This window comes from Ambystoma mexicanum, chromosome 1q (assembly GCF_040938575.1).
Source record: "Ambystoma mexicanum isolate Mex_15411 chromosome 1q, UKY_AmexF1_1, whole genome shotgun sequence".
In the NCBI taxonomy this organism is placed as follows: domain Eukaryota; kingdom Metazoa; phylum Chordata; class Amphibia; order Caudata; family Ambystomatidae; genus Ambystoma; species Ambystoma mexicanum.
Window position 1 is genome coordinate 724,180,032 of NC_090922.1, and position 72,089 is coordinate 724,252,120.

Here is a 72,089-nt window from a genome sequence, read left to right on the forward strand (position 1 = left end):
ATTTTGGTACCATCTACATTGTACCTTAGAATGATTAGTATCACGTATTGGCCATGTGAGTTTATTTGTATGCTGTAATGATTTTCTGAATTGCAAAATGGGGATAATATGCCATGATTTGAATTCAGCAGAATCTGGTGAAGTGGAATTGATTCATTATTGTGTATGGCTACATACACAAAATGTTCATTAGGGATGTGTGATGCTGGAAATGCATCGGAGGGACAGGGCCTCCGTATCCTTGTCATTTAATGCTTTTTATCATGTGTTCTGTCGTGTTTTCCGCGCAGGAGATCATGTGGGACTCCTGGCGGTGCAGCTCTCTCTCTTTTGGTTTGGTGAACGGACCTGTGGGATACCCTTATGGCACCCATGGGTGGGGGTACAACCCTGTGCCCCTAGTGTATGTTTTTGGGCACCTGTGGGTGGCCCACAGAGCAGGGTATTGGCTGGAGGCAGCACCATGCTGAATTTGACAGGTGCGTGGAGTATCCTCCATTTTGGGATACCCCGGCCCTGCCATTGGGATCAGTTGATTCCTGATGGAAAACAAGATGGCCCTGGTGGCCTCTTGCTTTCTATTACTCATTACCTTGTTTTCCCAAAGTCCTGGGAAGCCCTGACTCTGTCCCTTCCCCTGACTGGCTGTTGGGTGGAAATGCCATATATGGTGTTGTTGTGAAAGCCAGACTAGCTGGAGCCTTCCCGTTGATGTATGTTGTGGGTACCTCCTGCGGGTGGGACCTGGGTGAATGGAGTGTGTGACGAATATGCATTCTGTGTTGTGGGTGTCTAGTATCTGGTGGTTGACACAATGACTGAGACAACCCTGCCCGAAACCGGTATGAATGCAGCTTGGAGTGTTGAATGGCTCGGTACTTGTCCCAATACACATAACTTGTGAGTGTCTGGAGAGAAGTGAATGGCCTAAATACTTCATGTGCCTGATTGGCTGCCTGTCTGCATGAATGCCCGTAGTCGGGATTGGATGCTTGAGTGTGACCAAGTGGAATGTATGGGAGATCAACAGTATATCTGGGGACCTCTCACTGCTAGGAATCATGTTCAGAAGCTGAAGTCCACTATGACGAATAACTGGATTAACTGATGCTTGACCTTGAAGCCCTGCTGGACGAGAAGGAGTGCTGTGGCTCTCCCTCGCAATCTGAAGGCTGCTGTGTTTCCAAGAACCTACCCAGAGAGGACCTGGTAAGGCGCCCTCTTCCCGAGCTACGACGTACCATCGTCCACAGCTGATCTTTGCCAACGCTCCCTGGTAGACAGTCCTTCGACAGGCTGCCGACCCGATACGGGGACTGCTGCAGAACTCCAAGGAGAAGCACTCGGACTGTTGTCTGCCACTGTCGACGACCGCCGTCGCCGACCGGAGCCGCCGTGCTCCCGTTTGCCTAAGAACTTCAATTGATCATCGGACGCTCTCGCCTGCATCATCATCCCCTTGTCTCCCGCTGGAGAAGGCCCGACCGTTGATGCACCGAGGAGCATCCACCGGTGGGTTTCCCGCCACCTAAGGACCACAGAGACGCTGACGACTCGACGCCCTTGCTGGGCTACAGTTCTTCATCATCTTTTTGTGGTCCAGAACTATCGTCACCGAGGTGCCCCGCACGCCTCTTCCTTGCAGGACGCCAACACTCTGTCGTCGACGAGCACCGCTAGGAACGAAGCTGCCACTTCCCTGCCGTAGTTCACCCTGTTCACCATCGGACGTTCGACGACCCATGACTCCTGCCTTAAAGGGAGGGCACTCAAGAAGGGCCGTCGATTCCCCGACACCGAACGCCAAGTTCCCTGACAACTCTCGATGATCTGTGGCTCCCGCCTGAAAGGGAGGCACTCAAGAAGGATTGGTTGACGCATCGTCGGAGAACTCTACTCCACCAGGTTCATTGGGGGGGTAAAACCTTAATAGGAAGAAGTGAGACTATTGAACATATGGACTGGGCTTGTGCGATATATCTTATTTTACAGGTTGCCCAGGTGGGGGGATCACCACACAGAACTGTGTCTAGGTAACGGGGCCAGCATTCTGCCTATTGTTTCAACCATCTTACGTTCCTGCCTATCTCTATTACTGGTTTCCTCGTTATTAATCTGTGTGACATTTTAACCGTACAGTTGATGCACTTTAATGAGATTGGATAACATTAGTGGTACCACTTTAGAAATGTATATATTTATCATTATTGACTTCCGAGTACAAAGTGCGTTATTGTGACCGTGTACATACCTTTAAATATTAATTATATAAAGACTGTGTTTTCAGTAATACAGTGTGTGGACATTCCTTTGTGGGGGTTCGGGGACTACACTGTACTTAAGAACCAGCCTGCATCACCTCCTGAGAAGCTAGGCCTTGATTGCTCATCCATTGCTACCTTATAGAGAATCTTGGCTGGGGTCTTCTTTGCCTCTCCTCTACCATATAGAGAGCAGAAGTACAGACACCCCCTACCAGTCTTTACAGGATGGCATCTGGAAGATTTCATTTATAGGGATGTTTGTGGTTTCTAGTACTTGTAGTAAGTACATTAGGAATTATTGTGGATCATCTTGTGTATTTCTGGTGAATTTTACCATTCCTGTACAGCAGTTCAATGTTTGCCTTTTAGCTGAGACACTGTAAGTGCTGTCAGGATTATTTGTGGCATTTATATTAAGGACACGTATTTGCAAACACAAATGGTCTGGGCCGTTTAAGTAAATGTTGTGAACAATTGGTGGCAATTGGAAGAGAAGATTGATTGCTACATTTGCATAGCAATTTACTCCAGTTGTGTTCCTGAATTTAAATGGACCAGAGAGTTGTGAGTCGGTATCCTTTCATGGGCCTGCAGTTGCGTTTTTGAGAAGAGATATTTGACTCTGCATCTTCTAATGGGCATGCTGTTGTTTTTTGACTAGAGGGTTGTGGTTGTATTATTTGATAGAGCAGCGGCTGTTCTTTGTATTTTAGTGGTAGTGCAGGGAGATCTGGTCTAGTTTCTGTTTGTATTCGTTTTGTTTTTAAACGTTTTGTTTTTTGAGGTACACAGTACATATCTAGAAGGGGATTGTGCAACAGTGCACATTGTCTAGGGTGCAAGAAATGGCTGCATTGACTTTGTTTGCTTGAAAGTTAACTAGGAATAGACCATTGAGTTTATGGAGATGAGTAAGTGCTACATATCTCATACCTTCTTTGAAGACTGTGCTGCCAATGTCAATCAATGAGTTATACATGGTTAGACATTGTGATTTATGATTAGTGACAGAATGTGCAAGAGATAGGGAGAATTGTTCTCTGCCTACGTACATGTCTTTGACAAGAAGAAAATGTGCTATTGTGTAGCCTTTTTTTTTTTTTACTTCTTCACGTTTCTCAAAGTGGATGTTGAGAAATTGAATGTTGTTGTCATGTGCATATGTTTGGAAGACAACAACTGTACTAATTGCTCTATTAACTAAATGTTCTATGTCAAGGTTACATTATAGAATTACTCTGCAGTTTAGACACAGAGTTAATATTTTTTCTAATCCATGCCGATTCATGGAATTAATATGCGCTGAAAATTTCTGCGCAAGTGTGCGAAAATCGCAGCGAAACAGCGTGCGCTACACACACAGCGAAAGCGCAGATAGCGCAGCGCACACAACAAAAGTAGGCATAACACGGGGCGTAACACGCGGAATGGGGAACAACGCGTGAAAATGTGGGTAGTATGTGATGCCAAGGGAATCATCACCTCAGTATATGCCAACTATTCAGGGTCCACCCATGACAGTTTCATTTACAGAATGTCAACCCAAAACCGGGACCTAGAAGCTGGGCGGCATGGTGATACATGGCTTTTTGGTGAGTATAAATGCCACTGCACATGCATGCATGCATGTCAGATACTGAGTAATGTCACAAACCCACTAATGATACCCATCACCACCTCCCCAGGGGAAAGTGCCTACCCTCTGAGCACCCACATGATGACACCAATTCGGAACCCCACCTCACCACCAGCGGTAACATACAACACAGCCCATATTGCAACTCGGGGCAAAGTGGAGCGCACATTTGGATTGCTCAAGTCACGCTTTCGCTCCCATGACTGCTCTGGTGGGCAGCTGCTATACGCTCCCCCAGTAGTGTGCAGGATCATAGATGCAGCATGTGTCCTGCACAACGTTGCAACACGCCGGGGCCTGCCGGTGGACATGGTGGTGCCCCCACATCCCCAACCACATGCACGCCCGCTGCGCATGGGAGGGAAAAGGACACGTGGTGAGGCAGCCCGTATGCAGCTGGTGGCTAATTACTTCACCTAAAATCACACCCCTTTGGAGTGCACACAGCCCTGGCACATACCAGCTGACAATCAATGATGATGACATAAGGGACAGTCAACTGTCACAACCATACCAGCCTGAGATTGGTCACCTGGAAGTGTTACATTGTGTGCATCCCTACCTACGGAAACACCATCAATGCTGTGTCATTATAAGACATACATCTATGCTGCTAAATTGATAAACCCCTTGCAAAATACAACATGAAAACAGCGCCATGTCACCCAACCCCTCCCCAGCTCCGCCACCCAACACACCATGGCATGTCATGCAATGTGAAAGCAAACAAAGCAATGCACAAGACCTGACACAAGTGTCACAAAGTGCACTGTCCCAAATGGAAACTGCCCACAGACAATATGCTCCCAGTAATCAATAACAAACAGCACACATGAACAAATACCACCAACACAATACAGCAACACACCATGAAACATTACAAAAACATGACAGTACTAAGTCAAAGTAGTGGCAGTCTTACAACCTGCATAAGCCAGCACATCGTCCGCTTCCAACTGTAGAGTGTTGCTGCCACGCAAATGTGTCAGTGTACTGCATACAACATGAACTCCACCTGCAAAGGAGATGGCCTGGTGAAGTCATGAGGAAGGAACCTGCAAATTAGGAGGAAGACATGGATGCACAAGCACATATCAATACACCATGCAGTGTACAATACAACAACAATACCCACTAGGGATGTCCACACAGTATTGACTACAGACTGCCCAAACAGCTCATGGGAGCCCAATGTCACTGTGTAAGTCACTGTCACTTGGTTACATCCTTTGCAAGCCCTTGGAAACGGGAAGCAGGAGGGGTGTGTGTGTGTCATGAACCCAAGCATCTAACCCAAACTCAGGACAAGCCTGCACGTGCCCAGCCGGAATACAGTGGATACCCACGGGAGCCACACAAGGCAACACACTGTTTGTTGCCTACACGGCTATGCCATTGTGGGAGAACCGCTGTCGCTCTCTTCACCCTCTGCTGCTGCATCAGGAGGTGATGGCACTATGGGAGGCAGCCCACGCATAGCCCTGGTATGGTCCTCCATGGCAGCAAGCATGCGGGTCTGGAAGGTCTGATTCTGGAGGATTAAAGTGCGGAGATCCCCATGCAGCACCTCATGGGTTGCCTGCACTTCTGCACGCATGGCCTTGCGGGATGCCCGGATCTCCTCACGTGTTGCTTGAAGCTCAGCTGAGAGCGAACGTGTGAGCTGTTCCAGCTGCTGTTCTGCCCTAAAATTTCGGGAAGCCTCAACTTCAAGCAGACTCTGCCTGAGGTTATGGAGTTCTACCCTCAGGGCTTCCCTGTGGCCCTGTGACTCTATTGATATGGATTCGTGAAGAGTCTCCAGTGTCGCCCGTCGGTCCCTGTTGGACACCAACATGTCTTCCCTGTGTGATAGGCAAATGCAGTCTGTTGCCTGCTGTTGTTGCTCCATCTGGCTTTCAGGGGGGATAATTGAAGTGGCCACCCTCTCCATTGCCTGAGCCATCATTTCTACTGATGCTGCCTGTTGGGTTGCCATACCGTACATGGAGTTTACCCATACAGTATTGCCTGGTGGCGCACGGCCACCGCGTCGGCGGGCACCACACCTGTTTGGGGCAAGGCGATCTGCACCTTGCTGTGCTGGCACTGCCTGAGGCTGCAGGACTGCATTCCCCGTCTGATCTGCTGGCCCAGGAACAGGATCAGATGCTGTGGAGTGTGACCCTGCATCCGTAACTCGCCAAAGGCGGACCTACCAACACTGACATCCCCATAGAGGGTTCTACCCCTGGTGCAGGTGGGTTGGACAGAACAGAATCCCTGCCAGAAGCACTCACCTGTGACAGCACATAAGTCTCATCATCCGACTCAGCACCTGAATAGAGGTCTGGGGAGCTGCACCCCGAGACACCCCTCGGCAGTATGGTCTGCAGTACCAAAGTGCTTTCACCCACCACCACACCACGTCCCCCACTGGTGCCTGGTCGTGGCTGAGAATCCTCCTGGGTCTGCACCATCTCATGAACCTCACCAGAATCAAGTGCGTCGTCACCTGCAAAAACATGAAATACAAGAAATGGAAACTGGCATGAGTACCATAGCACAAACATAGGCCTTACAAGACAGAGATCCTGTACATGGTTTACACATGTCCCACATGACTATAACCTTGGCATGCATGCACTGTCAATGAGTTTGAAGGGGAGTCAAAAAGGCAGATAATGAGGACACCGAGATGGAAAAGCAACACATTTGCAGCATGTTGTGTAGCACTGGCATCACACATCAGCTTGTGAGTGGCATGTCCAATACACATACAAGACACATGCCAGCACACAAATGTCATGTAGCATAGCCATTGTAAATTAGACAACTACAGCAATATGTCAGTGAATGAGTACTGTCACACATCCATGTCACAAGGACATGATGAGAAGATTAATGCAGAACAGTGTTACAAATTATGCATGTGCCACACACTGCAACACATCCAGTGTACAATAAGACAGTGATTGTAGGCAGATGTACACATCAATGGTTGGTCACTTCAACATGACAGGAAACAACTATCATGTTTCACAAGCAAACAGGCCCTAATAATAAATTTCAGCAGGCCAATACTCCCTCGCCCTGAATGGTCTAATCATTCACACAACCAGGTAACTAAAGTGGCACAATGTGGGGTGTAAACAATGACAGAAGCATGTCACATATGTGGCATTAGGGATGAAAAAACCAAATGAAAAATGAGGGATGATCTAAACAATCAGCCTGAATGAACACAGAAAAAAACAGAACAATGTTGTTGCAAGATGATAGTTCAAGTGCAACAGCAGTAATGTGGGGCTAATCGGCTACTGTGGCCAGAAGGGATACTGTCATACCCAAATCAAAGGCACCCAAACAACATACACATGGATTACACACACATGCATGGGCACTTACCGGACAATGTGTCGTAATCAGGTGGCTCTCCCATGCCTTGGATCTGTTCCTCTGTGACGAAGGTCCCAGCAACAGACTCATGTTCAGTGAGTTTGTTGTCCTCTAGTGGAGACCCACCGCCAGTCACCAGAGTAGCGGCATGATTTGAGGCCAGCTTGTTCTTTACTTTGCGTTTCAGGTCATTCCACCGCTTGTAGCAATCATCAGCTGTACGCCTCACAAATCCAAGGGCACTTATGCGGTCCGCGATGGTCTGCCAGTGTGCCCTACATTGACCAGGTGTGGTCTTGCACCCTGCAGTCACCACCATTTCGCGGCTATGTGCAGACACATAGGTCACAAGTGCATCAGGTTCGGCATCATTAAAGCTAGGCTTCCCTGACGTGCCGGACTGCGTAGCCATGTCTGGGGTCTCAGACTGTAGTGCCAGAGCACACTTCTTCCTCTTTTTAAAAGGGGGAGCAGAGCCTGAGTGGCTTACGCCGCTCTGGTCAGTAGGGGCAGAAGCGTCAGTGGACTGGGTACTAGGAGTGTGCGAAGGCACAATGACCATAGGTCTTGGTGCAGGCATTGGCTGAAGTGTGATGTTTGCAGGGGCAACGTCGGTTTGATGGACCTGGACCGACACTGTCCCGGCTGGGAGACTCAGAGCCTCCCCACCCTGCCTACTTGGGGCAGCAGATGACATTGCTGCCCCAGATCCACATGGCCTGGTGACACCAACGTGCACCACCACACGTGGCTTAGACTTGCTGACCTGGAAGTCAGCCTGGGAGTCATCCTGTGCCGGGTCAGGTGCCACAATGGGCTGGTCCAACAAGGGCTGAGCTGGGATGGTGTCAGCTACGTTTCCCACAACCATGGGGGCGGGCATGGGTGTCCCTGATTGGTCCTCCACACATGGGGATCTAGGGGCACCCTGCAAATCCTGGACACGTCCCCTACCGCGCCCACCACACCCACTTTTTGGAAGTCAGCCACCTTTGCCTGCCTTACCACTTGGTTGCCTCCCAACCATGGCACAGATGTTGTTGTGCGTATGGGAGTAGCAGTAAGCGATTGTCCTGGGCAATTGGGGGTGAAAGGGGTAGGGTACTAGATGGAAATCGTACCCTAGTGCTCTAGCAAGGCTGTTTGTGACCCCTGGGGGAAGATGACGGGTCACGCAACGCACAGGCACCCCGAAAACTAAAAATAACATGCACGTAACCCCTCATAGACCACGTGCGTGGAAAAATGAACCCGCACTATGCTGTGGCACCCAGGAACACAAAAATAAGTGTACGCGTGTTACACGCAGCCTACAATGACCTCTGAAGGGGTACGCAACACACGGGGCAAGCACAGTTGGTAAATGCGTGCGCGACTCACCATCTGCCTGGAAAAATAATGTGAAAAAAACACGCATGTGCGCTTTGGCACCACCCCCGCCAAAAGAAGAATTGTATGCTGTCTGAGGAGACAGGACAAAAGAAGAAGTGAACACTGTTTGAGGAAACAGGCCCAACAAAAAAAATGAACGCTGTCAGAGGTAACAGGGAGTACAAACTTGAAACGCTGTGAAGTAATCGCGTGTGAACCGACAAGAAGTACAGAATTCACCCACTCGCTCTCCATGAAAGGCACGTACAAGGAAATGGGGTCCTACACGTACCTTTTAAAGCGGCCCACACGTACAAAGTCACTTACGCGTGTACGCACTAAGGCCCTTTCCTCCAATTACACGAGCTGACACTCGGACGTGCAGTTTTTGGACGTGTACGATGAACATGCACCCGTGTTGATGGAAACGCCCGCGCCCATCACATCACAGACGCGCTTACGCGCTATGGGCCTTTCCTCGAATTACACGCAGACGTTTAAGATTTTCACGTGCCAAATCACTCCGTATCAAGCTGGCCACACAACAACACACAGAAGACCACGCTCCTGCCCAGAAGGCCGAATTACTGCCCCCCAGAGCCCTGAGTACGCTTCCACCTGCCATCTGCTGCTGCCTGCCTGCCTGCTGCCCACGTGCCCTGCTATTTGCTGCCTGCACATCATCCATCGGCAGGGGTGCAGTTGTTGTGACCTCCCTGCTGGAACTGAAGACTCCCGACTGGGATAGCATTGCTCCACAGCCCAGCCCCAGGAACTAGTTGCCCACCCACACCTGCCTCTGGCGTTGCCATGTCGGGCACACCACCATCTGGCACCACTGGCAACCCCCAGCCAGAGAGGCAGAGGGCCACCAGCTTCAGTGCCAGGGAAGTTGGTGTCCTGGTGGAGCAAGTCCTGGTGCAGTATGATGCCCTCTTTGGATGTTCTCGCGCCGACTATGAAGGACGGACCAGGATCTGGATGGATTTCGTGACTGCCATCAGCGAGTAGGGGGTGGCAGTCCGTGACATCAAACATATCAAGAAGCGCTGGGAGGACTTTAGGTCCAAGACCCTCGACAAGGCCCGGCGCCTCTTGAAGGCAGCGGATGCCAAGGGGCTCCGGGGCCACCTGTCCGACCACCAAATGAGGGTCCTGGAACGCATATGTCCAGCGTTCCACGTCCAGGTCCTTAGGAGGCAGACCCGTCTGGAGTCGAGCGGTAAGTGTACATGCATACTGATTGGACGCTGTGCGTGTCGTGGTGTGCCAGTAGTGTGTAGGTTGCACATGTGTTTTTGTAGGGCTATGTATGGATGTGTATCTACAGGGGTGTGAGGCTGACACATGCGAGTCCTCTCATGTGTGAGATACATGGATGCTGTATGTGTGAGTAAGCATGCAGGCCAAATGCAGATGTGGGAGCACACATGTTTGAATTACTGTGTATGTACGTTGGCATGGTTGTGGTGTCACACATGGATGTTGGTTCCAGCTGCATGTATCTGCACTGTGTACATGTGCATGTCTGTGTATTTGACAAGTGTGCAACTGTGATGCAACATGGATGCATGTGGCACTGACATGTAGAAGGCTGAATGCCAGATGTGACATGGATGGCGGTCTCATCACTCTGACAGTTGGTGGACATGCACACATGCATCTAAGTTTGTGTGTATGTGTTGTGTACTCCCCGTGTTTCATGTGACGTCAGGCTCACCTTCGGATGCTGATGCTGTTGTATGTGTATGGATGGTGCTGCCTGGTGTAATATTGCTGTGGAATTGCTCATGTGTGTGAGTAGAAATGACACGTGTGTTAGGGAGTGTGATGCCATGTCTGAAGTTTGACACTGCCACTCATGTACAACTGTCATGTGTGTATCAGTCCATTGTACAGTGCCCTGATGCCTGTGATCTATCTCTCCCTGTCTCTAGCGTCAACTGATGAAGAGGGCGGAGAGGGTGCTGTGGAGCAAAGCGGCAGGGATCGCACCACCAGCTGGAGACGCAAGGCCCGGCTCCCCTCCCAGATTGTCATCTCTTCGGGGAGTGAGGAGTCTGGTGCCGTGTCCCAGGCCGCAGCTGCCGAGGGTAGGTCCAAAAGGCAGAGGTTGGAGATGGACTCCTCGGTAGCAGAAGGGGCAGCTGAGACCCCACAGGGTCCGATGGAGGAAGATGGCATGGAGTTATCCAGGTTGGTGGGGGGTTTTGAGGAGGAGGAGGCCATGGAAGGGACACACATGGGGTCTGGAGGTGGGGATTCCACTGGTGCCAGTGGTGCAGTGCAGGGGCAGGGACAGCAGGCAGCACAGTCCGCCACGGAGGTGCCTGTGTGTTATCCTGTCCCTGATCCTGTGACTGCATCATCCGGCACCAGCAGGGATGCCTACGTCCAGACCCGTTTTCAGGGAGGGGATGGCCGCACAACAACTGGCCTTCCTCTCCCTGCAGACGTGGCTATCGGGGACCGTGTTGAGCCTCTCCTGGCTGGGATAGCGTTGCGTCAACGGGGCATGCAAGGTGACCTGCGGTGTTTTCGTGAAGACACTGCGCGTCATCTCGGATGCCTCTTTGACCGCATTGACCTACTGTGATGGGTCACCAGTGCTGGATTTCTCCGTGTGCTGGACCTTCTTGCAACCCCCTCCTCACCTGAACCCCTATGCGCCAGTCATCCTCCATGCCATCTTCCCACCCATGTATCACCTGGGTACCCTGTGGAGCTGCCTCTGACCCAGCGGCCAGGCTGGTGGAGGACACATCCCTGCCACAGTTGGGAGTCGGACGTCCAGCAGGGGTGGCCACCACGACAACTGCACCCCAGCCGGAGGAGGACTTGCAGGCAGCAAGAGCCAGGGCGCAGGCACAGCAGCAGCAGCAACATGGTGGGAGAAATGATGGCTCGGGGCCTTCAACATCGAAGGGGCAGGCATCGGCCAGAGGGCAGGAGGACCCAGGATTGCAAGTGTCTTCCGTGTGGCAGCGGTTGGGCCAAGCCATAGATGCGGAGCAGTAGCGGGCTGAAGAGGCACGGCTCACAATGGTCAGGGCGGAGAACTCCATGCGGAGGGCACTGAGGCAGGCCGAGGAAGAGGACCGCCTCCAGGATATTGAGCAGGAGTTTGATGATGCCCTGGCCCGGGACATCCAAAAGTGAGCCGTCGGAATAGCCCGCTGCCATTGTAAATAGTTAGTTAGTTAGTGTTAGGTTTCATTTTGGTTTTCATTTTTTTTTGGGGCGCTTGGACAATACCCTACATTTCTGTATATAGTTTTTTATTAGTTAGTGTATTTTTGTAGGTTTCATTTGGACAGTTGGGCTCATGGACCCAGGATTTCATCCTTGTAAATAGTTGGAGTGTGGATTTGTCGGCATTTTCTTTTTTGATTTTTGCATGGAGCAATGGATTTTACTTTTTCATTTCTGTTTGGATTTGCTTTGTTGGAAGGAGACTTTGGAGACATTATTGATTTCATATATTTTGGATTCTGATTTCCTTTTTTTATCATTATGTGACATTCTGCATTGTTTTCCTTATGTCCATTGTTTGGTTTTTGATTTTCTTTCACCACATTTTTTGTTCAATACATTTGTTCCTGTACTTCAGTGTGTGTTATTCTTTCATTGGTTTCATGCATGTCACAATGTGGGTTTTCACATTCACTGACACCTATTGTGTGTGTGTGACCGACATGTGTTGATGTACATACATGCCATTTGGGTTGTTTCATGTAATGATCATTTCAATGTGGGGTGTATGTTATGCTTGGTTGGTTATTTGGGCAGGGGTGGCGTGCCGTGGGATTTTGGTGGCCATGAGGGCCATGATTGTGGGTCATGTTGACATGTTGGGGGGAAATTAGTGGGGGCCTGCTGGCAGGTGCCCCTCACTGCTGGGGGGTGGGGGTGCAGGGGGACATGAGTTGGTGATAATATTGCAACGTAAAATGTGGCTTGGCTGGGGGCATCCCATGGTGGATAGGCTGCCTGCGGGACATGACCAGGGGTGCAGGGTAGTCCCCTATGGTGTGGGCTGCCTGCAGGGGCCATGGAGGGGGTAGAGGGGACACCTGGGAGGACCCACACTGCCAATTCACGTGTAGGACTCCCCGCGCACCACACTGGAAATGCACGTACCTCACTCTGACAGCAAAATTGCGTGTGAAACTTCACGCGCACCCCCGAAATACACGTACCCCGCTCTGACAGCAAAATCGCGTGTGAAACTTCACGCGCACCTCCGAAATACACGTACCCCGCTCTGACAGCAAAATCGCATGTGTAACTTCACGCGCACCCACGAAATACACGTACCCCGCTCTGACAGCAAAATCGTGTGTGAAACTTCCCGTGAACCCCAGTAATAGACATACCCCGCTCGCACAGGGCCAATCGTGTGTGAAACTTCCCGCGAACCCCAGTAATACACGTACCCCGCTCGCACAGGGCCAATCGCATGTGACACTTCCCGCAAACCCCATTAATACACGCACCCCGCTCGCACAGGGCCAATCGCGTGTGAGACTACCCGTGCAGCGGGGTACGTGTATTTGGAGGGGTGCGCGGGGAGTTTTACAGGCGTTTTGAAGGTTGTGAGCCAGTACGCCATGTTCGGGATTTATGCGCTGTACATGGCGCACGGGGAGGGTTTGGGGGTGTAACTGACGCTGCTGCAGGATCGATGTGCCACTCTGCGCCACGGCTGGTTTTGGATGTTAAAATCCATGAATACGCTGTGAGCAGAAATTAATTTTAGCGTACGCGGCTGGCGCAGAAAGACGCACGCACACACTGTGCGCCAGCCGTGTGCGCCACTTGTGTGCTGGATTCTATGAATTACCCCCTTACTGGTGTTATTGCTTGTTCACACATTAGGAGTGTCATGCTGTGCACTTCTAGTTTATCTGTGGAGCTGATATGCAATATGGTTTGCATTTCTTTTTTCAAAATTGTATAGTTGAAATGCCTACAGCTTGCAAGTGTTGACATATGTTTTATATTTTTGTTGAGTTAATTGTTTCATGACATCAGGGACAGATGTGTTTTGCCCATACAGTTCATGGATTAGTATCGTTGCCAGAGATTGACATGTTCAATTCTGCTGAGTGTGTTATGGCATTGCTTGCGTCCCACTTGTTTGAATATCGGTTAACCTTTTGCAGGTGTTAACTGTGTGAGGTCTCTGAAAAAAATTATGTTTTTCTCCAAACGCTTCTTTGTAGTCGGTTTCTAGGACTTGTTGCATTCTGAGATGAATTAACGCCATACTTACTTCATCTATCATGGGCAGTTTCATTTGTTTCAGAATTTTGCAAACTTCATTAGCAGTTTCTGCTGATAGTTTGTAGTATTCTAATTTGTTTTGGTGTTCTACTGGCAGGAACAGTAGTCGGTGTAAAGTTTTGCCTCCTATGTTGTAGGCAGCTAGACCTGAGACGGCTGTTACAACATCAGAAAGTTTGTTGTTTGTTAAGTCTTGTAGACATTTGCTGATTATTTTAATTAATACATTTTTGGCAGAACCAGTTTCACCAATTACACACAGGAGACAAGTTTATAATTTTTACAGTTACAAGTTTTAGTTTAATATTTAAAACCATGTTCAATTTGTTTAGTGATGTATAAATAAATGGTGAGTTGTTCATCATTTAGCTGTGATTTCAGCACTGGCACATTTTCTTCAGATTGTTTAGATTGATACATTGTATTTTAAACCTCAGTCATGGCTATTTCTGCTTCATTTAGAATGAGTGTTTCTCCAAGTGGTTCTCGGCTTGCTGTAAGAGAAGGTTAACTGCCTTTAGGAGTGTCTTTATCTAGCAGTAGATCTCCAATGTCTTCCTCTTATTGGCGTTCATTTTCTAACATCTGTTTGTATTGTTTAAAAATGACATTTGGTAAACTGCTTTCCTTTGCATTGAATTCAGCTTCAAGTAAGTCATGGTCACCTAATAATTCTTCTTCTTTTCTCCAATTTATGAAAAGTTTTGGTAGGGTCATGTAATAATGTTCTCTATGTTGTGGAGATTTAGAAAACTTTGTATGATTAATTAGGCTGGGTTTGCTAAGTTTCCCTGGGCTTCCTTCACAAATTGACACTGAATATTTGCCAGTTGTCTCATATGGTGTGACATTGTTTTTGGTGGAGTAGTTTGGACTATGTTGTACAGGCACATGTTTTCCAAAGCATGTTTGGGTAGTATGTATAAATTACATTGTTTTTTAAACTGTTCTGGCTTTTAGGATCATTTGTGGCTATTGTTTCTTTCACTTGGTAGGATTTTTGTATCCTCTTGTGTGGTGAAGCTGGACTAAGTTTTAGCCAGGCAAAGTTTTCAGATTTGCCATATAAGGCTGTACCTGCTAAAAGTGTGTCACTCCGTAGCACCTGCATTCTGTTTGGGAGAGCATTTTTATACCAAAGTCGTAACATTTTAGTGACAGGTCTTTTTAGCTCTGTCTTCTCAGCTTTGGTAAAATATGCTGTGACATATCTTGCAACTGCAGTGGAGTAGTCTACAATATATTGTATGTCTATATTTGGATTCTACAAGAGGGCAATGATTGCATTGTAATCATTGTTGTACGTGGATGCCATTTTAGTCTTGTATATGGTTTTAGGGGATTTCACTTTTTACACTGTTTCTAACATAAGACATCAGGCTATTTCCTTGTCCTTTTGGGCAAACTGCTCTAGGGAAGCCACAGCAACATTTGGCATATCATTTACCTTTGGTTTTATATTGGTGTTTGCAGTATTTGCTACACTTATGTTTTTGGAAGTGTAACATTTGTGTACGTAGTTCACTTGTGGTTTCTGGAGGGATTTTGCAGGTTATGTATTTTTCAATAAACTGTAAAACAGTGATGTTACTGCCATGGGCAAACCTGGGAGCATCTTTTATCCACAAATGCATATGGATGTGTGGTGCTCCTCTGCATTCATATTTCTTTCTCCAAAAGAAGTGTTCCACTTCTCAGAGTTGAGGGGTAGTTTTATTGCAGATGAAGTGCAGCATAGCAATGAAGCGATGGTGAAAGTATCTTGATACATTAACAAGGTCAATAGAACAGAGTTCTCCTGGTGTTTTTATCTCTATCCCATCTTTATTTTGGTTTGCAGTGCGTAATAAGTCGTTCAAGTCATCCCATGCATACTCTGCACAATTAAAGTAACAAACCATGTTGGTGGGCCTAGGTTCCTTACCATACAAAATACATCAGTGTGACATCAGAACCAGTATTCTTTTGTACCACCCTTGTTTGCCAACAGATTTGTGATATTTGACTCCAAAACCTCATCTTTGTCTTTTATGTTTTGTAGCAGTGGGGTAGCGGACATGTTTAAAAATGTAGAGCCTGTTTTATGTGTGTTCCACTCGATAACACAGAGTTGCTAGATCACTTTCAGACAGGAGGTGTTTGAATCTTGGGCCTTGGGTATCGCAGCCACCAAGGAGAAGAGGGAACCCCATGATTTCTGAAAAGAAGACAACTGTGGGAATTCAAAGAGGTCTGACTTGAGCGAATCGCCCTAGCATGTATTACCCACAATGCCTGGCAAATTCCAAAATGTAGGGAAGAAAACACAATAATCAGACATTTTCCACCAGGAAACCACCGAAACACATCGGCAACAACACATATCCTACCTTCCCACATTCCCACAGGTGACCCGACAAAAATGGCACCTTGCATGTGTGGGTGCACCTACCTGAGCACAAAGTGAAAAGGCTAAACCACTGGAATCCCAAAAGTGTTTGGGAAGAGGAAATTTAATAGATTTTGGTCTTGAGGACAACCTACAGATTTGGGCGTGGGGTGCCGGAGCCACCAAGGAAAACAGGAAAGCACATGTATTTCAGAAAAGAAAACACGCATGGGAATCCACAGAGATCTGACTTGCATAAATTGGCCTAGAATGTTTTACCCACAATGCCCTTCAAAGTCAACATTTCTGGGAAAAACCACAATTTTCAGACATTTGCCACTAGGAAACCACCGAAACATGCCAGCAAAAACACATGTGCTACTTTCCCACATTCCCACATGTGTCTTGATGAAAACAGTCCCTCACATGTGTCAGTGCGCCTACGTGGGCACAAAGGAAAAAGGCTAAACCACTGGTATCCCAAAGGGTATGCGAAGAGGACATTTTTAGGATTTTGGACTTGTGGACAACCAACAGATTTGTGCCTGGGGTGTTGCAGCCATCAAGGAAAACAGGGTACCCCAAACATTTATGAAAAGAAGACAACCTTGGGAATCCAAAGAGGTCTGACTTGCGTGACTTATCCTAAAATTTATGACCCATAATGTCCGGCAAAGTCCAGATGTAGGGGATAAAACTCAATGTTCAGACATTTGCCACCAGGAAACCACCATAACATGCCAACAACACATGTCCTACCTTCCCACATTTCCAGGGGTGGCCCGAGAAAAATGGTAGCTTACATGTGTGGGTGCACCTACCTATGCCAAAAGGGATAAGGATAAACCACTGATATCCCAAAGGGTTTGGGAAAAGGACATTTTTAGGATTTTGGTCCTGTGGACAACCTACAGATTTGGGCCGGGGTGTTGCAGGCAACAAGGAAAACAGGGAACCCCTTGTATTTATGAAAAGAAAACACCTGTGGGAAACCAAAAAGGTCTGACTTGCAAGAATCGCTATAGAATACATTACCCACAAGGCCCGGCAAACTCTAAAATGTAGGGGGAAAAACACAATTCTCAGACATTTGCCACCAGGAAACCATGCAAACACGATGGCAACAAGATATGTCCTACTTTCTCACATTTCCACAGGTGTCTCGACAAAAACAGTACCTCACATGTATGGGTGTACCTTCCTGGGCGCAAAGGGAAAAGGCTACTGGTAAGCCAAACGGTTTGGGAAGAACACATTTTTAGGATTTTGGTCCTGTGGACAACCTACAGATTTGGGCCTGGGGTGTTGCAGCCACCAAGGAAAAAAGGAAACCCCATGCATTTCTGAAAAGAAGACACCCATGAGAATCCAGATGTCTGACTTGCACTGATCACCTTAGAATATATTCCCACAATGCCTGGCTAAGTAAAAACTTTAGTGAAAAACACATTTTTGAGACATTTACCACGGGGAAACCACTGTTACACACCAGCAACAACACATGTTCAATGTTCTCACATTCCCACAGGTGTCCCAACAAAAACAGTGCCTCACATGTGTACATCAAATGCCCTGGGGAAGACTGGATTTGGCTTGGTGGACAACCCACAAATTTGGGGTTGGGGTGTTGCAGCCACCAAGGGAAATGCGAAACCCCATGCATTTCTGAAAAGAAGACTCCCTTGGCAATCCAAAAAGGTCTGACTTGCATGAATCGCTCTAGAATGTATTACCGACAAGGCCCAACAAAGTCCAAAATGTAGGGAAAAACAACATTTTTGGACATTTGCCACCAGGAAACCACTGAAACACACCGACATAACGCTTGTCCTATCTTTCCACATTCCCACATCCCATCATATGTGTCGATGCATATACCTGGGCAGAAAAGATAAACGATTGACCGTCCACAAGAACAGCGGCAGACGCAGCTAGAGATCCACAACAGTCAGGGTTAAGTCCAGGCCACACGCACATGTCTCCCATCTGGATCCATCTTCCCCAACTCCAGAGCCGGTACCAGGGAGCCCCAGCATTAGTGGTACCACTTTAGAATTGTATATATTTATCATTATTGACTTCCGAGTACAAAGTGTGTTATTGTGATCGTGTACATACCTTTCAATATTAATTATATAAAGACTGTGTTTTCAGTAATACAGGGTGTGGACATTCCTTTGTGGAGGTTCGGGGACTACACTGTACTTAAGAACCAGCCCGAATCACCTCCTGAGAAGCTAGGCCTTGATTGCTCGTCCATTGCTACCATATAGAGAATCTTGGCTGGGGTCCGCTGTGCCACTCCTCTACCATATAGAGAGCGGAAGTACAGACACCCCCTACCAGTCTTTACACTGGTGTGTAAGGATATTTGGCATGTTACAGCACAGAGTACAGCACTACTGCACAGGTAGCAATTTTTTTTTATGCAGCACCACCACATGGGTGCGGTGCATTGCTATATGTGTTACCAGATTAACATGGAAAGACAGGCTATTCAGTCAAAAACGATTTTAACATATAAGATGCAAATCTATTTTTACAGTTAAAAGCACACGTGTACATTCAAAAATGCACACTATTTTTCACCTGAAATGCCTATGGTGCAAGAGACACATTTGAAAATTAATAACTAACATTATTCATAACTAACCTGACTAATAAAACTGCATTTAACATAACCCACTAATAAAAATGTGTCTCCACTGCAGAAATAAGCCTACTCTGAAAGTGAACTTTTAAACGCACATTCATTTTTTTTTCTTTTTCTCTGCTGCTCTGTCCACATAACTCAGGAAGCCAAGGGCTCGAAGATACAGGAAATCAGTTGGTTACAAATGGTTACTGTAAAAAGGAGCCATTGTGTAGAGAGGAAGGAGATGGCATGATTAATTTCTGATTGGAGCAGCATCATAGCAAGTATCATGCTAGAGGCAGTGATGAGGGTTTTGCAGGGGGGAGTTTGAAGAGAGGGGGAGAACAGTCGGGATTTGGAGAGCTGGGAGAAGGACCTGTTTTCCTGGTTGGAGCATTTCTGATGAAAAAGCTGAGAGTTTCAGGCAATAACCCCGGTTTGAGAACGAAAGACGCTTGTTTTCACCGGGGTTAATCTTCAAGGGAGCCACATTCAGAAAGAGAACAGCTGAAGAAAACTCAGGCTGAACAGATAAGGTAATTACAGAAGTGTGGGGGCTGAGTGTGTACGAGAATATTCAGTCAGTGTAGGAAAGGAGATTCCTGTGCTTTAATCACATGTTAATGTTGCAAATTGAGTTCTTGTCTCCGCCACTCTCTTTTCAGTGTATCACAGACAATGCTGTTACTGTGCTATTTTATTTATTTCTGTAAAGAGTGAGATCGTGTTTAAATGCAACTTTTATAATACAGAAAAATATTTGAAAGTAGACGGGTGGTGTGTTTTATATTTACCAATACAGTGCTGATGATGTGGGGAGATTTTTAAACAGTGCAATTGTCATTTTAAGACAGATGTGTGCATGATCATATTCAGTATGGACAGTTGTGAGTGACTGTTTGTAGCATAGCTCGTTGGAGGTACATGAGCCAACAGGAAGAGAGACTCTCTGGACATAGTTCCCTACCGTATATAAGGTAGTGGAAATTACCACAAAATTACCACATATAGCTCTCTGTCGTAAATAAGTCAGTGAGATCGCCCATGGTGGCACACTAACACTAACACTGAAAATGTGGTATTCCTGAAATGTAGGCCTGAGGTTTCTCTAGTAATCACAAGAACAATCTAAACAAAAACAAGGGATTCTGGATGTTGGGGCCACAAATAGAACAAAGGAATTATGCTCGCCACTATAACCATGCAAATCAACCACGTTTACCACCTAAATATGTCTGAGCTCTGAAATAACGCACTGTATTATTGTTATGTGTGATCCAATATGAATATAGAGAGTGATTATTGCTAAAGATATTCTGGCGGTAAGAAAATACCGCAAAGCCCCAAATATCCACAAAATACCCTACAGGTGGCAGCGGTGGGATGCTTATGGTTTTAAGAATCAGTGTATAACCGTGCCACTTACAAAATATCTGCACTTTATTAGATTAAGGTATGAGTGTGTACAAAATAACTGCATTACAAGCAATGGAGTCTATTGCGAATGGTAAATTGACTCGGATGAGCTTAGAGGCTCTCCAGAGTGTTTGTAAAGCCAGGGAGTTAGACTTTGTGGATAAGTCTAGGGCTGAGCTGATAGCTGCCCTGGTGGACTACCACACCAATGATCAAACTCTTGATGAGGGGGGGAATTCAACCAATGAAGACTCTGCCCGTGGGGTTTCTACCGAATCTGTTTCTGGGAATGCCGCCATTCCTGTTGCCTCTGTTCCGAACCCCAGCAATTCCTTGGAACTTGAGTTATTAAGGATTAAATTGGCCTTTGAATATCGCAAGTTGGAAATAGATGCTGAACTTAAGAAGGAGGAGCTAGCTCAACAAGTTGAACTCAAGAACAGGGATCTTGAACTCAAAGACAAGGACACTGAATGTCAGAGAATCCAGCTAGAGAAAGCTCGAGTGGAGACTTCAGCGAAACCCAGTGAGAGTGTCAGGTCTCCAGCAACTAAATTTATGAAGTATTTGGTTGGTGTGTTTTTGGAGGGTTCTGATATCCTCCAATGGATTGAAGCGTTTGAAATGGCTTGTGCAATTCATGATGTTGACAAAAGAGATTGGTCTAAGTGTTTGCTAAGCAGAGTGCCTCAAACTGGATATGACTGTATTCTGAAGTGTGGAAGAAAGGGGTCAGTATTAGAGTATGAAATCTGCTTTGATTGCCCAGTTTGGCAAGACGCCTACCCAATACCTTAAAAGGTTCAGGGATTTTAAGAAAAGAGAGAATGTGTCTTGGGTTGACTAGGTGAGTACTGCGCACTTGAATATGATGGGGTGGATTGATGGTTACAATGTGAAAACTTTCGTTGAATTGTCCCACCTACTGTTTTTTGAGCATTTTTCTGAAGCCTGTGCACCGGAGCTGCGTCAGTATGTTGCTGACCAGAACATTTTGGATCCCTTTAAGCTGGCTAGGTTGGCTGACAAGTGGGTCTCCCACCAGATGTCCCCTAAGGACTCCAGTGGGAAGGACAAGGACAAAGAAAAAGGGGCCTCTGAGAAAGCTGAGTAGTCCCAAAAGCAGTCACAGTCAAATAAATCTAAACCCTCCTTTCCTAAGACCCAAAAATCTAGTGGGGATAAGTCATCTGTGGGTGGGAATAAGAGTAGTGGTCCACCTGCTGCAAAGCAGGCTCCCGGTGGTTCCAGTACCATACCCCACACTCCCGGCACTTGTTGGGACTGTGGGGCTCTGGATCACAAAAGGGGTGACTCCAAGTGTAAAGGGAAGGCACTCGGAGTACAGGCTGTCAGCCTGACCTACCCTTACCCCATGTCTGAGGTGGAGGCCACTGTCCTCCCCTCCTCTACCGGGATCACCTTTGGTGCTCCCGTACAGATTTCCTTTGTGTCCCTTGGGGCCTGGGACCAGTACGCTGAAGTACTGGCGACTATCCCACATAACACCCTTAGATTTTTGAGAAGTGTCCTCCTGAATGGCCAGCCGTCTACTGGTTTGAGAGAAACTGTGGCAAGCATGACAGTGGTGGACAGGACCCTGCTCAAGCCAGATGACTATGTAGATGCTCCTCTGAGAACCACCAGGTTAGCTGGTGGGCCTCCCAAATTATCGCATGTAGCCTGAGTCACACTCGTAATTGGAGACAAGACAGCAAAGGTTCCTGTCCTGGTTCAGGACAATGTCCCTGCTAACATTGTGTTAGGTAACGATCTAGTCGAGTTTGGATTGATCGCGGATGGTTTTCCCATGACTGCTGCTGCTGTCACTAGATCACAGGTGACACCGGGTCTGGCTGTGAGTCAGGTACCCGAGCCGAAGGCGCGGCCTAAGGCACGACGAAGGAAGAGCAAGAAGGCCACCTCTGTGGAGGGAGCTCCTTCTCTTCCTGCTGTTCCTAAAGCACCCATTGGGATCGGTGCTCCAGACGGGCTGCGTCCAGTGGTAAACCCCGTCTCAACTCCTGTGGGAGAAGAGCCAGAAGACTCTACTGTGGGAGAGGTTCTCAACCCGGAGGATCATCCCGATCTTCAATGCTTGTTAGCTGAAGGGGGACCCTACCGGGCTGACTTCTGTACAGGACAGAGAGAGTGTCCCTCTCTCGAGGGTCTGAGGAAACAGGCCCTGTCCCAGGCACAAGGAGAAGTGCCTAGGGCTTTCTAGATTTATTGGGGGGGTGAGCTCCTTGTTAGTGAGCCCACTAAGCTTGAACCTGGTGCCCTCAAGAGGTTGGTGGTACCCCAGGTTTACAGGCCCTTCCTACTGCAGTTGGAGCATGAGGTGCCCTTGGCTGGTCATCTTGGTACCAAGAAGACTAAGCAGCGGCTCTCTGCCCATTTCTACTAGCCTCAGATGGGAGTTAGAAGTGGTGTCCCACTGCAGGACCTGCCCAACTTGTCAGTTGTCTGGCAAGACTGGAGGCAGTGTCATTGCCCCACTGCAACCCTTGCCAGTGGTTGCGACACCGTTTGAGAGGGTGGGCATCAACATCGTCGGTCCCCTTGACCCTCCCACGTCAGGTGGACATCGGTTCATCCTGGTTTTAGTAGATCATGCCACCAGGTACCCTGAGGCTATACCCCTTCGGACTGTTACGGCCAAGATGGTTGCCCGGGCTCTCCTGGGCATTTTCACCCATGTTGGATTCCCCAAGGAGGTTGTCTCTGACCGAGGATCCAACTTCATGTCTAATTACATGAAAACCATGTGGAAAGAGTGTGGGGTAACCTACAAGTTCTCCACTTCTTACCACCCCCAGACCAATGGTCTGGTTGAGAGATTTAATAAAACTCTCAAGGGCATGCTGGGTGCTTTGGAAGAGTCCCTAAGGAGGCAATGGGATCTCCTCCTGCCATGCCTGCTGTTTGCTTACAGAGAGGTACCTCAAGAAGGCGTTGGTTTCAGCCCCTTTGAGTTACTCTTTGGACATCCCGTGAGGGGGCCCTCGCATTGATCAGAGAAGGTTTGGAAGCCACCCCTCCCGGTCCCGCAAAGCAAGTGGGGGACTATGTGTTAGGCCTCAGACCGAGGATGACACAGATGATGAGTCAAGCAACAGCAAATATCAAGGCCAGCCAGGAATTGAACAAATACTGAAATGACCTTAAAGCATCGCAAATGGAATGGACTCCTGGACAGGAGGTCCTCGTGATGGAGCCTACCAAGCCTCGGGCATTGGCATATAAGTGGACAGGACCCTTCCGGATAATCTCCAAGATGGGCAAGGTCAATTATCTGGTTGACATGGGAATCCCAGTGGTAGCCCCTCAGGTATTCCATGTTAATAGGCTCAAGCCTTTCCACAGGCGAGCCGAAGTCTCATGTCTCTTGCTGGCTTCAGAGCAAGAAGAGGATGAGAGTGAGCCCCTTCCTGATTTGCTGCATAGCAACCCTCAGTATGGCTCAGTGGAGGGAGTGCAGCTATCTCCAGATTTGACAACCGAGCAGCAGAGGGCCTGCAGGACTTTGCTCCAGCAGTATGCCTCTCTGTTTTCGCTGACGCCAGGCCTTACACCGTGGTGTAAGCACGAGATTGACACTGGTGACAGCGTGCCTGTCAAGAGCAGGAGCTACCAAATGTCAGATACGGTTAAGAACCACATCCAGGCTGAGGTCGCCAAGATGTTGGATCTGGGTGTTATTGAACCCTTAACCAGTCCGTGGTCCAGTCCCGTGGTCCTTGTCCCCAAGGCAAGTTCCCAGGCAGGTACCAAGGATTGGAGGTTCTGTGTGGAGTCAATGCCGTCACCAAAACTGACACGCACCCATTGCCCAGGGCTGATGAGCTCGTGGACACCATAGGTGCTGCCAAATTTGTGAGCACCTTTGATCTCACCTGAGGCTATTGGCAAATAGCTCTGACGGACCATGCCAAGGAAAAGACGGCGTTCTCAACACCAGAGGGACTCTGCCATGCCTTTTGGGTTGAATAATGCCCCTACCACCTTCCAGAGATTGGTCAATAATGCTCTCAGTGGGCTGGAAGCCTTTTGTGTGGCTTATTTAGACGACATTGCCGTCTACAATTCCACTTGGGAAGAGCACTTGACACATCTGGGTAGAGTGTTGCAGGCCTTAAAGAGGGCTAACCTCACTATCAAGGCCACCAAGTGCCAGATAGCTCAGGGGAAAGTCACGCATCTTGGTCATGAGGTAGGAGGGGGTCAAATCCAACCTCTCCCCAGTAAGGTACAGGATGTACAGGACTGGGAGACTCCCACTACTCAAACCCAGGTGAGAGCCTCTTTGGGCCTCACCGGGTATTATCACAATTTCATGGTGGACTATGGAACCATAGCTGCACCACTGACAGCTCTGACTTCACCCAAGCAGCCTAGGAAGGTCAATTGGACTGAAGACTGTCAGAGGGCCTTTGATGGCTTGAAAGAAAGTCTGTGTCGGGCACCCGTGTTGTGTGCGCTGACTACAGCCGACCCTTTATCGTTCAGATGGATGCCTGCGACACCGGAATTGGAGCTGTCTTGTCCCAGGTAAATGACAAAGGGAGAGAACATCCTATCATATTCATCAGTAGACAACTCAAGGGTAGAGAATTTAGGTGGGTTACTGTTGAAAAGGAATGTTTTAGTATAGTTTGGAGCCTTAGGCGTTTTAGGCCCTACCTTATGGGGTCTACCTTCAAGGTCCAAACAGATCATAAGCCCCTGAAGTGGCTTATGCAGATGAAGGGTGAGAACCCAAAACTGCTCAGGTGGTCAATTAGCCTGCAAGGGCTAGACTTCACCATAGAGCACAGACCAGGGAAGAGTCATGATAATGCAGATGACCTTTCCAGAAGGTATGTTGACCGTCTAGATGAGGGTGTCTATCCCGTGGGAGATTAGGCACCCTCCACCTCAGTCTGGGGGGGCGACTGTGATGCTGGAAATGCATCGAAGGGACAGGGCTTCCGTATCCTTGTCATTTACTGCTTTTTATCGTGTGTTCTGTCATGTTTTCCGTGCAGGAGTTCATGTGGGACTCCTGGCGGTGCAGCTCTCTTTTGGTTTGGTGAACTGACCAGTGGGATACCCTTATGGCACCCATGGGTGGGCGTACAACCCTGTGCCCCTAGTGTATGTTTTTGGGCACCTGTGGGTGGCCCACAGAGCAGGGTATGGGCTGGTGGCAGCTCCATGCTGAATTTGACAGGTGCGTGGAGTATCCTCCATTTTGGGATACCCCGGCCCTGCCATTGGGATCAGTTGATTCCTGATGGAAAACAAGATGGCCACGGTGGCCTCTTGCTTTCTATTACTCATTACCTTGTTTTCCCAAAGTCCTGGGAAGCCCTGACTCTGTCCCTTCCCCCTGACTGGCTGTTGGGTGGAAATGCCATATATGATGTTGTTGTGAAGGCCCGGCCATACTAGCTGGAGCCTTCCTGTTGATGTATGTTGTGGGTACCTCCTGTGGGTGGGACCTGGGTGAATGGAGTGTGTGACGAATATGCATTCTGTGTTGTGGGTGTCTAGTATCTGGTGGTTGACACAATGACTGAGACAACCCTGCCCGAAACCGGTATGAATGCAGCTTGGAGTGTTGACTGGCTCGGTACTTGTCCCAATACACATAACTTGTGAGTGTCTGGAGAGAATTGAATGGCCTGAATACCTCGTGTGCCTGATTGGCTGCCTGCCTGCATGAATGCCCGTAGTCGGGATTGGATGCTTGAGTGTGACCCAGCGGAATGAATGGGAGATCAACAGTATATCTGGGGACCTCTCACTGCTAGGAATCATGTTCAGAAGCTGAAGTCCACTACGACGAGTAACTGGATTAACTGACGCTTGACCTTGAAGCCCTGCTGGACGAGAAGGAGTGCTGTGGCTCTCCCTCGCAATCTGAAGGCTGCTGTGTTTCCAAGAACCTACCCAGAGAGGACCTGGTAAGGCGCCCTCTTCCCGAGCTACGACGTACCATCGTGCACAGCTGATCTTTGCCAACGCTCCCTGGTAGACAGACCTTCGACAGGCTGCTGACCCGATACAGGGACTGCTGCGGAACTCCAAGGAGAAGCACTCGGACTGTTGTCCGCCACTGTCGACGACCGCCGTCACCGACCGGAGTCCCCATGCTCCCGTTTGCCTAAGAACTTCAATTGATCATCGGACGCTCTCGTCTGCATCGTCACCCGCTCGTTTCCCGCTGGAGAAGGCCTGACCATCGGCGCGCCGAGGAGCATCCACTGGTGGGTTTCCCGCCACCTTAGGACCACAGAGATGCCGACGACTCAACGCCCTTGCTGGGCCAAGTTCTCCATCATCTCTTTGCGGTCCAGAACTATCGTCCCCGAGGTGCCCCGCACGCCTCTTCCTTGCAGGACGCCAACGGTCTGCCATCGACGAGCACCGCTAGGAACGAAGCTGCCACTTCACAGCCGTAGTTCACCCTGTTCACCGTCGGATGTTCGACAACCCGTGACTCCTGCCTTAAAGGGAGGGCACTCAAGAAGGGCCGTCGATTCCCCGACACCGAACGCCAAGTTCCCCGACACCTCTCGACGATCCGTGGCTCCCGCCTGAAATGGAGGCACTCAAGAAGGATCGGTTGACGCATCGTCGGAGAACTCTACTCCACCAGGTACATTGGGGGGGTAAAACCTTAATAGGAAGAAGTAAGATTATCGAACATTATATGGACTGGGCTTGTGCAATATATCTTTATTTACAGGTTGCCCAGGTGGGGGGATCTCCACTCAGAACTGTGCCTCGTGGTAGGGGTCAGTATTCTGCCTACTGTTTCAACCATCTTGCGTTCCTTCCTATCTCTATTGCTGGTTTCCTCGTTATTGATCTGTGTGACATTCTAACCGTACAGTTGATGCACTTTAATGAGATTTGATAACATTAGTGGTACCACTTTAGAATTGTATATATTTATCATTATTGACTTCCGAGTACAAAGTGCGCTATTGTGATTGTGTACATACCTTTCAATATAATATTAATTATATTATTAATTCCTTTGTGGGGGTTTGGGGACTACACTGTACTTAAGAACCAGCCCACATCACCTCCTGAGAAGCTAGGCCTTGATTGCTCGTCCATTGCTGCCATATAGAGAATCTTGGCTGGGGTCCGCTGTGCCTCTCCTCTACCATATAGAGAGCGGAAGTACAGACACCCCCTACCAGTCTTTACAGGCATGTTTTAAAATTTTCGGACAGATGTCTGCACCCGTCCTCCCTGATTGGTTTCCCGTTAACTGACAATGAAACAGGTGCTCTTTTGTGGAGAGAATGATAGTGTTTTGTCATCCTCTTTCTGAGAATTCTCTGTCCCTGCTTCACTCCTTTTTGCATTATGGCTGCAAACAAGGGAAGGTGATTAGGTGAACAGCTCTCTTGTGAGATGTAACCGATTCTTCCCACCACCCCTTTCCCTAATCTCCGAATGTAACTGTAGAGGGGGACGAGATGACCAAAGAAGTGATATCCACACCATTCAGACTTTTCCTACAATGACTGACCTTTCTCCACTCAGATGACTGCGCAGTTCCACATCACTCCAAAGGTTGCGCCTTGAAGTGACACTGCTCTCCTGATTCAATTAATTTTCTGCCTGTTAAATAGGGACTTTACATACCAAACCACACGCAAAATACCATTTGTCGAATCATGGAATCGAATGCACAGAACCTTTTCGTACTTTGCAGGGACTTTGCACAGTCTTGGCACATCTGTGCATGCAGTCGATCGTCCTGCACTAGACACCTCGCAGAGCATGGCCATAGCCTGCTCAGAGGCCGGAGTATGAGGTGAAACACAGGAAATGGTGAAGAACATGTGAAAATGTGGGCGTTACGAGGGATGAACCGCAGGCGGTCCAACGCACGCCCCCCAACTGCACCGCTAAAATCATATTTATAGATCTGAATGCACAACCTCATATTGGGGAAATGACCATGCACAACTCTCGATGTAACCACCACCCGAAAGTAGGTGAACAGACACTTTTGTATAGGAATCACGGTGCAGAGGTAAGATTGCATGGTGGATTTAGGGGTGCATGCATGAAGTTGGGGTTCCAATAAAAGTTTGGGGTGCACGTTAGCAGTGTCACAGGGTGCAGGTATGGTTTACGGTGTTCACACGCATATTTACCACTTTTATGATAGATGTTAAGAAGGTTGATGGGGTGCTGGGAATAGTTCCGAGGGACACTACTGCCTGGGTGCCGGCATTTTTGCCGGGGACTCCACGCAGGCATACAGGGGTGCATGAATTTGTGCCTGAGGATCGCACACAGGTAGGGATTTGTGGCTGTATCTGCTTTGCGTGGGGGCAGTCGGGGGTATTCCTGCTGCGGCTTGCGTATTCCGTCACTTCACACAAACCTTCATTGAATACACAGAGCATGCAGGAACATTTCTGCATGTAGGCTCATGCGGAGGCATTCTCGGCACACGGCCTTTGCGGGATCTCTGCACACTTTTCAATGAATCGGGCCTGCGATTGTTAAACGTCACCCCACAGTGCCGTGTTTAGGCCTTGCTCATCAGTTCTTGTCTTAATGCTCATCAATGTCTCCTTTGCTTACAGATACTACGGGCGTATGTGTTTCAGGGATACTGGGTGCTTTGATTGATCAAATAGGTGAATATGAAGAAATCCAAGTTTAGGACGCCGTTTTTTTTAAATTTAAAAGGATTAACCTTCCTTTCTTGTTCTCTTGTTTCTTTAGGAATGCACTGGAAGGTGTTCACAATGCAAGCAACGGCATCAGAAAGGAAGCATAGGCTCATCTGCAGATATCAGAAGTGTGCGGCTGCACGAGTGGGTCACTCCTCCTTCTCCTGGCCACTAAGAGGATCTGGGTTAGATCCAGGCAGGAATTCCAGAACGTCTGTGCTGGTAGGTGGAATCATAAGTTGGCTCATGGGGGGAATCATTTGAGATTTCTGAATCTCAGGGGATTTCTATTGTGATCCTGTGGTGTTCTGTGAATATGCTTCCAATGGACTCCCTTCTGCCTGAACTGCCTGGCCCTGTGTTGGGATTGACTGCCTCTCCTTTTGTGAGCCATGTCTGTATTTTGCCTGCCCGTTTGGGTGATAAGCGAGGAGACCCTAAATTGATGAGGCCAATAGCCTGAACCCTGGGTGTTCCCACAACAGTAGCCCTGACAGTGAGTGTTTGACATTTGATTTCAATATCTGGCACATGATGTGAGAACTTGGAATTTGATTGCAATTCCTAGCATCTGATGTGAAGACACAGCGGTTGATGACAAAACGTGTCACATGATGTGAGTACTGCACCATTGGTGTCAGCTTCTGGCATGTGATGGAATTATATTGCCTCTGAATGGAACACTGGATCTGATGTGTGTGCCTGTGAATTGTATTGGAATGTGTGGGAAATTATGTGAGTAATTATCACTTAATTAATGGCCTAGTGTAAGTATTTAAGCTTTTTAGGGGTTTATCTGGAATGTGGCATTTGATGTGACTACATAGGAGTTTCATGCCTAACCCTACATTTTCATTGAGTGCATGGAAACGGAACACCTTACGTTTGACACATCCTGTCTTTGAACAGCCAAAACACATACAAACAATAACAAACAGGCGTTATTAATTGGAGACTTGATTCTATGGTCAAATGAGCCTTTTCTATACCAAAAGCATGCCCGAAGGCACCTTTGCTCTCATCTTTGTCCAGTTCGTCGCTGAACCCACACAAAGCTGTCCTTAGCCTCGACCACTTCCTGCAACAGATCACTAAATTACACGTCTCTGACTATATGCCCCTCTCCCGTCCCGACTAAACTATCTTTTTTCAGGATTCAAGAAGTGTTTGCTGTCAGGAGCACCCCATTGTAATTTGAGGGCCGCCTTCTTCATGACTGAAACCTTAAATGGCAGGGAGAGCACTTTCTTGCCCTCGCTCTCACAATTCACTACCAGACTGCTGCACAGCAGACCCACTGACACAGCTGCAGGAGTCGAGAGCACGTGCCTTAGTCAGGGGTGGACTGGTCCATAGGGAACCCTGGAGATTTCCCGGCCGGCCTCTGCACCCTGGGCTTCTTTTGTGTGGTATTTCCAAATCTTCCCATAGGAAAAGTGTAGGACTTGCTGAAAATGTGTAAAATGTGGCCACTAAGAAAATGATTTCCCAGGCCTCTTTTTGTTCCCAGTCCACTCCCGGCCTTAGTCCTAATTTCCCCCATATACGTATAGACCCCAAACCGCCAAATGCCTTGCAAACAAACGGTATTTAAAGACCTACATATGTAGAAACATCAAGGTAAATCGTTAAAAAGGACATGGAGAAAGCACACATACCCAGCTGAGCACCAATCCTGACACATACACTTAATGTTTAAGAATGCACACCCAAAACAGACTAACACATGCCAATTCTGAACCATGGCAGTTTACCCTTAAGCCCTCCCCCAACAAGTGTGTGATGACACCATGTTGTTTTAAACTTAAAAGTTCTCTCTTCTTTGTGACAATATATCTCCTAACGACAGGCACACCTGCCATCAAATACATATTTTAAGATGGTTAATATAACGTTTTTTCTGCACATCATATTCAAAGTAGAAATGGTCCCAATCTTAGTTTACCTCAAATACAGACCCCCAACAGCAGCTTATAGAAACGTAGCGAATAACCTTACCTTCTCAGTACGTAAGCGCACGACCAGAGGCAGAAACATCAGGGCCCATACCACGAGGGACAGTGGCAAAAACAGTATGGAGTGAGCAAGAGCCGAATACAGTTAGTTTGGAAAATGAAGGATTCGTTTCACGATAAAACGCATTCTTTTATAATCATGTATACATTGTAATGTGCCATCTATTTGGCTTGTACTTAAGCTAAATGTATGGGAAACTGGAAAGTCAACAAGTTAAGGCCTGCCCCATGACATGGCCTTCTTCATCGCCCAAGTCGAGATGCAGAAGGCCACAATGAAGTGATATATATATATATATATATATATATATATATATATATATATATATATATATATATATATATATATATATATATATATATATATATATATATAGTAAAAACAAAACTGACAACACTGCAATCCGGACATCGCTATTATAGCACTTAGAAGCAGTGCAAACCATCATGACGCACCATATAGAAAAAGGAAACAGCCTAATAATACTACAATCGGGATATCATTATGATGTTGAATATGTTGGTTGGATTAAAGATATACAATATTCAGGAGCAATTAAGGTTCTATTGGTAACTTTCTACCTTAATGTCACTTCAATTTGAACTTCATTTACATTGTGGCAAATTCTGTGTACGTGTGGTATTTGGGCTTCTCGTACTGACCCGTATTATTGCCAACAGGTAGAGCAATGCTGAAACTGTTAATCTAGCATCCAACATTCATTATATAAGAGTTAAAGACCCACAACACATTCAAACCATGTTTTCCATACTACGTAACATTAAACAACAAAACAAAAATAACTGGCTCGAGGGTTTTCGCTTAACGGGTAGTCGTCATAATTCAGATTTGCTATTGAACTGGGGACTGGTTTTTGATCTAGGTCTTTTAAAACGTTCATACAGATGTTTAGAATTATCAGGTTTAACACACAACTTTTGGAACTTTTGCTACTGTACCATAACGTCCCCCCCTTAAAGAAAAAGCAGAGGAGGTTGTATGCAAGGATGTGTGCACATTTGTTATAGAGGACCACATTCATAGTCGTCTTAATATCGTCTTTCTAATAGAACATCCAAATGAACCATAATGAACTCAAACTATGGTGGCGCTAATGCTGGCTCTGTCAAATTTCAACAGAAGCGAATGGTCAAAACCATTGGTGATGCGGTGAAGCTAATTAGACACACAATAACAATTTTAATTAACAGGCCTTTCATCCTGAGATAAGGCATGTCATTTTTAGTTCAAAACGTGTCAAGACATGGTATTAATTAGATCGTTCCCCCAAATGTGTGAACACGAATGCCTCAACTGCTGAGTAGTATAAACACATTACACGCGATGAACATTATAATTACTAAAATGCAGAATGGTAGCACTTATCCATGGCGTTCCATTTTACGAAAAGCCTCATATAAAAAGAGAACCACTGTTTGTGCGAGACACATGCTTGGCTGGTATCTGTTGGTAGAAACCGCAGATATTTAGAGAACATGGAGCCAGTATCTTGATGTGAGTGGACGGGGCAAATCTGATGGAGTGTCATTCTGGAGGAAGAGGGGAAGATGGATTCACTGAGAGAAGCTTGTGTGAGACTCACACTTGCTTGCTTTGTGTAGAAGAAACACAGAGAGATTCCGAGAGGAAGGTCATACACCAGCTAGAACATGTATTTCGCATGAACTGAGTGGACAAGATGGATGTCATCAGGTGACTTTAAGGAGTATCAGTGGAGAATACACGAGGGAAACGTACGTGGGGCACACAACTCAAAGTGAGTGTCTAATATACATGCCATCCGTGCATGCCTCAGTGGAAGAGCAGAGAACCTCTGAGGGCAGTGAGTGTGTGATTCACACTTGTGTGATCTTTGCAGGAGGATGATTTGATGGAGGCAGCTGGTGCATCGCTAGGTGTGTGATGTCACATTGAAGAACGATATCAGCACCCAAATGAGTCAGAGGAACAGGGAAATGTGCTGTGTATTGGCTTTTCACATGTGCAACTGCACTTGCTGTGTGCACGGGGGCTGCTACAATTCTCTGGTGTGCCTGCACCTGTACAAGCAAATGCACTTTAATTTGACCCCTAAAATGAACATCCACCCAGAAAAAACACAGGTGGGATGCACTTTTAAGTCCATCTATTAGCTCAGTGGAAGACAGGCAAGGGGTGCAGATCTAATCCAATATTTCCGAAGAACAACACACAGTGCAAATGAGCAGTAGATGGGGATTTAGAATTCCTGGTTGCTAACAGCACTGATAAAACGTCCTTTCATCAACAGACATTTTTTCGATAAAAAAAAAAAAATAGAAAAATACAGGCGGGGTGAGAAAGTGCATATAAGTGGTGGGGTGGTCAGGGATAGAGAAAAAAAACAATAGAGCATTGGGCACTTGGGGGTAACACCCCAAAATAAAAATAAATACAATTCTATGAGTTTTTTCGTTGAAAAATATTCATGAAAGAAAATCCGTCGATGAAATGACATAGAACTAACAGCACTATACTTTCCCGCTGCAAAGTCACACATTAATGATTTGAATGACAACATGTATGATTCTCAAGTCAAAGACTATGATGCATCAGAGTCCAGACAGGTAAGTGTGTTGCAGCTGGAAATCTGTGATACTAATAAGTAGGATACCAAAGATAGTGAAGTTATGGTAATAACAGGAGATCACCTCACCTGAGGAAATGTCTTCTTTCGCAGATCAGACAATACATGGCATACTTAGACGGCATCTAGAACACCATCAGCACCATCATCAGAGGCGTTGCTAGGGGGGGGCTAAGGGGGCTATAGCCCCGGGTCTTTTGGTTGTAGCCCCGGATAGAATCTCTGGAGCTACAACCAAAAGGCTGGCTAGCCCCCAGTCCCGACAGTTCCAACATTAGCTTAGCCCCGGGTCTTTTCCAGACCTAGCAACACCCCTGACGATCATACCCAGATAATCCCAGCCTCGAAAGTCGAAGGTATGGCAGTACTTCAAACAGAATAAACAGAAACCTCATGCACTGTGTAAACTCTGCTGGGAAATGTGCCAAAGAAAGTCAATGGAAAACATGGCTACCACATATATGTTGAAGCATATGCCTTTTCTCTAGACAGAGATAGGAGTCTAAAGAGTTGAATTGCATATTTCCCATTATTACCAGAACATGATTCGATATGATTGGTTATTTATAACGCATTTAATACTCAGAGGTTTCTAAGCGCGGACCTGGGCATCTAACCTCTGGTGTTCCGTGTCGCCTTGTTTCCAAGGCGAGCACTTTGCCCCTGAGCTATCCTCCTGAGACAACATCACTATACCACGAGCAGTACAGCTAATAAATTACTCCTGGACATGCTGCAGCTTTGCTATTGCTTGGGAAGGGACACAGTGCATTTCATGCATTTCCCATGCATGAACATCAGTGACCCCACATTGCCAAACCAGTGTTGTAGAAGAGGTTGAGCATTACCAAAAATATCACAGGTCCCACGATAGACATTACCTGAATGATCCTATCTTGGCTATAATGTTATTACTACTACTCTTTGTGGAAAACTCAATATTGCAGCAGCATATAGAAAAAGCTGATCACAAGTCTCCAGTTGCCAGATGACGTCTTTCTCTCCCAGTGCAATACCGGAATCGTACAATGAGGCTGGGCATTTCACCAGGAACGTGTGGGCTAGTGGTCAGAGAACACTAGCAAGCCTCATCTGAATTCTTTGTCTGGAAACTGAACTACCAGAAATGTCACCATGTGAAGGATCTGCTAGACTTCCTGAAACCTTTAGATATTCAGATAAACTACTGCAGGCAGGCAGATTCACCCAGGTATTGAGTTGAAGACTGCAGGAGCTCTTCAGCATTGGCTGGGAATCTTTAGGAGATGGAAGAAGGTGGTGTGGACAGGCATCTGCTGCTGTTTGAAAGCTGGAACAATGTACATCATTTGTAGGTAGGAATGTATGGGATTGTAACACGGAATCTGTGCATGTTGTGCATGTAATACATTTACTGCGGTAGACCAAAAGAAGGACACTTTTAAAAGGAAAGGAAGCTTTGGGTGTCTGCTGCTATTTGTAACATTCTTCTTCTAACTATAGGTAATGGTTTCTGGACTTTGAAACCAAACATAACTTCATGTTGTACATTTAATATTGTAGTAGATAACGTGGGTAGAGTGATTATTGGACGTGCAAAACAAAATATAATTTTATTTTTTTTATTTCAAAAGCGATCTGCATTTCACAGAAAGGCCAGCTAGCATTGGGGTTTGTGTGTGTGTAGGATTTAAATTTCCCTACCAAACACCTCAACAATGTATTTTGCATATAACCACTGGGGCTGCTTGATAGACACGTGCATACACACACAAGCAGTTTAATGGAATTTGTTTGCCACACATTTAGGGAGGCAGAAACATGTTTGGGGGGCTTGCAAAATTGTTGGTGATGGTAGTGATAACTTATATTAGGCGTTAGGGGCAGACCGATTGACTGTGTGATGCAGAACACCACCTACTTGTGCTGTAGGAAGGAGGGATCTGAGCTGGACCATCTTATCTGAGCTGTGGAAGAATTGTTTTGAAGGAACTCAAAACAAATTGGGGTGCTGTAAACATTGGTGGAGGGCATCAGTGGCAGGCTGATTGGCAGTGTATTGCACATACCTCCTGCTTGAGCACACTGAGTGAGCAGTAGGATGGATGAATGTATTTGTTGGGCCAGCTTGCTTGACCGGGTGCACTCACACAAGAAGCTGATGTTTTGGCTGAACGTTTTGGGAGGTGGTGTTAATTAAACGTGATTTGTGGTGGGTAATTGGTTTTATGATGCAACACCACCTGCTTGAGAGTAGTAGAATTCAAAAGGAATGTCAAAGGCGCGTGCACCAGCGGAGAGCACCATGAGAGTACTGACTGCTTACCTGCCAGCCCTGCTGTTATTGTGCTTGGATGTTTACTTCTACGACAACTTTATCACTGGAAAAAACATCTGGGTACTACTGCTACACTTCCTAATTCCATGTGGACTTACTGAACTCTTGTATTTGGCTATTACGCTAAATATGTATACAATATTTCTCTTCTTTACACAGCCATGCCCCCTTTACGTGATAAGGCCATACAATCACATGTCCGCACGCACCCAGCGTGTGCGCAACAGCGGAGAGTACCACGAGAGTACTGACTGCTGAGCGCTGATCCACAGGGTGGCAGTCTAGCAGCCTCTGGAACTCTCCACACTTAGAATTCCTGTTCTTACATCTCGTGTTTTGACTTTCCATCTCCCTCCTGGGGCCGAGCCGGTGAAACACCTGACTGTAAAAGCATGCAGGGCAGTGCATGCCCATGTATTGTTTAACTACGGGCATGCGTCGTCCACTGATGGCTAAACTACTGAAGCAGGCTGCTCGCCGGTTAACAAACCCGATGTCCCATGTCCACTCACTTTCATTGAAAAATAATCCCAATTCCGATATAAGAAGCTCCTTAGCCTTCAGAGAAGATTCCAGAGCGTAAAGCTTCTTTGGAAACAAATGCTGAAGCGGCTGTGGCTCCTTTCTCTGCCGTTAGACAACTAGGTACCGACAGGATAAGCGCACAGCTGCTTCCCGGCGTAACAATGCAGACTTGTGCTGCCCCGTCTGTCCGAGAGTCACTTATTAAAACTGTCCACACTCCCACCTTTAATACCAATGCTTTTGAGGAAATGCAGGCGACTGCTACCATTCATAACCTAGACACATCATCTATACCTCGACTTTATTCCCAGATCGTTCCACACGAGGTGCTGCATGCTCACCTTTCATCCACCCGCCTGACTCCCTCTCTGTGGGCACGATCTGCTTACCTGATGCGAATCCTTCCACCCACATCATTGTCACGTGCCATCAGCACATGTCTGACACTTTCTCTCAAACGAAAGAAATGGGTCAAATGACAAGGCTTTCAACCTCGCCTCATCTCTACACTGGTATTGAAACTGTAAGAAACGCGTCCGAGTCGGAATCAGACTCCTCGTTGGTAGCTTCCTTCTCGAAACCAAACGCAAGACCATCTTTCGGATTCCCACCGGCCTCTAATTTAGCTCTGGGCGCAGCACTTACAGCCGTCAATGCGAGCATGTTTTATCAGGTTGAACTGTACGAAATTCTTGCGCACAAAGCGACAATGCATTCACCTGCTACTCAATCTGTAATAGCCAAAGTTGATTGGCTTGCCTGTAATGTAACAGCAAAATGGACAAATATGGAACATCATCAAGATAATGTAAAACAACCACCTGGAAGAGTATCGGGAACAGGGACGGAGAGCAATGGGATTATTATCGGTTTAGCCACTGAATATGTGAATTTAATGACCCCCTGGGGCATGCCTGCTATAGAAGTCCGGGACTTAGTTCACAATACACTACAAACAACTCACATTTTTGCAAATGTGACTCCACTGTATGATGTCTTTCGGCGCAAGAAATGTGCCAGAAAAAAAAGAAAAGAAAAAGAAATAGAAAAAATAAATCCCTTTCAATGATTGAACCTAAAAACAAAACAAAAAATATGAACTCCAAAAAAAACAAAAATGTTAACCAAAAAACAAAAATATATGTGAACAACTTATTGATTCCATCGATTAAGGAGCCTCTGCTCCCTGAGGAGATTAACATAGAGGATCTCCGGGGGTGACGCAAAAACTGTCGATCAATCTGCGGCTCTCCCTCAGCCGGTATGTCCGACACGAATCCAAGGTAAGATACTTGTTTATGTTTGTTTGTTTATTAATTTTGAATGGCGCGCCAAACCCAGAGTTAACAGGGCGCTACAGAGAACAGGAAAACAAGATTTCTTAAAAGCTTACTTACAGGCACAGTATAGGCATATACATTACATCACACGAAAACAGGCACATTATAAGCATGTACATTACATCACACGATAAATCAGTTAAGAATATACATATGTACAGTCAGGTTGATAGCTTAGGATTGATGCGTGGTTACTCTTGGTGGACATTGGAGTGTAGCCATGTGAGAATATTTCTTCTAAAGCTATGTTTATGTTTAGGTTTATTCATTTATATTGCACACCAGACCCGAAGGTATGAGGGCGCAGAAGCAGCAAGGCTATTCTCAGCTTGGTTACAGTCCTGTACAGTAATTTAAAGTGTGTACATAGGTTGATACAGTTGTGATGGATGCAGTAATATACAGTTTACAGTTTTCAGGTATACATAATTACATGATTAGTAAAGGCGAGGTCAGTTATTGGTCATTATTCTTTAAACACTGAATGTAGCGACGCCTAAAGTAGGGATAGGTTTGAGGTGTCCTAAGGGAGGGTGGTAAAGATTTCCATTGTTGGGCTGCTTTCACCTGGAAGCTGTTGCCGCCCATTTTGGTTCCATTGAATCTGGGAACTGTAAGTAAGTTGGCATTGGTGGATCTGGTGGGCCTGTTAGGGGTGTATATTTTTATTCTGTAGGCTAAGTAGCAGGGGGCTGCATTATTGAGGCATTTGTGTGTTAAGGAGGCTACTTTGAGCAGGATTTTGTTGGTGTTTGTTTATTTATTTGTTATGTGCACCAAACCCGTAAGTAAGAGGGCACAGGAGAATGAAGATGCAAGGCTTACATAGTTACAAACACAGGTTGCAAAATGTACATAAATACAGAGGTTGCAAAGATACAGAAGGTCAAAATGTACACATATATACAGTGGTATCAATATATACAGAAGGGAAAACCCTTTACTGATGCAGGAAAGGAGCCAGGCAGTGTGCCAGGGGGCACACATATGTACATCACCACGTGCATCATTAAAGGCTCTAGGTTGGGCCCTAGTAGCAGGCATAGTCTTACAGGTCACAGCTAAGGGTCTGTAGTGATGATATGTTTTATAATATTTTTTCTGAAATTAGAGTAGGGTTGGGCATCTCTCAAGTCGTGAGGCAGTGAATTCCAACATTTGGCGGCCTTTACAGGGAAGCTATTCCGACCAATGGTTGTAAGTTTGTGTTTGGGTATGGTCAGACAGTTAGAATTGCCCGTTCTAGTAGGTCTATGAGTGATCATTCTCTGCAGTTTGGCAATCAGATACGTGGGTACCACGTTGTTGAGAGCTTTGTGAGTCAAAGATAACAACTTCAGCTGTATTTTGTTATCTGTGGATAACCATTTATGATGTTGTCTAAGGAGGGAAATGTGGGTTCTTTTATTTATGCCTAGGGCTGCTCTTAAGGCATTATTTTGTAGGGTTTGGAGCTAGTGGATATTTATTTTATTTGCACCACTGTAGAGAGAATTGCAGTAGTCGATTCTGGAGAGTATTAAGGCTCTGGCCAGGATCAAGCAGCAGGTGGTAAGCCAATTGTGAGTTCTCCTGATGTTAGAGATGTGTTCTCTAACATCAGGAGGATCAGGGGATGCTGAGCGCTGCTCTGAGAGCATTGTTTTTTAGGGTCTGGATTTTATTGGTTACCTGTTTGTTGGCTGCTACGTAGAGGCCGTTACAATAGTCCAGTTTTGTTAACACAAGGGCTCTGGCTAAGGTAATGCAGTTCTGAGTGGATAGGAAAGGTTTGGCTGTTCTTATAAGCTTACATGTGTAGGCTGTCGAGGTGGCCATAGAGCTAACCTGTTTATGGAAGGAGAGGGCAGAGTCTAGGTAGATTCCTAGGGTTTTCACTTCTTTAGATACCTTGATGGGATTGCCGTCTATAATGAAGCTGGTGTAGTTATGGTCCAGTTTATTTAGATGTGGGTGGATCCGAGGATGATGAGTTCAGTCTTGTCATCATTCAGGCAAGGACTGTGGGAGGCCATCCATGCCTGGATGATGAGGAATACCCTGTTCACCAGGGCCAAATCCTTGTTGTAATCTCCCATCAACGAGATGAGGATCTGGGTATCATCGGCGTAATTAGTGTAGGTGATACCCAGACCGTCAAGATCATCAAAAAGGGGCTTGTGAAAACATTATACAGTGTGGGGGAGACACATGAACCCTGGGGGAACCCTGCATGTGATTGGGATGGGGTCGGCGGAAGCTGAGGTGGAATGACTCAATCCAACCGATGGCTTCTTGGGAGAAGTGAGCAGCCGTGTCCAAATGGTTGCATAACATTTTGTGATCTACTAGATCAAATGCTGCTGAGAGGTCTAGGAGGAGTAGTAGAGCAGTTTTCCCATTATCTCACAGAGTGTCAATTTGGGCCTTAAGATCAATGAGAGCAGTTTCTGTCCCACATAGTAGGACTGGTCTGTTCTGATGTCAAGTGGGAGAGCTTGATGCTGAGTTCACCATGAATAATGTTAATAAGACTAGATGCCTAATAGCACGCATGAACAATGTGAAGCAATGCTTGATAATGCACAATTGTTGAATTTATCTATTACTTCGACTCACACATTGCCAGTGACAGAGAGTGTTCACCAGAGCTTGCACTGCCAGCAAGCCCCATCACACATGCCCAGACAAACATTCTTTGTTAATATTGATTTAGATTACTCTGGTTTACCCGGAAAAAGCCACATTAAAATTGTGGCGGTGGGACTGGCGAACCACATGTGAAGCATGTAATACATACAAGTCCTTTCATACCAGTCCGTTTATTCCCAAAGCTACACACACTCACACAAGCTCATTATTTATCCAAGTTTCCAGATCCAGAGTATGCTTTAGCAATTTTACGGTTTCGTCTAAATATCTGGCCAACCAGAACTAGATTAGCAATTTATATGAAGACAATAGCCATGGATATTATATGTAGGTTTTGCAAGAGCCCTGATCAACAAGAAGCCTTACAGTATCTGGTTATAGAATGCCTGGCAATAAGAGAAGCTAGGAAAACATGTTTCTTCAAGTTTTTTAAGGAATTTACACAATTGACTAAAGAACAGATGTGGGTCAGCATATTCAATTTGACTAATGCATCGTTAAATATAGCAACAGTACAGTGCTTTGAAATTGGATTAACAACCTCTCCATTAACTATAAATTGAGTGTGATTGGTAAAAGGGTACTTTACTGTGATGAAACGTAGCGATAATTCGTGAGACAGCTTTATGTATTTGTTTTGGTTGATTCACATCATTAATTGATAGACATGAGAACAGCCATATGAGAAGCTTCAGAATTATCTGATCTAATTGGCTATAATAGCACAGGACTAAATAGAATGGATTTGCAAGCAAATGTATGTGAAATGTGAATTATGTTAGTTTTATTTGATTTTATTACTTAGTTTTATTAATCATTGGTCTTAGATATACTGCCTGATTCATGGAATTATTTGCGTGAAAAACGCAGATTTGTGCACCTTTCTGCCTGAAAATCCCCATACTTCAAACAGCGATTTTCGGGCAGAAAGGTGTTCAAATCTGCGTCTTTCACGCAAATAATTCCATGAATTAGGCAGATAGTATTTTTAACAACTAATCCATGAAAGTATTGGAAATTGGTAATACCTATTTTGTCTGATACGAAGACATTCCCATTTTATCCAGGCCCGGCTCCAGCAGGTGGGCCTGGGGGGCCAAATCCCCCCACAGCCAGCCCCTGCCCTCCCTAGAAAGAAGTCCAGGTCAGTGATGTTATACACCACTGGTAACCAAGGGAGCGGGGGAGTGTCACTCGAAACATTCAGCATCAACCTCAGAGACATCATTCTGAGAGGCTGAATTGCAGAAGGCCTGGCCAGCATTTGTTTTCTTGCCCTAGACAATGATTTATGCCCCACAGCCATGAAAGTACAAATGACCAGGGAGATGGAGGGCCATTCACACCTCTAAGTGAGGTAGCGCATCTGCGCAGGCACGCTGCCAACAATTATTTTCTCAAACCTTGTTTGTTTTTTGTGGGAATATAGTGCTTTTTCACATCATGCTTAATAACATGGTTAAATATATCAAACAATAAATGACAGGTAAAGTTGCTTGAGCACAGATTTCTGCAGATGGTGCATCAACTGACGGGGGGCTCTTAGAAATTACATTCGAAGTATATATTCTGCTGCATTAACTACTTGAGTATAAGTGAAAAGATAAGGTTGGTAGTAACACAAATTTAATTCTGGAGGCGAGAGTGTAGTAAAATCAAAAAGTGATAGATGCAATGCTTTGAATTAAACATTACAACTACCTTTGCTCTGTGCAACATTTTATGCCATAATTCTGTAGTATGTCTATGCGATTAGAAAAGGGGACAAGCCATTAGCAAATTACTTTTGGTGCTGCCACCAAATGGTGCAGTTGAATCTCAATTGCTAGGCTGTGTTCCACTGCACTGGAACACAAGCAACCACATTAATTATTTGGCCCTGTGGTCTAGCAGTTTTGGAAGGGCTTCTGACATTAGTGACAGGGGAAAGAATGATATGCAAACAATGGTATAGAAGGCTGGTCAGAGCAATGACGGTGGTTCTAATTGATGCAGAGATGTTTTACCTATTAGGTACAAATAGAATAGAATGCATGCCTTGGAACACAGATAGGATGGCAATAAAATGTGAGGAGAAACACACATCCTATGAGTGTGTCTGGTCATTTACCCACCTAATGACTAGCCAGGGCTATGTTAATACCTCACCACCAAAACCTGACCTTTCTAGAACCCTTTGAGAAAGCTCTATCACAAAGTAACACTAAATGTGTTACTGTATAGGGACTGTTAGTGTTATATATAAGCATTCTTTTGAGTGTTTAATTACTTAATTGTCTCTGTAAATGAGCTCCTGGTGTAGAAAAATTCTCTTAATGTGTGTCTTCAGCCAGCTGATTTTATAAGCAATATATTTGTCAATGCCTCTGTGACTTGCACTGAAGTACTGTCTCAAACAAGCAATCACAAAGCCGGCAGTTTTTGCATGCATATAGATATTAGCAGACATTTGACATGTCATCATATGCCCAGATACTGGCACAATTTTCCAGCTTTTCCCATTTTATGGGCAGGTGGTACCCTTATTGCAGTGCCTGGAAAATGCCTATTGATGCCTTTTCAAAAGCCCAAGCTGTTAGCTAGGCCAATTTATGTTGCCTTGCTTTTGTCTCCCTAAGTGAAAGTGTATAAGTCCAGATTTGGGTGTCTTGCTTGTTATGCGTAGGGAATCAAGCTGCACCTTACTGAGCTGGTCCAAGAAGGCCCTAACTGAAAATGTTAAGGCTAGGTCTGCAAGTATTGACCAGTTTTAGATCTTCTCATGCATACTACCAGTGGGGCTCTGACCTAACTAGAATGCATCTTTGTTTGGAAGCCTAGTCTACTCTGCCAGAACATTTCATGATTCAAACCGATAAGTACTGAATTGATCACCTCATTCTGTTTGAGTAAGAGTTTGCATGCAAACAGAATATGTCATGTGTGTTGTGGGAGTTGTTTGGAAAGTATGATGTAAATCCTGGGTGCTGAGTGTTTAGGCAGTGCAGGAAATGAAACATGAACACCCGTAAACTAGCAAAAAAGAAGAGCATTTTCTATAATGTTACAGGCAAAGAATAAAAGGTGTACATCTTTTATAACTAAAAACAGTATTTAAATATTTTCTAGAGAGTGCAATCAGAGGTGGCTTTAACATTTGGCCAAGGGACGAATGCCAATGAACACCCCCCCCGTTCTACTCTCTCCCCTCAAATACAAAAAGCCATGCCTTCTATTGAGTTCTTATCTTTTTTATGTATCTTAGAGGCAGATTATTTACAACAGGAAGTGATTAGAGATGAGAAAAGGTTAAAAGGCAGTGACCATTGTAGTGGCACTTAAAAAAATATATAGAGTTTTAAGAAGCTATCTAAGTGTGATTGTTGGGTGATTAGTAATTAAGGGGATACAGAACACGCTGTGTGAAACAATAACCTTGTCATGCATTTCATTTCACTTTGTGCTGTATGACATTTTTTGTGAATTCTCATTAATTACTATGCTTGCAGCTTGTAGGCTTCCATTCCGGATGGGGAAAATAATGCTACAGTCATATGGGATAATTTTCCAGGTCAAGCGGAGTGGAAGAAGTGCTGTTAAATGCATTTATCTCCACTTTTTACAAGCTACAAAATTGTGTATGATTTGACAGGCAAAGTTGGAGAGCAGAGTGTACTTAACAAGGTTCCCCTGCCAAATCCGTGGGGTATTCAACCAGCAAGTATTTTTACGTTGGTGGAAAAGCAATGCATTCCTATGGGATCTGCCTGACTTTTACACCTGGTAAAAGCAGGCACAGTCCAAAGGAATACATTGTGGATGGCTCCCACAATCGTTAATTGAGGATGTGATTTACACTTTTCCAGACACGTAGTGGTAAAGTAAAGAGCAAAGGCAATGTTCACCTGTGTTTTACTCTGTACTTTTCCAGTACTTTGTGGAAACAATTAAAATTATTGAATGGGCCCTTTGCAAAAAAGTGCAAACAGGAGAATGCTGCTTTGTAGAACTTAGGATTCAAAACAAAATGCCCCCCTTAATCTTTTGATCAACATGTTTCTACAATGATGAATACATTGTCAGGTTGGTGTATTGTGTGACTTGTAATCTGTATAACATTTAGTATTATTTTGCATATTTAAAGCCAAACTTCAACACATATTTGTACCAACTTGAACTCAGAAGATGTGTGGTGAAGTATCTAAATTTCAGGCTAGGCTCAAATTATGACTTTACCCCTTAACCAAAGTGTGTGATCCTTGGCATATTTTTTTTATTTCACTTTGCCTTACCTGTTAAAATTAGGTGCCCCTAGAAGTGATCCAGTTCGCATTATAAGCTATTCCAAAAAGCCTCACTCATGGTTTAATAGATGGGCAGCCCAGGCATTAGGACACAGACACACACACACACACATCTAACTTTGAAAATATCCGGGCCACATTTATTGAACAAAATTGGGTCATTCAATAGCAAATCAAAGTAAACACACTCAAACAAAGAGTCATCATGGACAATCACATATTATAACCAGTATGTAAACAGTATGTACCAGACAATGATGTACAGGGGCACGCCCCACCAGGAGCGATACCAGGAGGGCGCAAACCCCCCAAACAGCACTGTCTGCCCCCTGATGAAGCCCTTACAGCCCTAGCATTCCCTTGCACTCTAAACTCAATTAAAATGCACTGCAAAATTCATTGCAACAAAATTCTTTATTTTGTGTTTAAAATGTAATTTTGTACATGAACCATTGATGGGAGACATTCAGAATGGGACTGCTGTAGTGGTTCAGTTGGAAAGGAGCGGATAGGAGGTTGTAGAATGGGTGGGTGAAGGGAGGATTGTATACATGTGTATGTTATTGGAGGATATGTGGTTGTGCTAAAAAAAATAGTTAAGATCTACAAGGCTCCCTGTATTGATTGGACATGGTATGTTCTGTTCTTGAAATTAATAGAAGGTTGAAAAAAATGCAATTTTGTAGGAAACAAAATCTCCTATTCCTTGCTTCAGCATTCTGGAGGGGGTCTATTTTCACAACAAGATGGAGGGAGCACAAGCATCTCCTCCGGGGACTGCTGGGAGTAGCCACAGTGCTCAGGAAGGTATTGTTGGGCGGACACCATCTGAAATGGTACAAAGACTGGGGGCTCACTGCTCAGCCCTCTCAGAGGAGGAAGAGGTGGCATCACCCTCAATTCTCCCAGAGAAGGAAGAGGAGGCATCACCTTCAATTCTCCCAACCCAGGCCAGGAAAGGCATGCTGGGAGGGGGGGTAAATGGGAACGATGGTTAGGGCAGCTGAAGAAATGTGACTGGACGGTGGAAGGTGAAGGAGGATCAGATATAACAGAAAGGGGAAAGCAGATGGGAAGGGAAGATGGGTAGATTGGTGTTGCAACACTATTTTCCTTGCTTCTCTTTTGCTATGTATTGTTTTTTTTATTTTTATAGAAGGGTGCAAATGTATATTTGCATATCTGGGAAGAAACGTTTTGCTTAATCACGGATCTGGGAAATCTGGATCAACGGCAGAACTTTGTTTAGGGTACTCCTAGACCTGCACCCAATGGAATGCCCCCCCCCCCTGATCACAACCCTGGCCCACCCAGATGATAATTTCTGGAGCCGGGCCTGAATTTATCTCGTTTTATTATTTCTAGATCTACATTACAAACTCTATATGGAACCAGGATTGCACATATGATTGCAATCACTAAATCCACCTTTAAAAAAAAAAGAGCACTGTCATTTATCTTGTTTAATTGGTAAAATGTATCATTTTGATATGTATTTTAATGATGCAAACTTATGAAGAAATAAATCATATGCAATATCTGACTTGAGACCTAATGTAACACACTAAGAATGTACCCACAATGCACTATATTACTATGTAACATCTAACAACAAATGGAAAAAGTTGAAATATCAACTAAAACAATGTAACGCTAAATAAAAAAATAATAATAAAGGAACTTGATTTAACAGGTATGTTCATTTTAGCTACATTCAGCTGTTTAGAGTTGAGTTTAATGCAGTTGCAAGTGCGTACAACATGAGAACTATTTGGAAAAAACATATTCCAGTGTAGGCTGTGTTTAAGGGAAAAAATCAAACTTATTAACATGTGCTTAGAGAGAAGGGGGGAGAAATATGCCATTGAAATGCTGCACAGTTCACCTGAGAAACAGTGCCTGGGCCAATGGCTGAGATTGACAAATCTTGGGTTGCAGAATTTTACAATGCCATCAAAAACCACCACGTTGTATGACTACTGCATGCATTCAAAACATTTTGTGAGGGTGGCTCCTAGTCCTTACACCATAAACTGTGGTTTATATAATCTTGCTGTTTCAGTGCAACCAGACCAAACATCAAATTCCTAAAGATCTGGCAACATGTTATGATAAATCCGCAAGTGGGCAAGTGTTCCTCTGCTGCAGCAGACCAATGTTCACATCTAAGTTCTGAATGGGTTTATTGAGGTGCCATATAAGGTAATCTGAGGTGCTATACAGTGTAAATATTATTGAGAGAGGTTTGGATTTTCGGCTTTCTGCAGTAGGTCAAGGGCAAAAGAGCTATACCCAGTTGCTTATTTTAGAGGAGCAGAATGTTTCTGTTCCTAGCAATACAACTGCATATCCCATCCCTTCCAACTCTTTGGTCTATGATTTCAACAATGGTAATAGTGGTGACGATGGTAATGAGGGTGATGAGGATGACCAGGATGTTAACTACACCCCATCTTCTCATAATATAAAGCTGGGTTTTCTTGTTACAGCCAACAGCACTGATATTAAGTACAACCTGAGCAGTGGCAAGAAGGATGGCTGGATGAAAAAACACAGCTCGAAATACAAATACTCCCACAAAACACTAATTCAAAGTACATTCTTATTGTGACGCCACATTGATCCCGAAGTGGCAGTTGTGAACGTCAATCAATGACAGCTCATACAAGACCCTGACAGCAACCAGTACCATCTTTTGCACCTGTGCAAATTGCAAAGGCCAAGTTTCCTCTTCTTCTGCATATGTTCAACAGCCAATTGCACGCATTATGAGTAAACAGTTGCATGTGAATTCTGTGTAGAAAACTGTGTCCCATGGTAAATCAGGGATGCAACTGGGCATGTCATTATTGCAGGTCCATATGAAGCAACATTATGCACAAGCATGGGACCAACATATTAAACAACATATGCCCAGGAGCCAGTGAATGCTCAATAACAAGCTGGCACTTGCCTGATGAATCCAGAACTGTGAGGTATGCCATTCCTGCAACAATGCAGAGTGTTGGCCAATTAATGGTAGTTGATCAAAGTCTATGCACTAGCACAACCGCAGCAAGTCATTTGCACACAGTCAGGGATACCATCAGAGCCATTCAGGAGTACAGCTGCTCAATGCTGAATTGGTAGATGTAGACTTTCTGCCACATTTGTTGAAGAGCTGAGGGCAATTGCTGATGTCCTCTGGTAAATTCCCAGCTGGACCTAATGATCATGCAAGGCTGTAGAATGTGTTTCTACTGCAGTAGGTCTTATGGTAAGAAAGACCATGGTCAGAGGGTGGCAAAGTCCACTTTTCCATGGCTGTATGGAGACGCAGTCACAACACTGTTTACATGGGGGTAAAAGTGCATTGAGACACCTTCCCCTCTGGCAGTGAGTCAGGTGAAGGCATCAGAATAGCCGCATCTTCTCTACCAATAATCCACTTTGCATATGCAATGTGTTGATGGCAACCGCAGCGCACCAAATATCTGGCATAAACTGGAGCATGCGGTGGCCCAGTAGCACTCATTAGCAACTAGTGTTAGGCTTTGTGGTAGCAGACAATAGCCCCAATGTCATTGGTGCATTAATGTTGGGTAAAAAAAGAATGTGCAATTATTTGAAAATGATCCTCACCAGGTGGTGACACATTTTGTAAGTGATTGCTCCCCTGTCCATGATATGCTTGTTGTGGAAAATAATATCTGTTCCTATTTCAGCTAGTCATACAGCACCAGAAATGATTTGAGAGGATTGCAGGTACAGCACAAACACCACCGGTCTAAATAACAGTTCCAACCTGCTGCAATTCTGCATTGCATAAGGCAGACCTGCTTTGTGATCAAAGCACTGCTGTAAATGACTATAGCTATAGTTACAGTTAATCATTGTGTTGGGTTTTCTTCATCCCAACTCAGTGGCAGCTCATGCACAATGTTCTGGTTCATAGAGTTAGTTGCACTCCTCTTAAGCTGCGACAAGATCCTCAAATAACTCAATCCCTCTGACCCTGGAATCCTGCCACATCACTCCCTGACAGTCGTGTGCTTCGGACATTGGTGTGGAAATCAAGAGGACATGAGACACCCCCGTAACATCGACATCGGGTGGTCTGGCCGGCATCGCGTGATTGTGGCAAAGATGGCACTTATCCCCCACAGCGGGACTACTGTGGACAGCCGCAGAGTGCAAAGGGGAGAGGAAACTGTCTGCACATGTTGTTGTGGCTGCCGGTAGTGAAGGGCAAGGTAGCTGAAGAAGTTTTGGATGAGCAGCGCTGAGAGCGATGCACCCAGATGGGGAATTGAGCAGCCCTTACGTCACATCTCCAATGCACCCTGCACCAGAGCACCTGACCCTCGGTTATCATCTCGCCTCGGAAGAGGGGCAGGCCTGCCCTGAAAGTCTTGATTGGGTGGTGCAACATATGCCCTTGCAAGCAGCCTAAGGTGAGCGTTGAATGGGTGATAGCAAAATACACTAGTATCTTACATCAGACCTTAAATCTGGTACCTGGCACACTGAAGGAGGGCATTCACTACAGCCTCCATAGTGGAGTTTAACACATCTTAGCAATACAGTGGGGTGAGTGGTGACTGGTGAATGGCTGGAAATATCTGGGGGCAGAATTGGAAGAGATCTGTTTATCAGCTGATCAGTGACTGTACTGTAGGACAGTGCTGTGCCCCAGTACCACATGCTAAGGGCCTTGTGTCTTTGGGGAGACTGACGCTGGAGTGTCGATTTGTACACTGAGACTTTGGTCTCCCTCTGAGCAGTGGGTTTGTGCTGCTTGCAAGGTTGGTGTGGTGGCGTTGGAAGCACCTTGGATGTCTTGTTGCAGATGATGGAATTGTCTGCGGAGAACCGGCTGTGTGCAGGGGCCCGGTATCAAATCTTGCCCCAGGGATCTGATGACCCTCCTGCCTCTTACATCCAAAACCTCCCACAATATAGAGACACCATCTAAGATTCTTCAGTTATCCTACCGGGCCCATTCACCACTAGAGGTTCTCAGGTTCTAATAAATAGCACGGTCTACCATTAATATTACATTTCACAGGGCACTGATTTGCTACCAAACTTTGTGGGCTCTTTCACAGAGCTCAACCACCCACTAAACTTCTTGGGTTCTTTTACAGGGCCCAAGCAATCAATAACATTAGCTGCTATTTCACAGGACAAAGCTGGACCCTAATATTCCCAAGCTTACTCAGAGAGAATTTCTCCAGCTCTCCCAAAGACTGATTTGGGGACTCACCCTATGAAATGAGTCCCTGTACCAGGACGGCCACATTCCCTCCCGATCCATGTGACTCCCCAATTGCCCAGTCACTGCTACGATATCCGGCCCTCTCCAGTCAGCAGTCTACTCGCAAAAACAGCATTATGGGCTTGAATGCACCATGGTATAGTTGTGCAGATTGTGCCCAAATTTAGGTTTTTGGTCAAAATAATCTGAACTGTCCTATTTCCTATGTAGAATGGGTTTAGCTGGACTGGTCCACACCAATGGTTGGATAAAGAGAGGCATTTTCGAGGGGTTTGTCAGGATTTTATTTTGTGTTGGCATGGCTTACCTGATGTCCCTGCCATGCTGCACCATGACCCTGGGAAGTGCTAGAACCCTCTCCCTCCTCCTCCGCACTGCTGTTGGAGAGTGTGATGGTGGAGTTGGTTTCTAGAATGTTCTGCATAGGTAGAGGGCTTGTTTGTCTGCTGTACTGTCTGGCACACGCCTTGCCCTTACCCTTCTGCCACCACTTAACCCTTGCCAATATAAAGAAGACCTATGGCTCTTCATCCTTATGATTATCTTTCTGGTGGCATGGCAAAATAGTTTCACATCCAGGACCATGTGGGCTCTAGGGATTTCACTGTTCATGGAGTAAAGCCTCTGCCATGGCAGGAGCAGAAATACACTCCTTCTCCAATACCTCCTCTATCTCCTACTCTACCTGATCTTCTCCTCCCACTGAGGTAGGTCAATCAACTCCTGCAGCACCACCATGGACTCTGACTTTCTCATGAGAAACCTCACCCTGCTTTGTAGAGACCACTTCATGATCAATATGCACCAGCAAGGCAGCATCCATCCCTTACTCTTTCACTGTGGTGTTTGGCCTGCTGCCACATCCTACCAAAAGGGGAGCATGCCCACCTGATCCTCCACTGACCCTGACTGTTGGGAATCCACTATTGGCACAACCTCCCCTGCCTCTTTGGGCTTGTCCATTGGAGTCATGCCTCTCCAGCCTCACTGAGGTTTCCACAAAAGCCCCTGTCAGCCATGTCTCAGTGCTATTACTTGGGGCCTACTTTGATGCGCTCTATCATTTTTCTTCACCTCCTAAGGCCTCCCCACAATGCCACAGCCTCCCCTACCAAATCAAGGTATCATTGAAGATATGTCACAGGGGCAGGAAAACTGACACTCACAGCATGTGATTCCGCCTCCTAAAGGTGATTACAATACTGTTACTAGAAATGCATATCCCCTCCTCTGCATCCCTCCAACCGTTTCCCCTTTTCACTCTCAGCATTGCAGCTGAACTGAGAGAACCAGAAATGGCAAATTTGTGAGCACAATCCGTGAACCCAGAAGTTTGAATGCAAACCAGATTGAGGACTAAAGCACAACTACAAGATTACAGCAAGTGAAGAAATCCTGCTACTATATTGTATTATACTTATGCATATAGTGCCATTTTTGGTGGGGTAGCAGCATTCAAACGTGGTGTTTCTATCTCCTTTGGAGCCACAGATCTTGGCCATGCCCTTTTTCGGCCTGCCCATCGCCCCGGACCGATTTAACATCACATCCTGGGTGAAGTCCAAGGTGAAGTCTGACAAAGTCTGGTTGTGCTGTCTGCAGTTGTCGCTGATGCATGCTGACAGTGTACTGCCCAATTATCATTCTTTCTCTCCTTCTGTGGTTCTATCTACATCAGTGCCCACTCAGCTTACTCACTTGATGTTTCGACCTTATTTTGCATCCTAGTGTTGGCTACATTATTACTCCTTGGATCTGATCCTTCCCTCTTTGTAACTATTGCTGAAGGGATGATTGGTAATGCGTATAGCCACGCAAAGATGGCACTCCGTGTTCTACATAAATATTTGACTAGAGAGAGAAGAAGTCTTAGGATGTGTTGCTAGGCAACAGAGTGACACATATATTCATGATAAGCCACAGCGTCCTGAGCTAAAAGCTATTCGATGCAGAAACAAGATACGGACGCTGCAAAATTAAGAGGTAAATAAAATGTTTAAAGTTTGAACAGAGAAAAGTATGGCCAGGCTGCAATTACATGTACAAAGAATATGAAACCCCATTCTAATAGAGACTCTGTATGGCCTACAAGTTGGCTACATCATATACAAGTCACATGTAAACGTGCAATTTAATAACGGGACTACAAAGCACTTTAAGTAAGTAAACAGTCGGGAGATATGCCCTACTAGTTCACAATAGATACACGAGAGGCAAAATAGTATATATGTACAAATGCCATATTTCTCTAAGTTTAGATGCCAAGTCGAACATAGAACACGTTTGGAACAGCATTCCCGGCAGTGTTGCTAAACAAAAAACAGTGCAAGCGATATATGAACAGGCTTTCCCTGAGATAAGACTATCCAGAATTAATTTTAGGGATGTAAACACCGTTTGTCAACATTTATGGTCTTAACTATCAAGGGCATTATTTAAGATGTGTAGCAAATGCATGTTATATTTGTCAGCAGAAAGATAAAGGAAGGTGAACAGCGAGGAGCCGGTCGCCACTTTAAGTTGCAGGTCTGAATTAGAGAGCCTCCGAAAAAGAAGACAGATATTACAGTTACTGAGGCTGTCTTAATAAATATGATGGGGAAAATAATAGCCCCGGTAGAAATAGGAAAAGAGGGAGACCCTTTTATATAATCACAGAAGAGAGAAAAATTGTAAAGATTGTAAGGGTCTCAGAAGCATAGCAAACAACACTTTGTGGGCTTTAGAAAACGCAGGTTGTCTATGGTTTTAGAAGGAGCAGTAGCCCCTGAAGAAGTTCTATGGATGTTTACCAGTGAGTAGAGAATGAAACATGTTGGGCAATTGGTTGGTAAAATAGATCCATGATTGGTTTTTGAAACATTTGTAAGTTTTGTATGGTGTCAAAATATAACTGGATGATGATGTATTTGGATTAAACATGTGAATATTATAGCACATTGCATTTTATGATTGTTTTTTAGGATATGTTTAGTAATGATGTATGGTTCTTTAATTGTAGTTAAAGTCCAATTTGATGCTGCTCTTGTGCTGAACTTTAGGATACACATGCAATATATGTATTGCTGAATCTAGCACTGTGTTTAATTAAAATGTATATGAATTAAAGTAATGGTCTACCCTTCTTTATTTTAGCAGTCCAGGCAGGTTTCAAATCTTTATGACTATTGTTGGTATGGCTGTTCCAATTCCTACTCTCTGTATTCGCCATGGCCCTGCTCTCTGTTCATCTTCTTGTAATTGTTCCAATCTCATCTATCCCCATGTCACCCCCATTTGCCTCCTGTTATTCTTGCTCTCCGGAATGCTTGTTCACTCTGTAATAACTGTGACTCTGTTCTAGATTTCTTTCTTTGCTCGGCATTCACATTCACTCCTTCTTCATTGTCTCTTTGCACCTTTTCTTCATTTAAGTATTCTCTGACTACCTTTTCCAAACCTTATTACTTCACTTGTTTACTTGTTTAATGTCCGCCCGGCCCTGCAGCTGCTTTTTGTGATGATATTGATGCATATTCTCTTTTTTTTTTGCTTTTTGCTGTGCTCCACCCTACACATACGTCTAGGCAATTTGAATATGCATCACTCATCAGTCTTCTCTTCTGTTCCTTGCTACTGTTAATTCCAATAATATCTCTGCTCTTTCTACTCTCCCCTGTCATGTGTCTAGTTACAAATTGGGCCTTATTCTTAATTCATCACTATCTCCATCCTCTGTTTCTCCTCTCCGTGTTTATTCTTACAGTCACCATCTCTTAATCGTTTCTATTTTTCCTTCTTCTTCATTAATTAGTCCAGCCAATTCTGCTGCAACCACATACTCTCTTCATGATCTTCATGCGTTTAACACTCCTCTATTTGTTTCATTTAGTACTTCTGATCTTCTATCTCATTCTGCATTTACTACTCTTTATGCTGTTGACGCAGCTTCCACTCTTTCTTTCTCTTACTCTTCGTATCCTGATTCTCTTTATCCTGTTTCCTCATTTTGTTGCCTCCCGGAAGCCACCACAACGATGACTTACTTCTTAACTTCGCTCAATGCAGCAAGCAATTCGTCATCTCGAACAACGCCGGCGTAAAACTCGAATTCAGATTGTCTGTCCTTTTCTCCCTATCATATACTATATGATGATGGTCTTCTCTCAGCTAACATTCATATTATTCTGATCTCTGGCACACCCAAACTGTTCATCTTAGGTGTCTGTTTCAATCACTTTCTTGTCTACTTTTATCTCTTACTCTTAACTGCTTCTGATACTGCCTCCTACGTTCTCTTTTCTAGTGGCTACTCTGTGTATCATCACCTTCTTCTTGTTCCTTTCCTTCTTGTTCCTTTCCCTCTCTATCGTATCCTTCTACATCAGTGAATTCATCTTTTTCTCTGACCACTGATTCAGATATGTATTCCTCTATTAGCCTTTGATCATCCCAGAGGATCTGATTTTGATCTTATTCCTACATCACTTATACCTAAAGACCATCCTTCTCTAGTTTCCTACCCTTCTAGTCTTATCAATGTTTCTCTTCTTACCTCTACCTTAATTTCTTCATTTAAGCATGCCACAATTCTCCCTATTCTGAAAAATCCTTCTTTAGATTCCTCTCTCCTCTCAAATTCCTCTTCTTCCCTATCCCTCTAAACTACTTGAATGTCGTGTTTATTCTCAGGTTTTGTAATGGATAACTCTATTCTTCCTTGTTTCCAGTCTGGTTTTTGTCATCTACACTCTACTGAAACTTCTCTTCTCTCTGTATATGACTCACTGATTTCTGCTTGTTACTGTTTGTTTGTTTATTTATCTGGTAATGCGCACCAAACCCTCAGGTAGCTGGGTGCAGCAGATGCAAGTATACTTGAAGCTTAGTTACAACATGTAAATAGGTACAATGATAAGATTTGGGAGTCCAAAGGGTAGGGAATAATATACAAAACAAGTGCAGTGGTTAAATCAACAAAGTGGTACATTTAGATAATAGAGTCGTCAGGTGCCCAAATGGGTACAGCAAAACAAGCAGAAATTAGTTGTCATTAGCTCGAAGCCAGTTTAACAAATTATGTCTAAACCTGGGGTATGACTGTTCAGTTCTGAAGGCTGGGGGGAGTGTGTTCCAGGATAGAGCAGCTTTAACTGGGAAACTGGCTCTGCCAGATTTGGAAAGTCTAAATCTGGGAATTTCTAAGCAATGGGAGTTGGATGGTCTGGTAGGGCGGGTCAATGTTCTTCTAGTCATTCTGTCTGAGAAATATGGGGGTGTGGCATTGTTCAGGCATTTGAAGGTGAGGGATACAGTTTTTAGGAGTATCCTGTCGCTGATTTTTAGCCAGTGCTCGTGTCTTCTAATGTTGGAGATGTGCTCTCTACTGGGTATGTTCAAAGCTGCTCTGAGGGAATTATTTTTTAATGTTTGCATTGTATCTATGATGTATGTGTTTGCTCCTGCCTATAGGGCGTTGCAGTAGTCAAGTTTGGACATTATTAGTGCATTGGCAAGCGTGATGCAACTAGCTTTAAAAAGGAAGGGTCTGCAAGCCCTAATAAGTTTGCAGGTATAGGCGGTTGAAGAGGCCATGGCGCTAACTTGTTTTTTAGTGATAAGGTAGAGTCAAGACAAAATCCTAAAGTTTTTACCTTGGTTACTACTTTAATTATGTTGCCAACAATATTGAATGCAGTTTAGCTGGGGCTAAGTTTTTGTTAGGTTAGAGTCAGAGCCCAGTATCAGGATCTCAGTTTTGTCGTCATTCAGGCAAAGGCCATGTGATGCCATCCATGCCTGAATGAGGAGGTATATCTTGTGTACCAAAGCGGTTTCTTAGATAAATTTGCCCGAAAGGGGTATGAGGATCTGGGTGTCGTCTGTATAATTAGTGTAGGTGACACCCAGTCTATCCAATTTGCCAAAGAGTGGCTTGGTAAAGATGTTATACATTGTCGGTGAGACGCATGATCCCTGTAGAGCACCACAGGTGATTTGGATTGGGTCTGCGGAAGCTGAGGGGGAGAACACACTCATTGTACGGTTATCTAGGAAGTTTTCTACCTAAGCTATAGCATCACTCGAGAAATGGGTGGCTGACACCAGGTGTTTGCATAACACTGCATGATCCACCAGGTCAAAGGCTGCCAATAGGTCAAGGAGGAGTAGCATAGCTCTGTTACCTTTGTCCTTCAACTCATCTATTTGAGTCTTTAGAACAAATAGTGCCGTTTCCGTAACGTGTTTTGGTCTGAATCCGGATTGGCGAGAGCCTAGTAAGTGGTTGGCTTCAAGATGGTTCTGAATTTGGAGTACTCTAAGCACTCATCTCTCTTTATTCTCTTTTATCTCCAAGCTGTGTTTGACACAGTGGATTATGTTTTACTTTTATCTTTTCTCTTCACTGTTGGTTTCTCTGGAACTGTTTTATATTGGCTTCATTCTTATCTACCCAATTGTACATACTCAGTATCTTGGGCTGGGTCTATTTCTGATACGTTACCTCTTCTTCACAGTGTTCCTTAAGGACTGGGCCCTTTTCTTTTCTCTGTTTATACTTCTTCTCTTGCTGCTATTATTTATTATTTTGTTATATCATCACTTCTATGCGGATGACAATCAACTTGTCCTATCCTTTTCCCCTTTTGTCCCCTTCTATCCATGACAATCTTACTACCAGCCTCCTAGCCATTAAATCCTTGATTTTAAACCACTTCCTTGTTTTAAATGCAACCAAAACCAAAGTTCTGATTTTCCCAACTAATACTATTCACCCTCCTTGCCCTCCCCCTTTTGTATCTTTTCCTGCTTCTCTACTGTCTGGCTCTAGCACTGCTCGAAAACTTGGTCTCTATCTTGATACTGATTTATCTTTCTCTCATCACATTTCCATCATCTCCCGCTCCTGTCATTATCTTTTTAACATCCATAAATTCGGCCCTTTCTGACAGTTAATGCTACTAATTTCTTGATCACCTCACTTATTTTCTCATGTCAATTCTATTGTTCTACTATGCTTTTCGTTCATCCTCTTTCTCGATTATCTCCTCTATAGTCTGTTTTCACTGCTTCCATTAGTCTTTTATATTCGCTCTCTCCTCGTGATTCTATTTTGTTGTCCATATCTTCTCTCTGCTAGATTTCTTTTCATTCATACCTTAATTCCTATTTCCTCTGTATTGTCTTTAAATCTCTCTATGTCCTTGCGCCTTCTTATCTTTCGTCTCGTGTTTCTTTTTATCTTCTCTCCTGGTCACTTCATACTCAGTCTCAATTCATATTATCAGTTCCTCGCCCCTCGCGTGCTCAATCACGTTTTTTTCTATTATTTTGCTTGCCCCACTCTACTGGAATGCTCTTCCCCTCTTTTTTACTTCTGTTACCTTTTACTTTCTATTTCACACTACCGTTAAGAGCCATCTCCTTCACTCCTGATGCAGATTTTGAACATTTTGCTTAATCTGCAACTTCGTTTTATTGTATTATTAGTGTTTTCTGCACAGCGCTTTGCAGTCAAGCCCTATATGAATGTTAAATAAAAACAAATACAGCACCAAACAACAAGCCAACATAATAGCAGGCGAGGGAGATCAGCCATCAACAAAAAAACACCTAGTGAGAAAGTGGGAAATGCTAAACATTTATTTTTGGTTTCGTGAAATTTTGGGGATGGGAGCTGGGGCCGGAACATGTTTCTTATTTTCGAGGCAACATGAATAAGCACTACATGAAAGGCAAATAGTTTTCCACGTTTTTATATGGGGAAAAATAACCACTCAATAGCAATACAATAAACAAACATTAAAACAAAGGGGAAACGAATTTCCCACAAAAAACACTCCCAACGATAAAGAAACTACAGGAAAGACCAACAGCCAAAAACGACATCTTCTCAAAACGTTAAAACCCAGCTCAAACCTCCAAAAAGCATCCAACAACCTCCAGGTTTAAGCCTGAAGTGTGCAATTCTTTTCTAAAAGCTTGGTAAAACAAAATGAAACAGGTAGTGTGATGCACCTTATTCAGATAGTACACATTAAGTGGCTGATTCATGGAATTATTTGCACCGAAAAATGGGCATATGTGCACCATTCTGCCCGCAAATCCCTGTTCAACTAATGGGGATTTTCGGGCCGAATAGCGCACAGATCCCTGTTTTTCAGCGCAGATAATTCCATGAATCAGTCTCTAAGTTACGCTGTACTAGCCTTAGATTGCCTGAATAAACCTGAATGAACTAGACAAATCAGCCTCAGAGGGTTCTGATTGTCTGGACAAACTCGATTAATTAACTAATTATTAGACTTCAGATATAAGATTGGACTACGACTCATCAGGTGAGTTCCGTAAGTCTGCCTGTCCCTGGATCATTAGGTCTACTTGTCTGTGCATTGTTCAGTATAACCTCTGTTTAATGTTTTTATACAGACTCTGTCAACTCATAACAAATTGTATTATTGCACTAAACCTGCCCTTACTAATGTGGCTGGGGTTTCAGTGTCTCCATGCCATATGTCCTCTTTTGTCCAGCGTAAAGCACCAGAATTAAACAGAAAAGAAAGAAAGAAAAAAAAAAACAGGGTTCAGCTTTCCCAATTAACCTCTTTTATGGGACAAAGGTTCAATGAGAACAGTGACAGTGATAGCTATATTCTGGACCATTATTCCGTGGAAATTCAGCTTTCAATCTTGAGGTGGCGGAGGTCTTCACTCTCACAATTAGACCTCGGTGTTGTGCAATGTCTGGGCAACTTAATCATGAGAGAAAAATAGTATTGCTAAATCTAAACTTGAATTAATCACAGCACTGTGCCAAAAGAGGTCATGGTCAAGCTTTATCTGCAGTGTCATGATTGCAAAGATGGAGTGCCAATATGAATGCTTTAAACCGCTGGCTTTCAACTGCAATTTCATATTTCTCCCTGCACATCTTAAGCATTTGAAACTGTATTTAATCTGGAATGGTATTTTAATTTCTCTCACTTCTTCTTTAGAATGATTTTGCCCACCTTCCTTATGGTAAAGCAAATTAGTGCATTTCAATTGCTGACACTTGCAACTCCCACGTGCACCTTGAAGCCGAAGCCTTCAGGGTGTCACTGACAAAGAAATGGTGTGCTTTGCAGATACGTTCCTGATCTAAGGCAGTATTTGTGTTACCAAAGCTGTGATCCCTAAGTTGGAAATGTCATGTAAAATATCGCAGTCAGTTTTGACCCTTGCTATTGATGACATCATAGGCGAAGCAGAGAATCTCTGATACGTGTCTCGAATGAAAACGATTACCAGGCTTCTAAAATAAAATAAAATAAAACAAAATCCATTTGACGTTATTCCACTTTTAATAACCAGTGACTATCAGCAAACATGGGAGCTTATTAAATCCCACCAATATAATACTAAAAAGACTGCCATTTAGCAGGTTACCATTGAGCATTGCTTTTTCCTGGCAGTCCACGCATGTAGTGGTAAGATAAATGAGTGTCGTTTTTTGGGGGTTCGGAGGGGAGTGGTGTAGAACCAGTTCTATGAAAATCCGTACATTGTATTACATTTTACATATCGATTATAAGCATTGCACGTAATAATTCATGCTTTTGTTATTACCTGTCAGCATGTTGCACTGTTTTCAGGTAAATAAAACTATTTGACAAGTCCTACTGTACTTGAGAGCAACAGTGGGTTATGCCACTGAGTTTTATTGCATCAAACAGCCACTTCTTTAAACATATCTTGACACTATGTTGACCTCAAATTATTCCTGATAAGCATGTTCTATTATTTCACCATACGGTGCCCTTTTTTATTCACTAGGAGGCAAACCATGAGCACTAGTGTATTGGAAACACACACAAGTGCAACATTCTCAGGCACAAGACTGTTCCTGCATGCACAGAAGCTTGAGTTTTGGTTGATGTGCGTGGGCCTAGGTTCCTAAGCATGCAACATATATCAGCATGATATCAGAACCATCATTCTTTTGTACCACGCATGATTTGTGATATTTGACTGCAAAACATCTTTGTCTTTTATCTTTTGAAGCACTTGGGTAGCGGGCATGTTTAAAAAATTAGAGCCTGTTTTTAATGTGTGTGCAACTCCAGAACATAGAGTTGCTAGTTCACTTTCAAACCAGAGATGGAAAATGTATTGTACATTTTGTCTGAATCTGTGGTCTTCAGAATACATTTGTGAAGAGTGATATTCTGTTGCAGGTATTTGTGTGGCTCTTTCATCATATATTCCTCCTTACCCTGTAAGAAAGAGTAAAGGAAACACATGTGCTTCTACACTGTTCTGCCATATGCTCGTTGGAGATCATTTGGCTTTATGCATTTGATGTTTCTAATGCATCTTCTATGGTGTCCTTGGAGTGTTGCGGGTGAGTTGTATACAGGTACAAAATGTTTGCTGCAGTAATAGGATCTACATGTTCAAATTGGCCAGTTAGTGGTGTATCCTGAATTATTTGGGTGGTTTCTCTTAATTTATCCTCTATGTGTATATCTTTGTAGTATCCATTGTTTTATTTTAGATATTGTAGGGAGTCCCAAACCTTGTTTAAGTCAACTGGTTGCTGTGAAACCTTTTTGTCTTTTGTTGGTACACCATTATTTAGTACCACTTTGCCACAAACGCCTTTTAGTAACTCAGTAGGAGGCAATTTGACTGTTTTGGGTTGAATGTGTATTATAGCTAGACATGGGTGGACAGTTTGGATTATAATACTCTCATACAACTTCATTTGTTGGAGAGTCTTTGGAAGTGGGAATATTATTAGTGGCAGCACGTGATGGAATTTGGTTATTGTCAAGATTTTTATTGCAGTACCTGCAAACTATTGAGGAGTTAGTTATTTTGTATTTAGTTTCTTTAGTTAGATATAAATCTAAATGGAAGCATTGGGATTCCTCATTGTCCTCTATGTTGTAGGACATATCTACTACATTTTTGCTGTTTTTATGAAATGTTCTCTGACAACCGACACATTCTTGGTATGGTATTTCAGCAGATGTGTTTTGAAACTTTCATATTTTGTTTGTATGTGTTTGTTAGGAGGTTGGTGTGTATAAGGATTTCACTAATGTTTTCTGAAGGTACTAAACTTTCTAAGTGAACTTCAGTTTCGAAATAGTTACTTTGGTTGTGCTCTATTTATTGAAGGAGTTGTTTGGCTGTTCCATGTAGGGGAATGTTATTTAAATTTAGAAGTTGCAGAGCAGGGCTTTTTACATAGTACAATCTATGCAAAAGATTCCATACAGTGGAATGGTATGTTGATAAAATTTTGATGTGGTGGAACGTGCTTTTGCAAGCAGTTCCTGAAATGTAGGCTAATGAATGTCATGGTCGCACAGTGTGTCTGAGCACTGAACAGGAGTCCATGGTTTATAAAGTTTTAATTCTACTCTCTTTTAGTTTCATTCGAGGTAATGAATGATGAGAAAAGCTGGACACAGGGTCAGCGCGGAATGAATGAAAATACAACACTGACCACTGCACGCACCCACACACAGAATGCACACAGACAAGGGCAAGTGTCTATGGCTACAAGGCCTCCAACGAAGGCAGCAGAGAAGGGGAGACTGCCTGCCGAAAAATCTGTTCCAGAAAATAGCAGAAGCGACCGAGGAGAACCAGGTGAGAAACCAATGAAAGAGGACATAGCAAAATCCCTTAAAAGAACAGAAGTAGCCACAAAGGAACTCACAGAGAAAACGAAGACACTGATAGACTATTTGTTTCCATTCATAGTCAAAGCAAGGAAACTGCACGAGGAGCTGAAAAATAGAACTACAGTGATGAGAACAGTAAGCACGCCAGCTCAGACTCAAGGAACAAGCACCAGACATAGGACACAGCCAAGCATTGGCTAGTTGGTGAGCCAACAGCGGTTAGAGAACATCGACGAAAAATTACAAAAGGAAAGGAAAAGAAATGCAAAACCTTCTCCTACCACAGCGATACAGGTAATGAAACCCGCTCCGCTAACATGCATGCCCAAGAGTCCTCCAACAAGAAAGAGTCATATAGACACATTTGGAGAAGTGGTTATAGCTAACTACAAAAGGACATTGAGGATTAAGAGAAACCCACATGAAGACAACAATGAACTCAATGATTACCTGGACAGCACAGCCCAACTCGGAAACAACATATGGTACCAGCACATGAAGGAAGTGGGACAAAGGCAGTCAGAAAGAGAATGCTTTGTCTGTGCACTCCTACCATATGGCATGGGAATTCCAAGATCTCCGTGGCTGTAGAAATTGATGTACCCACAGCACACTGTATATCACATGTAGCAATGTGCAACACCAGAGGACAATTCATGGGAAGAGACGCCCGGTTGGTATGGGCCAATGAAAAGGATTACCCGGATGAAGATGGCTACGTCCAGGACATCAAGACAAGAAACCGGGCGCACACAAGGAATCACATGATCAGATACGAGAATCCAGGCGTCAAAGGACCAGGAACATGTTGGGAAATAAACCCAAGATTGAACGTTCAAGGAAAAACTGCAGAAGAGGCGCAGACCTGGAAGAACAGAGGCCAATTGCAGATTTGGGGAACAGTGGTCTCCCCAGATAGATGGAAAGAAGGAGTAGTGATCTGCCGAGCTTGGATGGTCTTTAGAGCCTGCCGAGAAGCAATAGCGAATTTGCAAAGGTTGTGCAAACCTCTATGGCCAAAACTGGTGAAGCTGCTAACATGGGTCCAAGACAGAGGAGGACCCCTGCAGATAGTACCACTGGAAAGCCCAAAACTATGCTTCCGAAATAATGGCACAAGGAAGATGGGAGAGAATGTAAACTGCGGACGGGTCTCTGAAGCCCCAGGAATGAATCAAGGAACCACAGTTATTATGGACCATTACTGGGCGTGTGGATCCAAGGCATACATAAGGCTGCTGAAAAACAGGGGAGGCATATGCACACTGGTGAACGTCCATGTTCCCGAGATAGTGATCCCTAAGAGTGACTTGAAGTTGGACAGTTTCCCGAAAACAGATGCTCATCTAAGAAGAAGGAGATCTGTGGAATTGGTATCCAGAATGAAGAGAGAAAATTACTTTTCTACCATATCAGAAGAGGCATTCCATGCAATCCCATAGGAACACAGGCTGTTCAGCCTCACCTCAACAGTATTCACCACAATGCTCTTGCCACACATCCAAATTGGAGTAAATGCTAAATGGTCGCAGATAATCAGATGGGAGTTATTGCAGGTCATCAATACCACTATAAAAGGATTTAACGCGATCAAAGGAGAGCTGAGAGCAATCAGACTGATGACCCTCCAGAACAGATATGTGCTTGACATGATCACAGCAATGGATGGAGGTGTTTGTGCAAAAATCGGAGAATCATGTTGCACATTTGTGCCATCACACGATGAAGAAAAAGGAACCCTAACAGAGGCCATAAGTCTGTTGACAAACTTGAAAAACCAGATGATCGATGAAAGTGATGAAGTGGGCGATAACAGCAGGTTTGGAGCCCTGTTCTCATGGGTCCCACAATGGATTGCAGATATATTCAAGGTTCTGGGAGCTTTACTAGCAATGGTACTGCTAAGATTCTGTGTTATCAAGATAATCATTACACAGTGCCAGAAAACTGCAAAGAAAGCCATAGGGATGAAAATAATGGTTGATGTCGAACCAGGATGGAAACCCAGAGACCTGACTGATGAAGAAATAAGAGACTTTGTGAAGGCCAGCAAATTTGCGCCAGAAGGAATGAAGTTCACATATCCTAAGAAACAAAGAAGGTAGGAAGGAAAATGGATCTACTGCAGCCCAAATGGAGAATGCCAGCTAATGACCTGGAACAAAGATGAGCATGTGAAAGCAGCAGGGAGTTTGAAAGGGATGATAAAAATATGGACTCCAAAGACTCACACCTTCACACCATCATGTACAAACCCTGAAGATGATGAACATATCACCAAAGAATCAAAGGAAATAAATGCAAAGTAGATCGCAGAAGTAGTCGATGAACCGACAAGAGGGGGGAGTGTAGAGGAGGTCCCAGACATGGCCTGCACCCCTGTCCCTCATTTTGAGGTGCCAGGAGAGTACTCACCAAGGTATGTGATGTATGAGGAACAAATGAACCAACAAAGAGCTGCACTGGGGCTCTGCCCAGTGTACACCAGAAGATCCATACCTGTTGAAGAGCCCATAACCAGACAACCCTGGGCAGCACGGTACCCTATCAGACAGCCATACCAGCCACTTATACGAAACGAAGAGTACCTACAGACGGTCCATGAAGAGACCCAAAGAGCCTTAATGGAAGGCCAGTGGAAATGACACAAGGGCCTGGACAGACTCACAAATGAACAAAAACAGGCATCGAAGATAGCACGCCAGTGCGAGTAGCTATGAAAATAAAAGTAATGGACACAGAGAAGAGACGATGTTAAAACGTGAGGAAACGTTGCTACGAGAAAAGATGGAAGCAACCAAGCAGTTAAACGTGTGTAAATAGGCTTGGAACGCAAGAAGCTAAAGAAAACAATACTGCTCGCAATGCTTAGTAGAAGAATAGAGCGGCAAGCGCCAACTATATCTACCTCAACAAGGCACGCTATACAAGTGCAATTTTGTAAAGCAGAAATGTACCCAGGCTACCAGAGGCCTAACACGCCAAGTTTCATAAACCCAGCCAGAGTCAAGAGAAGGAGCGGAATCGCAACTCAACAAAGAGCGGCTCATGCCTATGAAATCGAGGTCATCCAGAGAAAGGGAGGAGAGTGTCAGCTAACAAGACTCAAACTTCAGAGCATACCAGCCTGCCCTGTGAAGGTCAAGATAAAGGAGGATCATGCAGGTGGCAAGGCCGAAAACAGAATTAAATACACTAAAAGCTGGAAACTGAAGCAGATTCAAAGTGAATGGACATGCGACCAACACAGGTGCAAAGAATTACCAAAGTCTGATGTCACCCAGATCCAAGGTGCCATAACTTCTCCAGATAAGAGGCTGCAGTTTTGAGACCATGCCCAGCAAACTAATTGACACATAGCCCCAAGATACTGATTGATGGAAGGGAGGCAGGGTGAAACTTGGGACACCAGGCACATGGGTGTCCAGTCTACATGCTGCTGATTAAAAGTGGAAATTTATGTCTAGGGGTGTAACCTGCCCAATCACAATGGACCAAGTTATCTAGGGTCCTATATATCGTAGAACCAATGAGACGTTGTACTTGTAGTAACGTCTATCACGTGTGATGTAGAGGGAGGGGCGTAGATGCTCAACCTATAAGAATCATCCTATCCGCATGCTCTATTATCATATACAGATATAGCACCTATATTTAAGTTACCTTCACTAACCAATTATATTGCATGTCAAGTTTTTTTTGTAGAATTAGACGTCAATGATGACGTGTTTTATGCATAAAGGCTGCTGTTCAACTGAAGTTCAAAGAAGTCGGAGCGAGACGGGTGGTCGCAACAATGTTGCTTCCCTGTTTGATGTACTTGTCATTAAACTGACTTCCCTTTGCCAAACTAGTCCTCATTATTGAGTCATGTTGGAGTAAGTGAATCCTGCTCCCCCATCCCTCATGTGGTGCAGCTATCTTGTTTTACAAGTATAGAGGGTGAGCACCGACCTATGTGCCCGTTGGTGGTCATCTTGCCCTCCTGTACAAAGGGACAGAGAGAGGCTTGTCCTACCACTATTGAAGTCAACAAATGAAACTAAACAAAAACACTTTCAGGACACTTCGCATTGTGTCCCAGAGTGATGTTCTTTTCCCTGTTAATTTCCCTGCTTTTTGTACTCAACTTTCCTTATAAGCAATAAAAGTAGAAGTCAGAATTCAAAGAGCTGTGTGTAGGGTCTCATGCACACTAGTACTAATTTGGAGATCCCTATATTTTCCAGACAATTATTTCATATAATTCTCTCCACATTTTAGTTTAGAAGATAATGCAGCGGTCATGGGTACCAGACATACAAAATTCCCAAAGCATAGCTGAGGAAATATGTGCATCAAGCCCCGATGTCCTGAGTGCAGAGTCACGAAAACTATCCAAAGCTATACATTCAGAAAGTATGTGTTGAACTGATTCTACCATTGGCTCACCAGAAAAGCAGTGCATTCTGTCACTTCTGCTGATTTACCCCATACCCCAACAATCTACAAGGTTTTACTACATTGAATTTTAGGCACAGATAGTCCCAAACAGAGTGATTCCCAATAAACTGATAGCTATAAGAGGGAACCACCTGCCTATCCAATATGTACAGGAAAAACCTACTGCTGTAGACTTCAAGGCCAAGGTGTTAATCAATTGATCATGGATGAAACTCTCCAAAGATGTTTTCATGATTTTTTTCAAAATGAATAAGGCCCAACAACAAGGGATTAGCCTGCGAGTTATTAATCCAACGACCAGCTAACTGCTTAATAGATCCCATGGTCCAAGACTTCATAAAAGGCACTTTGGTGGTAAACAATTCAAACAGGAACCCCATAAGTGTATAACTCTGAGCATGGGCAAGCTTCCAATAGAGAGTCAAACAATTCAATGTTATAGGCTCTCTGATGGGAAGTAGTCCAAACTCCAAGTATAGCAAAGATAGAAGTCTAAGTAGCATCTTTAGGATTCCAGTTTCAAGCTTAGAGACAATCCCCAGAGATCTCAAGGCCCACACTGCTGTTTCAAAACAGATAATAGGGGCAATTGACAAGTGTACCCACTGAATAGCATCCTCCCTTAATGGCAAATGAACATATTGTTACCAGAGTTTGAGCTGAGTGCACCTTAAGTTTGAATAGGTGAGGAGCTCTCCTAAGTTTACTGTCCAAAACAATCCCAAGATCAACTGAGTTACGATTTCAATTGGGACTCCCCTCAGGTTCCAATCAGCATGTGCTGCTCGTTTAGAGTGAGAGTAAAACATCATGATCTTGGTTTTGGAGATTTTCTCTCTAAGAGAGATCAGCACCAAATAGGAATCTAGGTTGTACAACGTGGTTTGAAGGATCGAGGATGACAATGTCATTGGCTTACCCCATCCACAAGACTACTTGATGGCTGATTTTGGGTGGAATACATTTCGGATCGGCCAGGACATTTCCCATGTCAGGTAGATAAAGGCAAAACAACAAAGGGGCCAGAATGCAACCTTACCTGAGGCCCATATTGGTATGAATCCACCCCAAAGTACCCCCATTGCCCTCCAGCTGTGCCTTGACACAAGCCTCTTCATAGACTGTTCTCTTCCAAATCTGACAGGACTGTTGCATGATAGTGATGATAGTGAGTGCATTGACAGAGGTGGAACAACCCTTTCTAAATCAAGGGATAATATTTTTGGCTTCAGTCCAGCTAGTTAATTTGCCAAGAAATACCCTAGCAAAGAGGTTAGAGGAGCAATCTAACAGTGCCAGAAGGTGATCGTTTCTGGGGTTGGCATGGGAGCCTTTTTTTGAAACAGTAACCAGGATGCTATCATGCTAGGAATGAGGGAGGACCTGGGTGGCAACAATGCAGCAAAAGAGGTAGTGGAGGACCTCAGACCACAAGGATGTATCAGGCTTAATCAATAAATTACAGAGTCCATCTGGGCCAGGGGCCCTGTTTAGCTCACTAATGCTAATTAGCCTAGAGACCACCTCCTTGGTTTTCTCAAAATTCAAGAAACCCATATGGGGAAGCTGGGGAGATCTCAGGCTAGTGCCATCCAGGGTCTCAGAAATAGAAGTTGTCCATATAGGGTCGGATACTCCATTAATATGAAGACTCCATTAAGTTGGTTTTGCCAACAACATGATTCCAATGTGCCTCAAAGAATCCTGGGTTGCCCACTTCTTAAGAAACCGTCACTGGACCCTGCAGCGCCAAATAACTACCACCCCATCAATACAGTACCTGTCCTCCTGAAGATCTTAGACAGAGCAGCATACAACCCCACCTCGCATCTAACCACATTCTAGGTATGCGTCAATCAGGCTTATGTCCCGGTCATGGCACTGAAACAGCACTATTAGACCTTAAAATCCAACTAAATTCCTTCAGAGACGAGAGAAAACCAGCCATCCTTTTCCTGCTAGACCTATCAGCTGCATTTGACCTTGTAAATAACCCCACTCTATGTCACCACCTCACCACTTGAGCCAATTTCTCCTCCAATGCCACATCTTGGATATCTTCCTTCTTGGAAGACAGAACCATGAGATTCTACTCAGACACTTCCAGATCCCCCATCCCTATCCCCTGTGGTGTCCCCCAAGGTTCCTGCTTCTCTCATTCCCTCTACAACATTTTCACAAAACCTCTTTTTGACATCCTGGATGAAATCGGCATTTCCTACACCAACTATGGTTGTGCAATTGCCTCCTCAGCAGCATACACAGCCAAACATAGCAACAACATTTCTGAATACCACAGAGCATCTTAACCATCACAATGATAGGAGCAAAACTGGACTATTGTAATGTTCTCTTTGCAGGAACCTCAAAAAAGAACATTAATAAACTCCAAATAATCCAAAACAATGCCCTTCAAGCAGCCATAAACATTCCAAAGACAGACCACATATCAGCCTCCAGAAGAAAAGTGAATTGGATCCCCATTATTGTAAGGATCATTTTCAAAATGCTATCAATAGCTCACAAATGTTTGAGCAACTCAACAGCGCAATACCTAGCCCAGTAAATTGAGAGATTCAAATCCAACCGACTGTTGAGGTCCACATATGCCCACCACCTCACCGTACCTAAAACCAAAATAGCCAAAGGAGGCCGGGTGAGCTTCCCAAAGATAGCAGTCAACTTCTGAAACTCCCTCCCCACTGGACATTCCACAAAGCTCTAAAAACATGGTTTTTCACCAAACAGATAAACACCCACTGTGGACTGTTTGCTGTCCTTAATCTGCTATTCATGCTATTCTATCCTTTAATGTGAAATGTACTATTTAGTTTGCTAAGATTCTATCATGTAACTAGTCTCTCAACAGCGCCCTGGTGCCTCAGGGTCTGAATGCTTTACAAAAGAAAAACATAAATACATAAATAAATAAATTAATGAATACATATCCAAATGAGTCTGTTGGTGTCCGTTAGTAATCCGTCAAAATGTCTTTGTGTCATTTGTTAATGTGGTTGACACCAGGTATCTCCATTTCTGACATTCTCTTGACAGACTATGAAATATGAGCCACTGAGTATAACTTAATCAGCCACCTACCAATTGCCTATTGGCCTTGGTCAGGGACAGAAAGAGCCGAAATTATGCAGCTCTCTGTGGATGGATTGTGTTTTGTCCTTAATGGATTCATCAAAAGCATGGGTATATTTTATTAATCCCAGTAGCCCTCCCATTGTTTCCCCGAATTTGAAGGGGCATGCTATCACAGATCAAAGACGTACTCCCCCCATATTTTGCCAAAGTCAGAAAACTCTGACCTTGGTCCACAACTAGAGGAGAAGTGGATCCAGTAGGAATAAAATCAACAAACACCCTGTGAGCTGTCACCAGAGCAGCTTCAATATTGGAAGAATTCCACACAACTCAGGCCAGTGAGTTCTTAACCGAGGATGTTCCCATTGTGCGATCTTCAAATTCAGGCTTCTCAAAATCAAGATCAGAATCATAGGGGAGTGATCACTCTCTATACGTGGAATGACAGCCATATCCATTATCAGGGAAGGGTGATGTGCCACACATGCGTAGTCAAAAATGCTGGAGCTGGTGGGAGTGGACCAAGTGTATTGAAGGGGGCAGTCAGAAGGCTGAGTGCTATTCAGCATAGCAGAACTCTGAGAATAGGGGAGAGTCACCCAGTCAATGCCACAGGAACAGGAATGGTCAAGATTGGACTCATGCGCAAGTCCTTAGGACTGAAAATCCTCAATCCCACCCTCCACAAGGCGATTACACAAGATTTGAGAATTAAAGTCTCCACTCAGGACTATCGTGGCGTCAGAAAACTCAGAATCAAGACACCCCTCGAGGATTTTTAGGACTGGACCATGCTGCCCAACATAGGGGGGGTTATAGATTTTGACAACATGATTTCTGTGGGCCCAGTAGAGTTCCCAAGGGACAGTCAGCCCACCAGAATGTTGTTGGAATCACAAAGAGTCTCAGCCAGAGTCACAGGCTTTTTAACATCCAATACTATGTCTCCCGTGGGTCTCCACAGCCTCCCCTTAATTGCAGGTTTTATAAGCTATCCCACCCATCTAATACCAAGGGTTCCACCATCCAGGCCTCTTGCAATGTAATGGCACTGAAGAAGTCAATATGTGCAAACAAACCATCCTCCTGGTACAGATGGCAATGACCCCTGGTATTCCAGTTCAAGAGGAATAAGGTACTGTTCGGCACCCCTTAGGGTTCTTTTATGAACTAGCCCAGCCCAGCCAGCCATTCCCAATACTCATTGTGGTTGGCTGACCCGCCACCTACCCCACTCTGACCCAAAGGAGCTGAAGACCAACCCCAGGCCATGTATGTATGAGCTAAAGGTTGACCCACTGGGGCAGAAAGAGCGAATCCAACAGCGTGGGCCCCAGATAATGGCCTATACCCACCAAGCCCAACTGCCTGATAGCCCAATGCAGGAAGTGTGTTGTAGATCAGAACAAGACATTTGTGCCCCCTCCTTTAAAAATAGGTGGTTAAATTTAAAAAGTGTAGTCTGCTACAGCATCTGAGAACAAATAGACAAGAGGTGTGACAAATGCAGCTCCCTCACACTGAAATCTGGTCTTAATGTCGTGGCTGCCAATATTGTGAAGCGAGAGAATGGAATGAAACAGCCCAAGAACCTGAGCCTGATTTAGATAATTGCCTTGTTCTTTCCAGAAGAGGCTCCTAATCTGCAGACCCTTAACAATACTCCAAGATTCCATAGTATTAGGACCAAGATCCAAAGTGCCCAGATAGGGCGGAAAACAGCCTTCATGGGTTTGAGCCACCCTTAATTAGCAGCGCCAGCCTCAGTGCCCATGGTAGTAGATACTGAGGGAAATGCAGTAGTGGTAGAGGCCAGAGTGGCAAACAGATGTTTCAGATTGTATACAAGAACACAATCTCTTGACTGTTTGCAACCAACCACCCTGCCTTCTGTGTTTTGGACACATTTTGAAGGACCCTTTTCCTTGTCCCCAGCACTGGGAATATTGGGGCAGATGTTATTTTGACCACACTGGCAGGGTGAACCGACAGAGCGTTCACATTAAGATTCAATGCAGCAGGATCACGCCCAGAGTCTTGCAGATCCTTATGTCTGTATGGCACAATTCTTCCTACATCCACCTTTACCAGTGCAAGAATTATTTGAATTAGCCAAACCATCTTCCAAAGTGCCAAACTTTCCCATTTCTGCTAGAGCTCTGGGCAGAACACCAGCTAGGCAGACCACTTCTTGGGAGTTCGTGGAAAATAATAGAGAGCCTGGGGTTGGCCTCTTGAGCAGTGGAGAGAGCAGTAGTAGAAGAGCCATAACCCTTGAAGACAGTAAAAGTCTTCCGGCAGTAAAGGGTGTTTTGAGTTTCGGAGTTTCAGAGGCCAAGGTGTCAGAGGTCTTCTTGCAGGAAGAGCTTCTCCAAGCATATCTCCTAGCCCGGCAAAGAACCTTCCTTTTTTGTGCAGGCCTGAGGTGTGTATCCCTAGTTTTAATAGATTTCTCAATTGTTAAGAACACCTTTACTGTATCTTCTTTATGCATTATTATATGTAACTAAGCTTAAGTATTCTTGTAACTGCTGTGCCCGGCTACCCGTGGGTTTGGAGTGCATTATCAAAATAATAAACTATAAGGCTGCTGTAGGTAATTAATGCAGTTGGTTATCCACAGTGGTGACCACATGAGTAGAAGAGTCCAAAGGCATCAACCTCTCAAGTTGGGACTCAATCACAGCCAAATTACTGGATTGGGCTGTTAAAGTAGACCCCAGTAGATTTAGTGTGCAAGCATAGATTGTGGTGGCCAGATCTTATTGTTTACATTGAGACAGAATATCATCCAACTGAAGTAGAAGACAGAGAGCGCAATTTCCAAAACCCAGAGCATAGAGGTGGAGTCACA